The sequence below is a fragment of the Ascaphus truei genome, unplaced genomic scaffold, assembly GCF_040206685.1.
Source record: "Ascaphus truei isolate aAscTru1 unplaced genomic scaffold, aAscTru1.hap1 HAP1_SCAFFOLD_1186, whole genome shotgun sequence".
Taxonomy (NCBI): Eukaryota; Metazoa; Chordata; class Amphibia; order Anura; family Ascaphidae; genus Ascaphus; species Ascaphus truei.
The window spans coordinates 34,539-106,627 of record NW_027454056.1 but is presented as its reverse complement, the minus strand read 5'-3'; the positions used below and the strand labels follow the sequence as shown (position 1 = coordinate 106,627).

At 52.1% G+C, this 72,089-nt stretch overlaps 1 protein-coding gene across 1 annotated transcript; it reads left to right on the top strand.

Annotated features, from left to right (window-relative positions):
* Positions 1-14,317: 14,317 nt before the first annotated feature.
* Positions 14,318-60,588, top strand: SEZ6L2 (seizure related 6 homolog like 2). The gene is given in 18 exon segments (XM_075581274.1): positions 14,318-14,351; positions 14,719-14,970; positions 17,124-17,257; positions 17,873-18,065; positions 21,661-21,846; positions 28,664-28,832; positions 30,454-30,515; positions 30,518-30,616; positions 37,246-37,440; positions 38,011-38,149; positions 39,571-39,767; positions 44,270-44,464; positions 45,896-46,087; positions 49,560-49,751; positions 51,463-51,501; positions 51,851-51,968; positions 52,562-52,664; positions 59,606-60,588. Coding segments are annotated over 18 exon segments (2,529 nt in total). The 3' UTR covers positions 59,636-60,588.
* Positions 60,589-72,089: the final 11,501 nt, after the last annotated feature.

The following is a 72,089-nucleotide window of genomic DNA, read 5'->3' as shown; positions in this document are numbered from 1 at the left end:
AATGTATCAGACAGCTCTCACTCACATACACACAATGTATCAGGCAGCTCTCACTCACATAAACACAATGTATCAGGCAGCTCTCACTCACATACAATGTATTAGGCAGCTCACTCACTCACATACACACAATGTATCAGGCAGCTCTAACTCACATACACACAATGTATCAGGCAGCTCTCACATACACACAATGTATCAGGCAGCTCTCACTCACAACACACAATGTATCAGTCAGCTCTCACTCACAACACACAATGTATCAGTCAGCTCTCACTCACATAAAATGTATTAGGCAGCTCTCACTCACTCACATACACACAATGTATCAGGCAGCTCTCTCTCACTCACTCACTCACATACACACAATGTATCAGGCAGCTCTCACTCACTCACTCACTCACTCACATACACACAATGTATCAGGCAGCTCTCACTCACATACACACAATGTATCAGGCAGCTTGGACTCACTCACATACACACAATATGTCAGGCAGCTCTGACTCACTCACATACACACAATGTATCAGGCAGCTCTCACTCACATACAATGTATTAGGCAGCTCACTCACTCACATACACACAATGTATCAGGCAGCTCTAACTCACATACACACAATGTATCAGGCAGCTCTCACTCACATACACACAATGTATCAGGCAGCTCTCATATACACACAATGTATCAGGCAGCTCTCACTCTGTGACACTCATATGCTTATATATATGTTGTGGTCATTTTGGGGGTTCAATAGGAGCTTGTTAGGTGTCCAGTATGTTTTACAATTCTTGTCCAGCTAGTCCTGGCTGATTGGAGGTTGGCAACCTCCTTCCTAATTTAAGCTCACCCCCTCCCACATTTAAATGTTTATGGGCTCACTCCATAGCATCTTCCACTCAGGGGAACTTGCCTGCTTGCAGTTTGGCTGTGACATCTCTAATACAGAGTGCTTTTCCTGGTAATGTACAGGTTAATAAAAGCTTCAGTCAGACTCAGAACTTTGCAACTAATATTGACAGATTTACTATAAATCATTCTTCCTGTTATTACACAGGTTATTAAGAATTTATATTAGCGTTAGGGACCCCTGATATGTGGTCTGCCTTGGCGTTGGCTCAGGGGCTTACAACAATTTTGGCCAAAAATGTCAAACTAAAAGACCATTTTACTTATTAGATATTTATACGTATATATTTAGGCACTGTACCGTGTATGAGTCTCACTGGATGTGCTAAAAACTGAGCTTTGTCTGTGTTTTATGTTCTGTCTCTGGTTTTAAAATATATATTGCCATGCTCAGTAGCACTCCTCTGTGACACTCATATGCTTATATATATGTTGTGGTCATTTTGGGGGTTCAATAGGAGCTTGTTAGGTGTCCAGTATGTTTTACAGCTCTCACTCACAACACACAATGTATCAGTCAGCTCTCACTCACATACAATGTATTAGGCAGCTCTCACTCACTCACATACACACAATGTATCAGGCAGCTCTCACTCACATACACACAATGTATCAGGCAGCTCTCACTCACATACACACAATGTATCAGGCAGCTCTCACTCACATACACACAATGTGTCAGGCAGCTCTCACTCACTCACTCACTCACTCACATACATACAATGTATCAGGCAGCTCTCACTCACATACACACAATGTATCAGGCAGCTCGGACTCACTCACATACACACAATGTATCAGGCAGCTCTGACTCACTCACATACACACAATGTATCAGGCAGCTCTCACTCACTCACATACACACAATGTATCAGGCAGCTCTCACTCACTCACATACACACAATGTATCAGGCAGCTCTCACTCACATACACACAATGTATCAGGCAGCTCTCACTCACATACACACAATGTATCAGGCAGCTCTCACTCACTCACATAAACACAATGTATCAGACAGCTCTCACTCACTCACATACACACAATGTATCAGGCAGCTCTCACTCACTCACATACACACAATGTATCAGGCAGCTCTCACTCACTCACATACACACAATGTATCAGGCAGTTCTCACTCACTCACATACACACACAATGTATCAGGCAGCTCTCACTCACTCACATACACACACACACACACACACAATGTATCAGGCAGCTCTCACTCACATACACACAATGTATCAGACAGCTCTCACTCACTCACATACACACAATGTATCAGGCAGCTCTCACTCACATACACACAATGTATCAGGCAGCTCTCACTCACATACACACAATGTATCAGGCAACTCTCACTCACATACACACAATGTGTCAGGCAGCTCTCACTCACATGCACACAATGTATCAGGCAGCTCTCACTCACTCACATACACACAATGTATCAGACAGCTCTCACTCACTCACATACACACAATGTATCAGGCAACTCTCACTCACTCACATAAACACACACAATGTATCAGGCAGCTCTCACTCACTCACATACACACACAATGTATCAGGCAGCTCTCACTCACTCACATACACACAATGTATCAGACAGCTCTCACTCACATACACACAATGTATCAGACAGCTCTCACTCACTCACATACACACAATGTATCAGGCATCTCTCACTCACTCACATACACACAATGTATCAGGCAACTTTCAATCACAATACACACAATGTATCAGGCAGCTCTCACTCACATACACACAATGTATCAGACAGCTCTCACTCACTCACATACACACAATGTATCAGGCAACTCTCACTCACTCACATAAACACACACAATGTATCAGGCAGCTCTCACTCACTCACATACACACACAATGTATCAGGCAGCTCTCACTCACTCACATACACACAATGTATCAGACAGCTCTCACTCACATACACACAATGTATCAGACAGCTCTCACTCACTCACATACACACAATGTATCAGGCAGCTCTCACTCACTCACATACACACAATGTATCAGGCAACTTTCAATCACAATACACACAATGTATCAGGCAGCTCTCACTCACTCACATACACACAATGTATCAGGCAGCTCTCACTCACATACACATAATGTATCAGGCAGCTCTCACTCACATACACACAATGTATCAGGCAGCTCTCACTCACATACACACAATGTATCAGGCAGCTCTCACTCACTCACATACACACAATGTATCAGGCAGCTCTCACTCACATACACACAATGTATCAGGCAGCTCTCACTCACTCACATACACACAATGTATCAGACAGCTCTCACTCACATACACACAATGTATCTGGCAGCTCTGACTCACTCACATACACACAATGTATCCGACAGCTCTCACTCACTCACATACACACAATGTATCAGACAGCTCTCACTCACATACACACAATGTATCAGATAGCTCTCACTCACTCACATACACACAATGTATCAGGCAGCTCTCACTCACTCACATACACACAATGTATCAGGCAACTTTCAATCACAATACACACAATGTATCAGGCAGCTCTCACTCACTCACATACACACAATGTATCAGGCAGCTCTCACTCACATACACACAATGTATCAGGCAGCTCTCACTCACTCACATACACACAATGTATAAGGCAGCTCTCACTCACTAACATACACACAATATATCAGACAGCTCTCACTCACTCACATACACACAATGTATCAGGCAGCTCTCACTCACATACACACAATGTATCAGGCAGCTCTCACTCACTCACATACACACAATGTATCAGACAGCTCTCACTCACATACACACAATGTATCTGGCAGCTCTGACTCACTCACATACACACAATGTATCAGACAGCTCTCACTTACTCACATACACACAATGTATCAGACAGCTCTCACTCACATACACACAATGTATCAGACAGCTCTCACTAATTCACATACACACAATGTATCAGGCAGCTCTCACTCACATACACACAATGTATCAGGCAGCTCTCACTCACATACACACAATGTATCAGGCAGCTCTCACTCACTCACATACACACAATATATCAGACAGCTCTCACTCACTCACATACACACAATGTATCAGGCAGCTCTCACTCACTCACATACACACAATGTATCATGCAGCTCTCACTCACATACACACAATCTATCAGGCAGCTCTCACTCACTCACATACACACAATGTATCAGGCAGCTCTCATTCACTCACATACACACACATACACACACAATGTATCAGGCAGCTCTCACTCACATACACACAATGTATCAGACAGCTCTCACTCACATACACACAATGTATCAGACAGCTCTCACTAATTCACATACACACAATGTATCAGGCAGCTCTCACTCACATACACACAATGTATCAGGCACCTCTCTCTCACTCACATACACACAATGTATCAGGCACCTCTCTCTCACTCATATACACACAATGTATCAGACAGCTCTCACTCACTCACATACACACAATGTATCAGGCAGCTCTCACTCACTCACATACACACAATGTATCATGCAGCTCTCACTCACTCACATACACACAATGTATCAGGCAGCTCTCACTCACTCACATACACACACACAATGTATCAGGCAGCGCTCACTCACTCACATACACACACACAATGTATCAGGCAGCTCTCACTCACTCACATACACACAATGTATCAGACAGCTCTCACTCACTCACATACACACAATGTATCAGGCAGCTCTCACTCACATACAAAAATGTATCAGGCAGCTCTCACTCACAAACACACAATGTATCAGGCAGCTCTCACTCACATACACACAATGTATCAGGCAGCTCTCAGATACACACAATGTATCAGGCAGCTCTCACTCACATACACACAATGTATCAGGCAGCTCTCACTCACTCACATACACACAATGTATCAGACAGCTCTCACTCACATACACACAATGTATCAGGCAGCTCTCACTCACTCACATACACAATGTATCAGGCAGCTCTCACTCACTCACATACACACACACAATGTATCAGACAGCTCTCACTCACTCACATACACACAATGTATCAGACAGCTCTCCCTCACTCACATACACACAATGTATCAGACAGCTCTCAGTCACATACACACAATGTATCAGACAGCTCTCACTCACTCACATACACACAATGTATCAGGCAGCTCTCACTCACTCACATACACACAATGTATCAGGTAGCTCTATCTCACTCACATACACACAATGTATCAGACAGCTCTCACTCACTCACATACACACAATGTATCAGACAGCTCTCACTCACTCACTCACTCACTCACTCACATACACACAATGTATCAGACAGCTCTCACTCACTCATATACACACAATGTATCAGATAGCTTTCACTCACATACACACAATGTATCAGACAGCTCTCACTCACATACACACAATGTATCAGACAGCTCTCACTCACTCACATACACACAATGTATCAGAAAGCACTCACTCACATACACACAATGTATCAGGCAGCTCTCACTCACTCACATACACACAATGTATCAGACAGCTCTCACTCACATACACACAATGTATCAGGCAGCTCTCACTCACTCACATACACACACACAATGTATCAGACAGCTCTCACTCACTCACATACACACAATGTATCAGACAGCTCTCACTCACTCACATACACACAATGTATCAGGCAGCTCTATCTCACTCACATACACACAATGTATCAGACAGCTCTCATTCACTCACATACACACAATGTATCAGACAGCTCTCACTCACATACACACAATGTATCAGACAGCTCTCACTCACATACACACAATGTATCAGACAGCTCTCACTCACTCACATACACACAATGTATCAGATAGCTTTCACTCACATACACACAATGTATCAGACAGCTCTCACTCACATACACACAATGTATCAGACAGCTCTCACTCACTCACATACACACAATGTATCAGACAGCACTCACTCACATACACACAATGTATCAGGCAGCTCTCACTCACTCACATACACACAATGTATCAGACAGCTCTCACTCACATACACACAATGTATCAGGCAGCTCTCACTCACTCACATACACACACACAATGTATCAGACAGCTCTCACTCACTCACATACACACAATGTATCAGACAGCTCTCACTCACTCACATACACACAATGTATCAGGCAGCTCTATCTCACTCACATACACACAATGTATCAGACAGCTCTCACTCACTCACATACACACAATGTATCAGACAGCTCTCACTCACATACACACAATGTATCAGGTAGCTCTATCTCACTCACATACACACAATGTATCAGACAGCTCTCACTCACTCACATACACACAATGTATCAGATAGCTCTCACTCACTCACATACACACAATGTATCAGACAGCTCTCACTCACATAAACACAATGTATCAGGCAGCTCTCAGATTCACACAATGTATCAGACAGCTCTCACTCACTCACATACACACAATGTATCAGACAGCTCTCACTCACTCACATACACACAATGTATCAGACAGCTCTCACTCACTCACATACACACAATGTATCAGGCAACTTTCAATCACAATACACACAATGTATCAGGCAGCTCTCACTCACTCACATACACACAATGTATCAGGCAGCTCTCACTCACATACACACAATGTATCAGGCAGCTCTCACTCACATACACACAATGTATCAGGCAGCTCTCACTCACATACACACAATGTATCAGGCAGCTCTCACTCACTCACATACACACAATGTATCAGGCAGCTCTCACTCACATACACACAATGTATCAGGCAGCTCTCACTCACTCACATACACACAATGTATAAGGCAGCTCTCACTCACTAACATACACACAATATATCAGACAGCTCTCACTCACTCACATACACACAATGTATCAGGCAGCTCTCACTCACATACACACAATGTATCAGGCAGCTCTCACTCACTCACATACACACAATGTATCAGACAGCTCTCACTCACATACACACAATGTATCTGGCAGCTCTGACTCACTCACATACACACAATGTATCAGACAGCTCTCACTTACTCACATACACACAATGTATCAGACAGCTCTCACTCACATACACACAATGTATCAGACAGCTCTCACTAATTCACATACACACAATGTATCAGGCAGTTCTCACTCACATACACACAATGTATCAGGCAGCTCTCACTCACATACACACAATGTATCAGGCAGCTCTCACTCACTCACATACACACAATGTATAAGGCAGCTCTCACTCACTAACATACACACAATATATCAGACAGCTCTCACTCACTCACATACACACAATGTATCAGGCAGCTCTCACTCACATACACACAATCTATCAGGCAGTTCTCACTCACTCACATACACACAATGTATCAGGCAGCTCTCATTCACTCACATACACACACACACACACACAATGTATCAGGCAGCTCTCACTCACATACACACAATGTATCAGACAGCTCTCACTCACATACACACAATGTATCAGACAGCTCTCACTAATTCACATACACACAATGTATCAGGCAGCTCTCACTCACATACACACAATGTATCAGGCACCTCTCTCTCACTCACATACACACAATGTATCAGGCACCTCTCTCTCACTCATATACACACAATGTATCAGACAGCTCTCACTCACTCACATACACACAATGTATCAGGCAGCTCTCACTCACTCACATACACACAATGTATCATGCAGCTCTCACTCACTCACATACACACAATGTATCAGGCAGCTCTCACTCACTCACATACACACACACAATGTATCAGGCAGCTCTCACTCACTCACATACACACACACAATGTATCAGGCAGCTCTCACTCACTCACATACACACAATGTATCAGACAGCTCTCACTCACTCACATACACACAATGTATCAGGCAGCTCTCACTCACATACACAAATGTATCAGGCAGCTCTCACTCACATACACACAATGTATCAGGCAGCTCTCACTCACATACACACAATGTATCAGGCAGCTCTCAGATACACACAATGTATCAGGCAGCTCTCACTCACATACACACAATGTATCAGGCAGCTCTCACTCACTCACATACACACAATGTATCAGACAGCTCTCACTCACATACACACAATGTATCAGGCAGCTCTCACTCACTCACATACACACACAATGTATCAGGCAGCTCTCACTCACTCACATACACACACACAATGTATCAGACAGCTCTCACTCACTCACATACACACAATGTATCAGACAGCTCTCCCTCACTCACATACACACAATGTATCAGACAGCTCTCAGTCACATACACACAATGTATCAGACAGCTCTCACTCACTCACATACACACAATGTATCAGGCAGCTCTCACTCACTCACTCACTCACTCACATACACACAATGTATCAGGTAGCTCTATCTCACTCACATACACACAATGTATCAGACAGCTCTCACTCACTCACATACACACAATGTATCAGACAGCTCTCACTCAGTCACTCACTCACATACACACAATGTATCAGACAGCTCTCACTCACTCATATACACACAATGTATCAGGCAGCTCTCACTCACTCACATACACACACACAATGTATCAGGCAGCTCTCACTCACTCACATACACACACACAATGTGTCAGGCAGCTCTCACTCACTCACATACACACACACAATGTGTCAGGCAGCTCTCACTCACATACACACAATGTATCAGACAGCTCGCTCTCACTCACATACACACAATGTATCAGGCAGCTTTCACTCACATACACACAATGTATCAGACAGCTCTCACTCACATACACACAATGTATCAGACAGCTCTCACTCACATACACACAATGTATCAGACAGCTCTCACTCACTCACATACACACAATTTATCAGGCAGCTCTCACTCACTCACATACACACAATGTATCAGATAGCTCTCACTCACATACACACAATGTATCAGACAGCTCTCACTCACATACACACAATGTATCAGACAGCTCTCACTCACTCACATACACACAATGTATCAGACAGCACTCACTCACTCACTCACATACAATGTATCAGGCAGCTCTCACTCACTCACATATACACAATGTATCAGACAGCTCTCACTCACATACACACAATGTATCAGGCAGCTCTCACTCACATACACACAATGTATCAGGCAGCTCTCACTCACTCACATACACACAATGTTTCAGACAGCTCTCACTCACTCACATACACACAATGTATCAGACAGTTCTCACTCACATACACACAATGTATCAGGCAGCTCTCACTCACTCACATACACACACACAATGTATCAGACAGCTCTCACTCACTCACATACACACAATGTATCAGACAGCTCTCACTCACTCACATACACACAATGTATCAGGCAGCTCTATCTCACTCACATACACACAATGTATCAGACAGCTCTCACTCACTCACATACACACAATGTATCAGACAGCTCTCACTCACTCACATACACACAATGTATCAGGTAGCTCTATCTCACTCACATACACACAATGTATCAGACAGCTCTCACTCACATACACACAATGTATCAGGCAGCTCTCAGATTCACACAATGTATCAGACAGCTCTCACTCACTCACATACACACAATGTATCAGACAGCTCTCACTCACTCACATACACACAATGTATCAGACAGCTCTCACTCACTCACTCACTCACATACACACAATGTATCAGGCAGCTCTCACTCACTCACATACACACAATGTTTCAGGCAGCTCTCACTCACTCACATACACACAATGTATCAGGCAGCTCTCACTCACTCACATACACACAATGTATCAGGCAGCTCTCACTCACTCACACTTCGGGGCTGTTGTAAGAATATATTTTATTGACGCACGGCGCTGCGTTGAATTGCTGATGGTCTGCATACTATTTGCAGAACAAAGTGCATCTTTTCTTTATGTGTAACGAGTATTAGATAAATATAAATGATTGGGGTAATATTATTTAGAATAGCCGCACCCCCCCCCTGTAATGAAAGATCGGCGCTGCGTCGGACACGTTTTACGGCTGATACGTGCCGGGATTCTGCAGACGTTTTTCGGCTTCACGCCACGTTACATCAGGCGGCGAGTTTGGCGCACAATCTGCTTTTTTTTGGCCGTACAGGAACGTTTTATTTTTTTAGTACATGTGGACGCAGAGCGCCGCCATTTCCGTGCGCCAAAAACCCACCAAAGAGATATTTGTTGATGCCGCCGGTGCAGACGGAGGCGCTGCGGGTCGGTACACACACGCAATGTAAAACCAATTAGAGTGTAAGCTCCTCAGGGCACGGACTCCTCTTCCACAATGTCACTTTTATGTCTGAAGCGCTTATTCCCATGACCTGTTATTTGTATTATTTGTGATTTATATGATTGTCGCGCGTGTTAGGCTGCGGTCCCAGCGCGCGCGCCCGGCAATGTATCAGGCAGCTCTCACTCACATACACACAATGTATCAGGCAGCTCTCACTCACATACACACAATGTATCAGGCAGCTCTCACTCACTCACATACACACAATGTATCAGGCAGCTCTCACTCACATACACACAATGTATCAGGCAGCTCTCACTCACTCACATACACACAATGTATAAGGCAGCTCTCACTCACTAACATACACACAATATATCAGACAGCTCTCACTCACTCACATACACACAATGTATCAGGCAGCTCTCACTCACATACACACAATGTATCAGGCAGCTCTCACTCACTCACATACACACAATGTATCAGACAGCTCTCACTCACATACACACAATGTATCTGGCAGCTCTGACTCACTCACATACACACAATGTATCAGACAGCTCTCACTTACTCACATACACACAATGTATCAGACAGCTCTCACTCACATACACACAATGTATCAGACAGCTCTCACTCACATACACACAATGTATCAGGCAGCTCTCACTCACATACACACAATGTATCAGGCAGCTCTCACTCACATACACACAATGTATCAGGCAGCTCTCACTCACTCACATACACACAATGTATAAGGCAGCTCTCACTCACTAACATACACACAATATATCAGACAGCTCTCACTCACTCACATACACACAATGTATCAGGCAGCTCTCACTCACATACACACAATCTATCAGGCAGCTCTCACTCACTCACATACACACAATGTATCAGGCAGCTCTCATTCACTCACATACACACACATACACACACAATGTATCAGGCAGCTCTCACTCACATACACACAATTTATCAGACAGCTCTCACTCACATACACACAATGTATCAGACAGCTCTCACTAATTCACATACACACAATGTATCAGGCAGCTCTCACTCACATACACACAATGTATCAGGCACCTCTCTCTCACTCACATACACACAATGTATCAGGCACCTCTCTCTCACTCATATACACACAATGTATCAGACAGCTCTCACTCACTCACATACACACAATGTATCAGGCAGCTCTCACTCACTCACATACACACAATGTATCATGCAGCTCTCACTCACTCACATACACACAATGTATCAGGCAGCTCTCACTCACTCACTTACACACACACACAATGTATCAGGAAGCTCTCACTCACTCACATACACACACACAATGTATCAGGCAGCTCTCACTCACTCACATACACACAATGTATCAGACAGCTCTCACTCACTCACATACACACAATGTATCAGGCAGCTCTCACTCACATACAAAAATGTATCAGGCAGCTCTCACTCACATACACACAATGTATCAGGCAGCTCTCACTCACATACACACAATGTATCAGGCAGCTCTCAGATACACACAATGTATCAGGCAGCTCTCACTCACATACACACAATGTATCAGGCAGCTCTCACTCACTCACATACACACAATGTATCAGACAGCTCTCACTCACATACACACAATGTATCAGGCAGCTCTCACTCACTCACATACACACACAATGTATCAGGCAGCTCTCACTCACTCACATACACACACACAATGTATCAGACAGCTCTCACTCACTCACATACACACAATGTATCAGACAGCTCTCCCTCACTCACATACACACAATGTATCAGACAGCTATCAGTCACATACACACAATGTATCAGACAGCTCTCACTCACATACACACAATGTATCAGGCAGCTCTCACTCACTCACTCACTCACTCACATACACACAATGTATCAGGTAGCTCTATCTCACTCACATACACACAATGTATCAGACAGCTCTCACTCACTCACATACACACAATGTATCAGACAGCTCTCACTCACTCACTCACTCACTCACTCACATACACACAATGTATCAGACAGCTCTCACTCACTCATATACACACAATGTATCAGGCAGCTCTCACTCACTCACATACACACACACACAATGTATCAGGCAGCTCTCACTCACTCACATACACACACACACACAATGTGTCAGGCAGCTCTCACTCACTCACATACACACACACAATGTGTCAGGCAGCTCTCACTCACATACACACAATGTATCAGACAGCTCGCTCTCACTCACATACACACAATGTATCAGGCAGCTTTCACTCACATACACACAATGTATCAGACAGCTCTCACTCACATACACACAATGTATCAGACAGCTCTCACTCACTCACATACACACAATGTATCAGGCAGCTCTCACTCACTTACATACACACACACACACACAATGTATCAGGCAGCTCTCACTCACTCACATACACACAATGTATCAGACAGCTCTCACTCACTCACATACACACAATGTATCAGATAGCTCTCACTCACATACACACAATGTATCAGACAGCTCTCACTCACATACACACAATGTATCAGACAGCTCTCACTCACTCACATACACACAATGTATCAGACAGCACTCACTCACTCACTCACTCACATACAATGTATCATGCAGCTCTCACTCACTCACATACACACAATGTATCAGACAGCTCTCACTCACATACACACAATGTATCAGGCAGCTCTCACTCACTCACATACACACAATGTTTCAGACAGCTCTCACTCACTCACATACACACAATGTATCAGACAGCTCTCACTCACATACACACAATGTATCAGGCAGCTCTCACTCACTCACATACACACAATGTATCAGACAGCTCTCACTCACATACACACAATGTATCAGGCAGCTCTCACTCACTCACATACACACACAATGTATCAGGCAGCTCTCACTCACTCACATACACACACACAATGTATCAGGCAGCTCTCACTCACTCACATACACACAATGTATCAGACAGCTCTCACTCACTCACATACACACAATGTATCAGGCAGCTCTCACTCACATACAAAAATGTATCAGGCAGCTCTCACTCACAAACACACAATGTATCAGGCAGCTCTCACTCACATACACACAATGTATCAGGCAGCTCTCAGATACACACAATGTATCAGGCAGCTCTCACTCACATACACACAATGTATCAGGCAGCTCTCACTCACTCACATACACACAATGTATCAGACAGCTCTCACTCACATACACACAATGTATCAGGCAGCTCTCACTCACTCACATACACACACAATGTATCAGGCAGCTCTCACTCACTCACATACACACACACAATGTATCAGACAGCTCTCACTCACTCACATACACACAATGTATCAGACAGCTCTCCCTCACTCACATACACACAATGTATCAGACAGCTCTCCGTCACATACACACAATGTATCAGACAGCTCTCACTCACTCACATACACACAATGTATCAGGCAGCTCTCACTCACTCACTCACATACACACAATGTATCAGGTAGCTCTATCTCACTCACATACACACAATGTATCAGGCAGCTCTCACTCACTCACACTTCGGGGCTGTTGTAAGAATATATTTTATTGACGCACGGCGCTGCGTTGAATTGCTGATGGTCTGCATACTATTTGCAGAACAAAGTGCATCTTTTCTTTATGTGTAACGAGTATTAGATAAATATAAATGATTGGGGTAATATTATTTAGAATAGCCGCACCCCCCCCCTGTAATGAAAGATCGGCGCTGCGTCGGACACGTTTTACGGCTGATACGTGCCGGGATTCTGCAGACGTTTTTCGGCTTCACGCCACGTTACATCAGGCGGCGAGTTTGGCGCACAATCTGCTTTTTTTTGGCCGTACAGGAACGTTTTATTTTTTTAGTACATGTGGACGCAGAGCGCCGCCATTTCCGTGCGCCAAAAACCCACCAAAGAGATATTTGTTGATGCCGCCGGTGCAGACGGAGGCGCTGCGGGTCGGTACACACACGCAATGTAAAACCAATTAGAGTGTAAGCTCCTCAGGGCACGGACTCCTCTTCCACAATGTCACTTTTATGTCTGAAGCGCTTATTCCCATGACCTGTTATTTGTATTATTTGTGATTTATATGATTGTCGCGCGTGTTAGGCTGCGGTCCCAGCGCGCGCGCCCGGCGGGGGGGGGGCGGCGCCTGCACAGCGCTGCACACGCACACGCGCTCCCGGGGAGGGAGAAGCTGCGACGGGAGCCGGTTGCGACGCTTAGTAACCAGATGCCCCGGTGTCCGGCAGCGGAGGTATCTCTCGCTCGGAAGGGGAGGGGTAAAGGGATTTGGCAGCTGAGCTCTCTCTCCTTTCTGTCCCAGGCACGACCTCCGTTCCGACCCGCGCCGCCCCGCGCTCTCTGACCTCTGACCCGGCCCCCGGAGGGGTCAGTGAGGCCTCAGGGGTCCTCACCACGGCGGTCAGCGGGGCCTTCTCCCTGCCCCCGCCCCTCAGTACCCTCACCCCACCGCCTCCTGCCCCCACGGGGGGCCCCGGACCCTCCCCCGAAGGAGAGGAGGAGACCACAACCACGCTGATCACCACGACAACAGTGACCACCGTGCACAGTCCGGGTGAGGGCCCGGCTCTGCCGCTGACTTTACCTGCGCCCTCTGACAGTGCCCGGCTCTGCCGCTGACTTTACCTGCGCCCTCCGACAGTGCCCGGCTCTGCCGCTGACTTTACCTGCGCCCTCCGACAGTCCCTGGCTCTGCCGCTGACTTTACCTGTGCCCTCCGACAGCGCCCGTCTCTGCCGCTGACTTTACCTGCGCCCTCCGACAGCGCCCGGCTCTGCCGCTGACTTTACCTGCACCCTCCGACAGGGCCCGGCTCTGCCACTGACTTTACCTGCACCCTCCGACAGTGCCCGGCTCTGCCACTGACTTTACCTGCGCCCTCCGACAGTGCCCGGCTCTGACGCTGACTTTACCTGCACCCTCTGACAGTGCCCGGCTCTGCCACTGACTTTACCTGCGCCTTCCGACAGTGCCCGGCTCTGCCGCTGACTTTACCTGCGCCCTCTGACAGTGCCCGGCTCTGCCACTGACTTTACCTGCACCCTCCGACAGGACCCGGCTCTGCCGCTGACTTTACCTGCGCCCTCCGACAGTGCCCGGCTCTGCCGCTGACTTTACTTGTGCCCTCCGACAGTGCCCGGCTCTGCCGCTGACTTTACCTGCACCCTCCGACAGTGCCCGGCTCTGCCGCTGACTTTACCTGCGCCCTCTGACAGGACCCGGCTCTGCCGCTGACTTTACCTGCGCCCTCTGACAGGACCCGGCTCTGCCGCTGACTTTACCTGCGCCCTCCGACAGTGCCCGGCTCTGCCGCTGACTTTACTTGTGCCCTCCGATAGTGCCTGGCTCTGCCGCTGACTTTACCTGTGCCCTCCAATAGTGCCCGGCTCTGCCGCTGACTTTACCTGCGCCCTCCGATAGTGCCTGGCTCTGCCACTGACTTTACCTGTGCCCTTCGACAGTGCCCGGCTCTGCCGCTGACTTTACCTGCGCCCTCCGACAGTGCCCGGCTCTGCCGCTGACTTTACCTGCGCCCTCCGATAGTGCCCGGCTCTGCCGCTGACTTTACCTGTGCCCTCCGACAGCGCCCGACTCTGCCGCTGACTTTACCCGACCCTCTGACAGTGCCCGGCTCTGCCGCTGACTTTACCCGCACCCTCTGACAGGACCCGGCTCTGCCGCTGACTTTACCTCTGCCCTCTGACAGTGCCCGGCTCTGCCGCTGACTTTACCCGACCCTCTGACAGGACCCGGCTCTGCCGCTGACTTTACCTGTGCCCTCCGACAGTGCCCGGCTCTGCCGCTGACTTTACCCGACCCTCTGACAGGACCCGGCTCTGCCGCTGACTTTACCTGTGCCCTCCAACAGTGCCCGGCTCTGCCGCTGACTTTACCTGTGCCCTCCGATAGTGCCCGGCTCTGCCGCTGGCTTTACCTGTGCCCTCCGACAGCGCCCGGCTCTGCCGCTGACTTTACCTGTGCCCTCCGACAGTGCCTCGCTCCGACAGTGCCTGGCTCTGCCGCTGACTTTACCTGTGCCCTTCGACAGTGCCCGGCTCTGCCGCTGACTTTACCTGCGCCCTCCGATAGTGCCCGGCTCTGCCGCTGACTTTACCTGTGCCCTCCGACAGTGCCCGGCTCTGCCGCTGACTTTACCCGACCCTCTAACAGTGCCCGGCTCTGCCGCTGACTTTACCCGACCCTCTGACAGGACCCGGCTCTGCCGCTGACTTTACCTGCGCCCTCTGACAGTGCCCGGCTCTGCCACTGACTTTACCCGCACCCTCCGACAGTGCCCGGCTCTGCCGCTGACTTTAACCGCACCCTCTGACAGTGCCCGGCTCTGCCGCTGACTTTACCTGCGCCCTCTGACAGTGCCCGGCTCTGCCACTGACTTTACCCGCACCCTCCGATAGTGCCCGGCTCTGCCGCTGACTTTACCCGCACCCTCTGACAGTGCCCGGCTCTGCCGCTGACTTTACCCGCACCCTCTGACAGTGCCCGGCTCTGCCGCTGACTTTACCCGCACCCTCTGACAGTGCCCGGCTCTGCCGCTGACTTTACCCGCACCCTCCGATAGTGTCCGGCTGACTTTACCCGCCCCCTCCGATAGTGCCCGGCTGACTTTACCCTCCCCCTCCGATAGTGCCCGGCTGACTTTACCCGCCCCCTCCGATAGTGCCCGGCTGACTTTACCTCTCCCCGCAGTGCTCTGTAATAACAATATCTCAGACTCGGAGGGGGTGCTGGAAGCCCCAGAATTCGTGGGTGGGACTTTCTTTGGGGGTCTGGATTGTACCTACAGCGTGTCCGTATACCTGGGGTATGGAGTGGAGATACGGGTGAGTGAGGTGGGGGGGGGGGGGAGGAGGAAAGGTGGGGGGAGAGAAGGGGCAATGCGGAGAGAGAAAGAGGGAGGGGAAGAAAGAAGGTGAGATAGGGAGTTATGGGAGGGAGAGCGGGAGAGAGCGGGAGAGAGGGAGGGAGAGAGGGAGGAAGGGAGACAGAGAGAGGGAGGGAGACAGAGAGTGGGAGGGAAAGCAGGAGAGGGAGGGAGAGCGGGAGGGACAGCACAAGAGACGGAGGGGAGACAGGGAGAGGGAGTGAGAAGGAGGGGAGACAGAGAGAGGGAGGGAGAGTGGGAGAGAGAGGGACGGGAGACAGACAGAGAGAGGGAGGGGAGACAGAGAGAGGGAGGGGAGACAGGGAGAGGGAGGGAGAGCGGGAGAGAGAGGCAAGGGAGACAGAGAGAGGGTTGGAAAGAGGAAAGGAGAGAGAGAGAGGGAGAGAGGGAGGGATAAGGAGGGTGGGAGAAGGAGGGATAGGGAGAGAGGGAGTGATAGAGAAGGGGAGACAATGTTGCTGTAGAGTGGTGGAGGTTCGAGATCCTCAGGGGCGGGGCACTGAGTAGTGGGCGGAGCCTGGTTTCTCACAGACCAATCAGAGTGTGTGTGCAGGTGGAGCGGCTGAACCTGTCTAAGGACGAGGCCCTGACTGTGGAGGGGCTGGAGGAGGAGCGGCGCTTCCTGCTGGCCAATGAGACGCTCATGGCTGAGGGTCAGGTGATCCGCAGCACAACCAATCACATCACTGTGCGCTTCCAGACGTACCGCGCCACCAGCCCGGGTGCCTTCAAACTACGTTACCAAGGTAACCAGTGCCGCCCCTATACACACAGCACATAGCGGGCAGTGCCACCCCATACACACAGCACAGAGCAGGCAGTGCCACCCCATACACACAGCACAGAGAGGGCAGTGCCGCCCCATACACAGCACAGAGCGGGCAGTGCCACACCATACACACAGCACAGAGATGGCAGTGCCACCCTCATACACATAGCACAGAGAGGACAGTGCCGCCCCATACACTCAGCACAGAGGGCAGTGCCACCCTCATCACACAGCACAGAGAGGGCAGTGCCACCCCCATAGACACAGCACAGAGAGGGCAGTGCCACCCCTATACACACAGCACAGAGAGGGCAGTGCCACCCCATACACACAGCACAGAGCGGGCAGTGCCACCCCCATACACACAGCACAGAGCGTGTAGTGCCACCCCCATACACACAGCACGAAGCAGGCAGTGCCACCCTCATACACACAGCACACAGCGGGCAGTGCCACCCTTATACACACAGCACAGAGTGGGCAGTGCCACCCCTATACACACAGCACGAAGCAGGCAGTGCCACCCTCATACACACAGCACACAGCGGGCAGTGCCACCCTTATACACACAGCACAGCGGGCAGTGCCTCCTCATACACACAGCACAGCGGGCAGTGCCACCCTTATACACACAGCACAGAGCGGGCAGTGCCACCCCCATACACACAGCACAGAGCGGGCAGTGCCACCACCATACACACAGCACAGAGCAGGCAGTGCCACTCCCAGACACACAGCACAGTGGGCAGTGCCACCCCCATACACACAGCACAGAGCAGGCAGTGCCACCCTGATACCCACAGCACAGCGGGCAGTGCCACCCCCATACACACAGCACCGAGCGGGCAGTGCCACCCTCATACACCCAGCACAGAGCGTGCAGTGCCACCCCCATACACACAGCGCAGAGCGGACAGTGCCACCCTCATACACAGCACAGAGGGCAGTGCCTCCTCATACACACAGCACAGCGGGCAGTGCCACCCTTATACACACAGCACAGAGCGGGCAGTGCCACCCCCATACACACAGCACAGAGCGGGCAGTGCCACCACCATACACACAGCACAGAGCAGGCAGTGCCACTCCCAGACACACAGCACAGTGGGCAGTGCCACCCCCATACACACAGCACAGAGCAGGCAGTGCCACCCTGATACCCACAGCACCGAGCGGGCAGTGCCACCCTCATACACCCAGCACAGAGCGTGCAGTGCCACCCCCATACACACAGCGCAGAGCGGACAGTGCCACCCTCATACACAGCACAGAGGGCAGTGCCACCCTCATACGCACAGCACAGGGGACAGTGCCACCCTCATACACACAGCACCGAGCGGGCAGTGCCACCCTCATACACACAGCACAGAGCGTGCAGTGCCACCCCCATACACACAGCGCAGAGCGGGCAGTGCCACCCTCATACACAGCACAGAGGGCAGTGCCACCCTCATACGCACAGCACAGAGGACAGTGCCAACTTCATACACACAGCACAGAGCGGGCAGTGCCACCCCCATACACACAGCACAGAGCGGGCAGTGCCACCCCCATACACACAGCACAGAGCGGGCAGTGCCACTGCCATACACACAGTGGGCAGTGCCACCCCCATACACACAGCACCGTGACAGTACGGGCAGTGCCACCCCCCACACACAGCACAGTGACAGTACAGGCACTGCGACCCCCATACACACAGCACAGGGACAGTACGGGCAGTGCCACCCCCCATACACAGCACAGGGACAGTACGGGCAGTGCCACCCCCCATACACAGCACAGGGACAGTACGGGCAGTGCCACCCCCCATACACAGCACAGGTACAGTAGGGGTGGTGCCACCCCCCATACACACAGCACAGGGACAGTACGGGCAGTGCCACCCCCCATACACACAGCACAGGGACAGTATGGGCAGTGCTACCCCCCATACACACAGCACAGGTACAGTATGGGCAGTGCTACCCCCATACAGAGCAAAGGGACAGTACGGGCAGTGCCATCCCCATACACAGCACAGGGACAGTACGGGCAGTGCCACCCCCCATACACAGCACAGGGACAGTACTGGCTGTGCCACCCCCCATACACAGCACAGGGACAGTACGGGCAGTGCCACCCCCCATACACAGCACAGGGACAGTACGGGCAGTGCCACCCCCCATACACACAGCACAGGGACAGTACGGGCAGTGCCACCCCCCATACACACAGCACAGGGACAGTACGGGCAGTGCCACCCCCATACACACAGCACAGGGACAGTACGGGCAGTGCCACCCCCATACACACAGCACAGGGACAGTATGGGCAGTGCCAACCCCATACACACAGCACAGGGACAGTACGGGCAGTGCCACCCCCATACACACAGCACAGGGACAGTACGGGCAGTGCCACCCCCCATACACAGCACAGGGACAGTACGGGCAGTGCCACCCCCCATACACACAGCACAGGGACAGTACGGGCAGTGCCACCCCCATACACAGCACAGGGACAGTACGGGCAGTGCCACCCCCCATACACAGCACAGGGACAGTACGGGCAGTGCCACCCCCCATACACAGCACAGGGACAGTACAAGCAGTGCCACCCCCCATACACACAGCACAGGGACAGTACGGGCAGTGCCACCCCCCATACACAGCACAGGGACAGTACGGGCAGTGCCACCCCCCATACACAGCACAGGGACAGTACGGGCAGTGCCACCCCATGCACACAGCACAGGGACAGTACGGGCAGTGCCACCGCCATACACACAGCACAGGGACAGTACGGGCAGTGCCACCCCCCATACACAGCACAGGGACAGTATAGGCAGTGCCATAACCCATACACACAGCACAGGGACAGTACGGGCAGTGCCACCCCCCATACACAGCACAGGGACAGTACGGGCAGTGCCACCCCCATGCACACAGCACAGGGACAGTACGGGCAGTGCCACCCCCCATACACACAGCACAGGGACAGTACGGGCAGTGCCACCCCCCATACACAGCACAGGGACAGTACGGGCAGTGCCACCCCCCATACACACAGCACAGGGACAGTACGGGCAGTGCCACTCCCCATACACACAGCACAGGGACAGTACGGGCAGTGCCACCCCCCATACACAGCACAGGGACAGTACGGGCAGTGCCACCCCCCATACACAGCACAGGGACAGTACGGGCAGTGCCACCCCACATACACAGCACAGGGACAGTACAGGCAGTGCCACCCCATGCACACAGCACAGGGACAGTACGGGCAGTGCCACCCCCCATACACAGCACAGGGACAGTACGGGCAGTGCCACCCCCCATACACAGCACAGGGACAGTACGGGCAGTGCCACCCCACATACACAGCACAGGGACAGTACAGGCAGTGCCACCCCATGCACACAGCACAGGGACAGTACGGGCAGTGCCACCCCCATACACAGCACAGGGACAGTACCTTTCCTGGGGCACCCACTTTATTTAACCTAATCACTGCTGACAAGGTTTTTACAGCTGCACGGTGGCCATCTTTAAACTATCCGAAGCTAAAAGCGCCCGTATATCCCCCTGCAGCCTTTGTTCTAAGCTGCGTGTTCCCCCCTCGGCCGGAGAACGGGGAAGTGACAGTCACAGACCTGCACCCGGGGGGATCCGCCAACTTCCGCTGTGCCCCCAGCTTCTCCCTGCGTGGGGGCGACTCACTGGTCTGCCTCAACGTCACCCGGCCTCAGTGGAGCGGGAACCCCCCCATGTGTGCAGGTGAGAGGGCGGTCAGGGGGTGCCGGGCAGAGCTGCGGAATTTACATGGGCAGTGAGGGGGCAGCAGGGTGTTGGGGTGTATAGGGAGGGGTATCACAGGGCAGTGAGGGGGCAGCAGGGTGTTGGGGTGTATAGGGAGGGGTATCACAGGGCAGTGAGGGGGCAGCAGGGTGTTGGGGTGTATAGGGAGGGGTATCACAGGGCAGCGAGGGGGCAGCAGGGTGTTGGGGTGTATAGGGAGGGGTATCACAGGGCAGTGAGGAGGCAGCCGGATGTTGGGGTGTGTAGGGAGGGGTATAACGGCAGTGAGGGGCAGCAGGATGTTGGGGTGTATAGGAAGGGGTATGAGGGGGCAGCATGGTGTTGGGGTGTACAGGAGGGGTATAACAGGGCAGTGAGGGGGCAGCATGGTGTTGGGGTGTACAGGAGGGGTATAACAGGGCAGTGAGGGGCAGCAGGGTGTTGGGGTGTATAGGGAGGGGTATAACAGGGCAGTGAGGAGGCAGCAGGGTGTTGGGGTGTATAGGGAGGGTATAACAGGGCAGTGAGGGGAGCAACAGGATGTTGGGGTATATAGGGAGGAGTATAACAGGGCAGTGAGGGGGCAACAGGATGTTGGGGTGTATAGGGAGGAGTATAACAGGGCAGTGAGGGGGCAGCATGGTGTTGGGGTGTATAGGGAGGGGTATAACAGGACAGGGAGGGGTATAACAGGGCAGTGAGGGGGCAGCAGGATGTTGGGGTGTATAGGGAGGGGTATAACGGCAGTGAGAGGGCAGCAGGATGTTGGGTATATAGAGAGGGGTATAACAGGGCAGTGAGGGGGCAGCAGGATGTTGGGGTGTATAGGGAGGGGTATAACAGGGCAGTGAGGTGGCAGCAGAATGTTGGGGTGTGTAGGGAGTGGTATAACAGAGCAGTGAGGGGGCAGCAGGATGTTGGGGTGTATAGGGAGGGGTATAACAGGGCAATGAGAGGGCAGCAGGATGTTGGGTATATAGGGAGGGGTATAACAGGGCAATGAGGGGGCAGCAGGATGTTGGGGTGTATAGGGAGGGTGTTGCAGGGTACATGCAACTACACACGTGGGTTTCTTGACAAGGCTGTTTTATTTTGCCTTGAAAAATATACAGCACACAAAACAAAAATAGCGCTTTTTCAGCAACAAACGAAAATGGCTTTTCCTTCAGCAAACCGAACAAAACAGTTTCTCTTTAGCAGACAGTTTATATATATGCAGCTACCCTTTTTCTATGCAGGGGACAGACAGTTCACAGTTTCACTACTTTGCTACTCAGACCTTGTTTTCAGGAATCACTTTAGCAGCTTACTCCTCTCTCATCAACAGCAACTCCATGTGTCTACAACCTGGGTTTTAACACACCTTGATTAGGCAGCTGGGATCCAACTAATTGTCCTGAGGTTCCCAGCTGAAGTTTAACCTAGTCAGTGCTGCACTGCAGACTAGACATAGGTTTTCCAGGCATATAACTGGTGGCTTTTATTTACCCTGTCACATTCCTCCCCTGTAAGTGTGTGGCTGGGGCTACGCACGGCTGAAGCCCGACCATCCATCCCTTCTCTAGAAAAGAAGTCAGCATTTGCATTCTCTTTTCCGGGCCTATGCTGAATCTCAAATGAGAAGGGTTGGAGGGCCATATACCACCTAGTCAATCTAGCATTGGAATCCTTCATGCTATTTAACCATTTCAGTGGAGCATGATCCGTCACCAAAGTAAAATGGACTCCTGTCAGGTAATGCCTCAAAGCCTCGATTGCCCACTTTACTGCGAGGCACTCTTTCTCAATCACTGAGTAATTTTTTTCCCTTGGGAACAATTTCCTACTCAGGAAAAGGATAGGATGTTCAACTCCCTCAAACTGTTGTGACAACACTGCCCCTAGCCCTATCTCTGATGCATCTGTTTGCACTATAAAAGGGCTGTTGAAGTCTGGGCTTCTAAGGATGGGACCCTCTGATAGACACCTTTTTATGTCCTCAAAGGCTCTCTGACAATCCCTTGACCACACCACTTGTGTAAGGGCACACTTTTTTGTGAGGTCCGTTAAAGGGTCTGCCACTTCCGAATAGTTGGGGATGAACCGCCGGTAGTACCCTGCTAAACCCAGCAGAGAGCGTACCTGCGTTTTTGTTTGGGGGGTCGGAACTTCTTTCAGGGCAGCTACCTTGTCGGCTAGTGGCCTTACTCTTCCACCTCCCACTGCATACCCTAAATATTTGGTTTCCGCTTTACCCAAGGCACATTTCTTAGGGTTGGCTGTGAGCCCTGCCTCTCTTAGAGATTTGAGGACCGCTTTCAGCCTATTTAGATGGGCCCGCTAGTGTTTACTATAAATGACAATGTCATCTAGGTAGGCTGCGGCATAAGTCCTATGGGGCCTCAGTACCTTATCCATGAGTCTCTGAAATGTGGCTGGGGCTCCATGCAGTCCAAATGGCATTGTCACAAACTGGTACAAACCCATGGGAGTGGCAAAGGCTGTTTTGCATTTGGACTTTTCCTCTAAGGGTATTTGCCAGTATCCTTTTGTCAAGTCCAACGTGGATATATATTCCGCGTTACCAAGGGCGTCAATTAATTCGTCCACCCTTGGCATCGGATATGCGTCAAACTTGGATACCGCATTGACCTTTCGGAGGTCCACACAAAATCTTACCTTCCCATCGGGTTTAGGGACCATAACTAGTGGACTACACCACTCACTGCATGATTCCTCAATCACTCCTAAGTGTAACATTTCTTGTACCTCCTTCTCTACCAGAGCCCTACGACTTTCAGGCAACCTATAAGGACGGGAACGTACTTTTACCCCAGGTGCTGTCTCGATTGCATGGGAAATTAAGTTAGTTTGTCCTGGTAAGTCAGAAAAAACATCCTGGAATTGTTTAATTATTGCTAACAAGTCCCCTTTTTGTTCAGAGGACAACTGTTTACCCATTGGGATTTTATCGTCACTCACGATGTTCTCCCGTGGAGGCTGAGGACCCAAGTCCGTTTCCTCCTCCACCGGGTGGATGAATAGAGACCGCTGCATCTTCCAGGGTTTCAGCAAGTTCACATGGTAAATTTGTTTACCCTTCCTGGACCCTGGTTGAGCGATCTCGTAATCCACATCACCCGTACGGCGGAGTACTTCGAATGGGCCCTGCCATTTGGCCAGGAGTTTACTCTCGCAACTGGGTAACAATAACATCACCTGGTCTCCTGGGTGAAACACTCATGCGAGCATTCTGATTGTAATGTCTCTCCTGACTGTCCTGGGCTGATCTAAGATTCTCCCTGGCAAAATGGCCGACCACATCTAGGCGCTTCCTAAGGTCTAGTACATATTGCAGGGTATTCTTAGAAGGGGACTGCTGTTCCTCCCAGGACTCTTTTAGGAGGTCTAGGATACCCCGCGGTTGGCCGCCATAGAGCAATTCAAATGGAGAGAATCCCGTGGAGGCCTGGGGAACTTCCCGCACTGCAAACAGCAGAAAAGGGAGAAGTTCATCCCAGGCTCTCTTTTCTGAGTCTACAAATTTCCTCAGCATCCCTTTTAGAGTTCGGTTAAATCTTTCCACCAATCCGTCAGTCTGTGGATGGTAGACCGATGTCCGAACAGACTTGACCTCTAGTAACGTTAAGACATCCTGCATCAGTTTAGCCATGAAATTTGTACCTTGGTCTGTCAACATAACCTGGGGAAGTCCAACCCGTTAGAACAGTTCCAACAACTTGTTGGCTACTTGCTTCGCCGTTGCTGTTCTCAGGGGGAACGCCTCAGGATACCTTGTTGCATAGTCCACTATTGCAAGGATAAACCTGTGTCCTTTTGCAGAAGGTTCTAGAGGTCCTACCAAGTCTACCCCAATCCTCTCAAAGGGAACTGACACCAAGGGTAGAGGAACCAAAGGGGCTGTTTTTTGTCCTTTTGGACTAGTTAGCTGGCACTCCGGACATGCTGCACATAGCTTAGCAATATCACTATGCATCCCTGGCCAAAAGAATCGGGATGAAATATGGTCCAATGTTTTATCCCTGCCCAGGTGACCACCCCAAGGGACAGTATGGGCTAGAGTGAACACAGATTTAACAAACGCCTTGGGAACCAATATCTGTCTGGTGACCTCCCCTGTTTGTGTCTGCCTATTAACCCTATATAGGATATCCTTTGTTAGCTCAAAATGGGGGAATACTATCACCCCCTGTGCATCTAAAATCTGTTCATCAATTTTCACCACCTTGTCATACTGTCTCCCTTTGCTTCTGGTGAAAGTCAGGGAGGTACAGGTCTGGTAAATCTCCAGGGCCCATATCCCCCTCCCTTTGGCCATCCCCAGCTATCACTTGTGACCTCTGACTACTAGAATGGTCACCTTGAGACCCAGATTTCTGCAACCAGTCCTGTTTGTCCAAGCGTCTTTGCTTCCGAGTCTTCTGAACCCGGTGTCTACTGGGAAAAAGGTCTGCCGAGAAAGGGAACAGTTTGCCAGGGTTCTCCTGAGTCCCAGAAGGAGGTTCCTCGTGAAAGACTGGGGCCATTAGGTCCGCAAAGAAAGGCCAGTCCCGACCGAGCACAACGGGGGCAGGTAGCCAAGGAGCGACTCCTACTTCGAGGTAAGCCTCCTGACCTTTTACCTGTAGCCGGATTTTGGCCGTCGGATAAGGTTTTACATCGCCGTGTATACATTCTATGCTCCATGGGGAGTCAAAAGAACACACGTTGGGCGGTAACAGTTCCTGGAGGACCAGAGTTTTCCCAGAGCCCGAATCTACAAGGGCCTGGACGGTTTTTCCCCCAATCTGGGCTGGAAGTAGCCAGGGCTTGTAATTTTCCCCAGTTAAAGCCGAGGCGACGGTTCTGCTGAATGAACAATCCATCTGTGGACATTCCACATACCGGTGGCCTTGTTCTCCGCAGGCAGAACATGGAGAGGGTTCCCTCGCAGGAGGGGGCTGTGGATAGCGCTCCGCTGGACCGGTTACTGGAGACCAGGCATCTGGTGGGTTCTGTGGGCGACGTCCTCGGAAGTTCCTCTCACTTTGCGACGAGCCGACATCCGGAAAGAGATGAGGGTCTCTGCGGGGACCAGCATTTGGACTCCGTCCTTGCTGGAACGACTGCTCCTTCCTTTGGATTTGGCGGTTCCGTGATGGGCTGTAGGTTCCCCATTGATCCGACCTCCCTCTTTGGGCGTCCGCAAGTGCCGGTGGAGTCGGGTCCAGGACACTCGCCTGCTGCTCAGCCCCAAGGAAGTTCTCCACGAGTCGGACCGCCAAAGCTAGGGTTTCAGCAGCGTGGCGTTTTACCCACGAGCGTGCGGGAGGGGGTATTACTTGTAGAAATTGTTCCAAAACCACCTGCTCAAGAATTGCCTCCTTAGTGCACTCCTCGGGTTGTATCCAGCGCGTACATAAGTCCAATAATCGCTGAGCGAGGACCCGGGGTCTCATCTTAGCGGTGTACTTCATGTTCCGGAACTGCTGCCGGTAGGTCTCTGGGGTCAGACCTAAGCGATCCAGTGTGGCGGCTTTTACTTGGCGGTAGTCCATTGCCTGATCTGTAGGGAGACCCTGATATGAGGCCTGGGCTTCTCCTATAAGGAGCGGGGCCAAAGCAGTTGCCCAGCGATCTGCAGCCCAGCCCTGAGCTTCGGCGACTCTTTCAAATGTTAGTAAAAAAGCCTCTGGATCCTCATTCGGAGCCATTTTCCTCAGGAGTATCGGGGGTCTGCTGGCCAGTTCTGCACCGGCAGACCCTCGGACTTGGGTCAGCAGCTTGGCAATCCGCTCATCCTGTGCTGTCTGTAGTCTTTCATCTCTCTCCGCTTGCAGCCGGGCCTGCTCGCACAGAAACGCTTTCAACATTTCTTCCATTCTTGTGTGTGTGTGTGTGGCCCTTTAACTGCAGGATGCTTTTGAAAAAAATCAAATCTCACTTCTTGACAACCATATGTTGCAGGGTACATGCAACTACACACGTGGGTTTCTTGACAAGGCTGTTTTATTTTGCCTTGAAAAATATACAGCACACAAAACAAAAATAGCTATTTTTCAGCAACAAACGAAAATGGCTTTTCCTTCAGCAAACCGAACAAAAGAGTTTCTCTTTAGCAGACAGTTTATATATATGCAGCTACCCTTTTTCTATGCAGGGGACAGCCAGTTCACAGTTTCACTACTTTGCTACTCAGACCTTGTTTTCAGGAATCACGTTAGCAGCTTACTCTTCTCTCATCAACAGCAAGCTCCATGTGTCTACAACCTGGGTTTTAACACACCTTGATTAGGCAGCTGGGATCCAACTAATTTTCCTGAGGTTTCCAGCTGAAGTTTAACCTAGTCAGTACTGCACTGCAGACTACACATAGGTTTTCCAGGCATATAACTGGTGGCTTTTATTTACCCTGTCACAGAGGGGTATAACAGGGCAGTGAGGTGGCAGCAGAATGTTGGGGTGGATAGGGAGGGGTATAACAGGGCAGTGAGGGGGCAGCAGGGTGTTGGGGTGTATAGGGAGGGGTATAACAGGGCAGTGAGGGGGCAGCAGGGTGTTGGGGTGTTTAGGGAGGGGTATAACAGGGCAGTGAGGGGACAGCAGGGTGTTGGGGTGTATATGGAGGGTATAACAGGGCAGTGAGGGGGCAGCAGGGTGTTGGGGTGTATATGGAGGGTATAACAGGGCAGTGATGGGGCAGCAGGGTGTTGGGGTGTATATGGAGGGTATAAGAGGGCAGTGAGGGGGCAGCAGGGTGTTGGGGTGTATAGGGAGGGTATAATAATGGGGTTCCTGTCTCCCTCTCTGTCCCCAGCGTCCTGTGGGGGTGTTCTTCGGAACGCCACTGTGGGGCGCATCGTGTCACCTGACCTCGCCGGTAACCACGGCAACAACCTGAGCTGCCATTGGCTGATCGAGGCGTCGGAGGGGCAGAGGCTGCACCTGCACTTCGAGAGGGTGTCACTGGACGAGGACAATGACAGGTGTGTCACCTCTCGCCCCCTTACTGTCTCTCAGCACTCTAACGCTCTCTCCCTATATCTCTCCATCTCTCTCTCTCCTCTCACATTCTCTCTTGCTCCCACCTATCCCTTCCCCCTCCTTCTCTCTCCCCCTCTCTTTCTTCTCCTCCTTTCTCTCCCCACCTCCCTCTCGTCTCCCCCCATCCCCTGGCTCTCCCTTCTCCCTCTCTCTGCTCCCCGCTCTCACTTCTCCCCCCCCCTCTCACTTCTCCCCACCTCTCCCTTCTCTCTCTCTCTCCCCCCCCCCGACTCTCCCTTCTCCCTCTCTCTCCCCCCGGCTCTCACTTCTCCCCCCCCTCACTTCTCCCCCTCTCAGTTCTCCCTCCCTCTCACTTATCCCCCCCTCTCACTTCTCACCCCCCTCTCACTTCTCACCGCCTCTCACTTCTCACCCCCCCTCTCACTTCTCCCCCTCTCACTTCTCCCCCTCTCACTTCTCCCCCTCTCTCCCCTCTCCCCCGTCTCTCTCACTCCTCCCCTCCCTCTCCCCCGCTCTCTCGTCCACCCCCGTCTCTCTCCTCCCCCCCACCCGTCTCTCCCTTCTCCCCACCCGTCTCTCTCTTCTCCCCCGCCCATCTCTCTCTTCTCCCCCGTCTCTCTCTTCTCTCCCCGTCTCTCTCTCTCCCCCGTCTCTCTCTTCTCCCCCCGTCTCTGACTTCTCCTCCCTGTCTCTCACTTCTCCCCCCCGTCTCTCACTTCTCCCCCCCCGTCTCTCACTTCTCCCCCCCCGTCTCTCACTTTCCCCCCCGTCTCTCACTTCTCCCCCCCGTCTCTCACTTCTCCCCCCGTCTCTCACTTCTCCCCCCCGTCTCTCACTTCTCCCCCCCGTCTCTCGCTTCTCCCCTCCATCTCTCACTTCTCCACTCCCCCGTCTCTCACTTCTCCCCCCCGTCTCTCACTTCTCCCCCCCCCCGCTCTCTCATCTCCCCCCCCCGTCTCTCACTTCTCCCCGCACATCTCACTTCTCCCCCCCGTCTCTCACTTCTCCCTCCCCGTCTCTCACTTCTCCCCCTCGTCTCTCCACTTCCCCCCCGTCTCTCACTTCTCCCCCCCCGTCTCTCACTTCTCCCCGTCTCCCTCTCTTCTCCCCCCCGTCTCTCACTTCTCCCCCCCGTCTCTCACTTCTCCCCCCCGTCTCTCACTTCTCCCCCCGTCTCTCACTTCTCCCCCCCGTCTCGCACTTCTCCCCCCCCGTCTCTCACTCTCCCCTCCCCGTCTCTCACTTCTCCCCCCCCCCGTCTCTCCTACTCTCCCCCCGTCTCCACTTTCTCCCCCGTCTCTCACTTCTCCCCCCCCCATCTCCTCACTTCTCCCCCCCCGTCTCTCACTTCTCTCCCCCCCGTCTCTCACTTCTCCCCCCCCGATCTCTCACTTCTCTCCCCCCCCTCCCCCCCATCTCTCACTTCTCCCCCCGTCTCTTACTTCTCCCCCCCCATCTCTCACTCCCCCATCTCTCTTTCCCCCCCCCCCATCTCCCACTTCTCCCCCCATCTCTCACCCCCCCCCCATCTCCCACTCCCCCCCCCCCCATCTCCCACTTCTCCCCCCCGTCTCTCACTTCTCCCCCGCGCTCTCCCTCCAGGTTGGTGGTGCGCTCAGGCAGTTCCCCCCTCTCCCCGCTGATCTATGACTCGGATATAGACGATGTCCAGAGAGAGGTCTCCTGAGTGACGCGCAGTCTCTTTATGTGGAACTGATCTCTGAGAACCCAGCTGTCCCTCTGTTACTCAGCTTACGCTACGAAGGTAACTGTCTCTCTGCACTCACCATTTCTCTACACTCTCTCTGTCCCTGGCTGTCTCGCATTGTTATCCGACTCTCTCTCTGTCCCTGGCTGTCTCGCAGTGTTATCTCAGTCTCTCTCTGTCCCTGGCTGTCTCGCAGTATTCTCATAGTCTCTGGCTGTCTCGGGTCTCTCTATGTCCCCGCAGTATTCTCATAGTCTCCCTGTCTCAGCTCTCTCTCTGTGCCCTTCTGTCTGTCTCGGTACTCTCTCTGGCCCCGGCTGTCTCGCGTCCTCTGTCTCATTGATCTCTCTCTGTCCCCGGCTGTCACACAGCCTTTCTGTCTAAGCGCTCTCTCTCTCGGTCCCTGGCTGTCTCGCAGCCTTTCTGTCTCAGCGCTCTCTCTCTACCCCCGGCTGTCTCGCAGCCTCTCTGTCTCATTGATCTCTCTCTGTCCCCGGCTGTCTCGCAGCCTCTCTGTGTCAGTGCTCTCTCCCTATCCCCGGCTGTCTCGCAGCCTCTCTGTGTCAGCGCTCTCTCCCTGTCTCCGGCTGTCTCGCAGCCTCTCTGTGTCAGCGCTCTCTCCCTGTCTCCGGCTGTCACGCAGCCTTTCTGTTTCAGCGCTCTCTCTCTGTCCCCGGCTGTCTCGCAGCCTCTCTGTGTCAGCGCTCTCTCCCTGTCCCCGGTTGTCTCGCAGCCTCTCTGTGTCAGCGCTCTCTCCCTGTCTCCGGCTGTCTCGCAGCCTCTCTGTGTCAGCGCTCTCTCCCTGTCCCCCGGCTGTCTCTCAGCCTCTCTGTGTCTGCGCTCTCTCCCTGTCTCCGGCTGTCTCGCAGCCTCTCTGTGTCAGCGCTCTCTCCCTGTCTCCGGCTGTCTCGCAGCCTTTCTGTTTCAGCGCTCTCTCCCTGTCTCCGGCTGTCTCGCAGCCTTTCTGTTTCAGCGCTCTCTCTCTGTCCCCGGCTGTCTCGCAGCTCTCTGTGTCAGCGCTCTCTCCCTGTCCCCGGCTGTCTCTCAGCCTCTCTGTGTCAGCGCTCTCTCCCTGTCTCCGGCTGTCTCGCAGCCTCTCTGTGTCAGCGCTGTCTCCGGCTGTCTCGCAGCCTCTCTGTGTCAGCGCTCTCTCCCTGTCTCCGGCTGTCTCGCAGCCTCTCTGTGTCAGCGCTCTCTCCCTGTCTCCGGCTGTCTCGCAGCCTCTCTGTGTCAGCGCTCTCTCCCTGTCTCCGGCTGTCTCGCAGCCTCTCTGTGTCAGCGCTCTCTCCCTGTCTCCGGCTGTCTCGCAGCCTCTCTGTGTCAGCGCTCTCTCCCTGTCTCCGGCTGTCTCGCAGCCTCTCTGTGTCAGCGCTCTCTCCCTGTCTCCGGCTGTCTCGCAGCCTCTCTGTGTCAGCGCTCTCTCCCTGTCTCCGGCTGTCTCGCAGCCTCTCTGTGTCAGCGCTCTCTCCCTGTCTCCGGCTGTCTCGCAGCCTCTCTGTGTCAAGCGCTCTCTCCCTGTCTCCGCTGTCTCGCAGCCTCTCTGTGTCAGCGCTCTCTCCCTGTCTCCGGCTGTCTCGCAGCCTCTCTGTGTCAGCGCTCTCTCCCTGTCTCCGGCTGTCTCGCAGCCTCTCTGTGTCAGCGCTCTCTCCCTGTCTCCGGCTGTCTCGCAGCCTCCTGTGTCAGCGCTCTCTCCCTGTCTCCGGCTGTCTCGCAGCTCTCTGTGTCAGCGCTCTCTCCCTGTCTCCGGCTGTCTCGCAGCCTCTCTGTGTCAGCGCTCTCTCCCTGTCTCCGGCTGTCTCGCAGCCTCTCTGTGTCAGCGCTCTCTCCCTGTCTCCGGCTGTCTCGCAGCCTCTCTGTGTCAGCGCTCTCTCCTGTCTCCGGCTGTCTCGCAGCCTCTCTGTGTCAGCGCTCTCTCCCTGTCTCCGGCTGTCTCGCAGCCTCTCTGTGTCAGCGCTCTCTCCGTCTCCGGCTGTCTCGCAGCTCTCTGTGTCAGCGCTCTCTCCCTGTCTCCGGCTGTCTCGCAGCTCTCTCTGTGTCAGCGCTCTCTCCCTGTCTCCGGCTGTCTCGCAGCCTCTCTGTGTCAGCGCTCTCTCCCTGTCTCCGGCTGTCTCGCAGCCTCTCTGTGTCAGCGCTCTCTCCCTGTCTCCGGCTGTCTCGCAGCCTCTCTGTGTCAGCGCTCTCTCCCTGTCTCCGGCTGTCTCGCAGCCTCTCTGTGTCAGCGCTCTCTCCCTGTCTCCGGCTGTCTCGCAGCCTCTCTGTGTCAGCGCTCTCTCCCTGTCTCCGGCTGTCTCGCAGCCTCTCTGTGTCAGCGCTCTCTCCCTGTCTCCGGCTGTCTCGCAGCCTCTCTGTGTCAGCGCTCTCTCCCTGTCTCCGGCTGTCTCGCAGCCTCTCTGTGTCAGCGCTCTCTCCCTGTCTCCGGCTGTCTCGCAGCCTCTCTGTGTCAGCGCTCTCTCCCTGTCTCCGGCTGTCTCGCAGCTCTCTGTGTCAGCGCTCTCTCCCTGTCTCCGGCTGTCTCGCAGCCTCTCTGTGTCAGCGCTCTCTCCCTGTCTCGGCTGTCTCGCAGCCTCTCTGTGTCAGCGCTCTCTCCCTGTCTCCGGCTGTCTCGCAGCCTCTCTGTGTCAGCGCTCTCTCCCTGTCTCCGGCTGTCTCGCAGCCTCTCTGTGTCAGCGCTCTCTCCCTGTCTCCGGCTGTCTCGCAGCCTCCTCTGTGTCAGCGCTCTCTCCCTGTCTCCGGCTGTCTCGCAGCCTCTCTGTGTCAGCGCTCTCTCCCTGTCTCCGGCTGTCTCGCAGCCTCTCTGTGTCAGCGCTCTCTCCCTGTCTCGGCTGTCTCGCAGCCTCTCTGTGTCAGCGCTCTCTCCCTGTCTCCGGCTGTCTCGCAGCCTCTCTGTGTCAGCGCTCTCTCCTGTCTCCGGCTGTCTCGCAGCCTCTCTGTGTCAGCGCTCTCTCCCTGTCTCCGGCTGTCTCGCAGCCTCTCTGTGTCAGCGCTCTCTCCCTGTCTCCGGCTGTCTCGCAGCCTCTCTGTGTCAGCGCTCTCTCCCTGTCTCCGGCTGTCTCGCAGCCTCTCTGTGTCAGCGCTCTCTCCCTGTCTCCGGCTGTCTCGCAGCCTCTCTGTGTCAGCGCTCTCTCCCTGTCTCCGGCTGTCTCGCAGCCTCTCTGTGTCAGCGCTCTCTCCCTGTCTCCGGCTGTCTCGCAGCCTCTCTGTGTCAGCGCTCTCTCCCTGTCTCCGGCTTGTCTCGCAGCCTCTCTGTGTCAGCGCTCTCTCCCTGTCTCCGGCTGTCTCGCAGCCTCTCTGTGTCAGCGCTCTCTCCCTGTCTCCGGCTGTCTCGCAGCCTCTCTGTGTCAGCGCTCTCTCCCTGTCTCCGGCTGTCTCGCAGCCTCTCTGTGTCAGCGCTCTCTCCCTGTCTCCGGCTGTCTCGCAGCCTCTCTGTGTCAGCGCTCTCTCCCTGTCTCCGGGCTGTCTCGCAGCCTCTCTGTGTCAGCGCTCTCTCCCTGTCTCCGGCTGTCTCGCAGCCTCTCTGTGTCAGCGCTCTCTCCCTGTCTCCGGCTGTCTCGCAGCCTCTCTGTGTCAGCGCTCTCTCCCTGTCTCCGGCTGTCTCGCAGCCTCTCTGTGTCAGCGCTCTCTCCCTGTCTCCGGCTGTCTCGCAGCCTCTCTGTGTCAGCGCTCTCTCCCTGTCTCCGGCTGTCTCGCAGCCTCTCTGTGTCAGCGCTCTCTCCCTGTCTCCGGCTGTCTCGCAGCCTCTCTGTGTCAGCGCTCTCTCCCTGTCTCCGGCTGTCTCGCAGCCTCTCTGTGTCAGCGCTCTCTCCCTGTCTCCGGCTGTCTCGCAGCCTCTCTGTGTCAGCGCTCTCTCCCTGTCTCCGGCTGTCTCGCAGCCTCTCTGTGTCAGCGCTCTCTCCCTGTCTCCGGCTGTCTCGCAGCCTCTCTGTGTCAGCGCTCTCTCCCTGTCTCCGGCTGTCTCGCAGCCTCTCTGTGTCAGCGCTCTCCTCTCCCTGTCTCCGGCTGTCTCGCAGCCTCTCTGTGTCAGCGCTCTCTCCCTGTCTCCGGCTGTCTCGCAGCCTCTCTGTGTCAGCGCTCTCTCCCTGTCTCCGGCTGTCTCGCAGCCTCTCTGTGTCAGCGCTCTCTCCCTGTCTCCGGCTGTCTCGCAGCTCTCTGTGTCAGCGCTCTCTCCCTGTCTCCGGCTGTCTCGCAGCCTCTCTGTGTCAGCGCTCTCTCCCTGTCTCCGGCTGTCTCGCAGCCTCTCTGTGTCAGCGCTCTCTCCCTGTCTCCGGCTGTCTCGCAGCCTCTCTGTGTCAGCGCTCTCTCCCTGTCTCGGCTGTCTCGCAGCCTCTCTGTGTCAGCGCTCTCTCCCTGTCTCCGGCTGTCTCGCAGCTCGTCGTCAAGCGCTCATCCCTGTCGCCGGCGGTCTCGCAGCCTCTCTGTGTCAGCGCTCTCCCCTGTCTCGGCTCTCTCTGTGTCAGCGCTCTCTCCCTGTCTCCGGCTGTCTCGCAGCCTCTCTGTGTCAGCGCTCTCTCCCTGTCTCCGGCTGTCTCGCAGCCTCTCTGTGTCAGCGCTCTCTCCCTGTCTCCGGCTGTCTCGCAGCCTCTCTGTGTCAGCGCTCTCTCCCTGTCTCCGGCTTGTCTCGCAGCCTCTCTGTGTCAGCGCTCTCTCCCTGTCTCCGGCTGTCTCGCAGCCTCTCTGTGTCAGCGCTCTCTCCCTGTCTCCGGCTGTCTCGCAGCCTCTCTGTGTCAGCGCTCTCTCCCTGTCTCCGGCTGTCTCGCAGCCTCTCTGTGTCAGCGCTCTCTCCCTGTCTCCGGCTGTCTCGCAGCCTCTCTGTGTCAGCGCTCTCTCCCTGTCTCCGGCTGTCTCGCAGCCTCTCTGTGTCAGCGCTCTCTCTCCTGTCTCTCCGCTGTCTCGCAGCCTCTCTGTGTCAGCGCTCTCTCCCTGTCTCCGGCTGTCTCGCAGCCTCTCTGTGTCAGCGCTCTCTCCTGTCTCCGGCTGTCTCGCAGCCTCTCTGTGTCAGCGCTCTCTCCCTGTCTCCGGCTGTCTCGCAGCCTCTCTGTGTCAGCGCTCTCTCCCTGTCTCCGGCTGTCTCGCAGCCTCTCTGTGTCAGCGCTCTCTCCCTGTCTCCGGCTGTCTCGCAGCCTCTCTGTGTCAGCGCTCTCTCCCTGTCTCCGGCTGTCTCGCAGCCTCTCTGTGTCAGCGCTCTCTCCCTGTCTCCGGCTGTCTCGCAGCCTCTCTGTGTCAGCGCTCTCTCCCTGTCTCCGGCTGTCTCGCAGCCTCTCTGTGTCAGCGCTCTCTCCGTCTCCGGCTGTCTCGCAGCCTCTCTGTGTCAGCGCTCTCTCCCTGTCTCGGCTGTCTCGCAGCCTCTCTGTGTCAGCGCTCTCTCCCTGTCTCCGGCTGTCTCGCAGCCTCTCTGTGTCAGCGCTCTCACCTGTCTCCGGCTGTCTCGCAGCCTCTCTGTGTCAGCGCTCTCTCCCTGTCTCCGGCTGTCTCGCAGCCTCTCTGTGTCAGCGCTCTCTCCCTGTCTCGGCTGTCTCGCAGCCTCTCTGTGTCAGCGCTCTCTCCCTGTCTCCGGCTGTCTCGCAGCCTCTCTGTGTCAGCGCTCTCTCCCTGTCTCCGGCTGTCTCGCAGCCTCTCTGTGTCAGCGCTCTCTCCCTGTCTCCGGCTGTCTCGCAGCCTCTCTGTGTCAGCGCTCTCTCCCTGTCTCCGGCTGTCTCGCAGCCTCTCTGTGTCAGCGCTCTCTCCCTGTCTCCGGCTGTCTCGCAGCCTCTCTGTGTCAGCGCTCTCTCCCTGTCTCCGGCTGTCTCGCAGCCTCTCTGTGTCAGCGCTCTCTCCCTGTCTCCGGCTGTCTCGCAGCCTCTCTGTGTCAGCGCTCTCTCCCTGTCTCCGGCTGTCTCGCAGCCTCTCTGTGTCAGCGCTCTCTCCCTGTCTCGGCTGTCTCGCAGCCTCTCTGTGTCAGCGCTCTCTCCCTGTCTCCGGCTGTCTCGCAGCCTCTCTGTGTCAGCGCTCTCTCCCTGTCTCCGGCTGTCTCGCAGCCTCTCTGTGTCAGCGCTCTCTCCGTCTCCGGCTGGGTCTCGCAGCCTCTCTGTGTCAGCGCTCTCTCCCTGTCTCCGGCTGTCTCGCAGCCTCTCTGTGTCAGCGCTCTCTCCCTGTCTCCGGCTGTCTCGCAGCCTCTCTGTGTCAGCGCTCTCTCCCTGTCTCCGGCTGTCTCGCAGCCTCTCTGTGTCAGCGCTCTCTCCCTGTCTCCGGCTGTCTCGCAGCCTCTCTGTGTCAGCGCTCTCTCCCTGTCTCCGGCTGTCTCGCAGCCTCTCTGTGTCAGCGCTCTCTCCCTGTCTCCGGCTGTCTCGCAGCCTCTCTGTGTCAGCGCTCTCTCCCTGTCTCCGGCTGTCTCGCAGCCTCTCTGTGTCAGCGCTCTCTCCCTGTCTCCGGCTGTCTCGCAGCCTCTCTGTGTCAGCGCTCTCTCCCTGTCTCCGGCTGTCTCGCAGCCTCTCTGTGTCAGCGCTCTCTCCCTGTCTCCGGCTGTCTCGCAGCCTCTCTGTGTCAGCGCTCTCTCCCTGTCTCCGGCTGTCTCGCAGCCTCTCTGTGTCAGCGCTCTCTCCCTGTCTCCGGCTGTCTCGCAGCCTCTCTGTGTCAGCGCTCTCTCCCTGTCTCCGGCTGTCTCGCAGCCTCTCTGTGTCAGCGCTCTCTCCCTGTCTCCGGCTGTCTCGCAGTGTTCTCGGAGTCTCGCTGCTACGAGCCGTTCCTGGCGCACGGTAATTTCAGCTCGTCGGACGCTCTGTTCTCGCTGGGTGCGGTGGTCTCGTTCTCCTGCAGCGCGGGGTACATGCTGGAGCAGGGCCCGCCCGTCATAGAGTGTGTGCGCCCCTCCGAACCGCACTGGAACGAGAGTGAGCCCGTCTGTAAAGGTGAGAGACCGCCTGTAAAGGTGAGAGACCGTCTGTAAAGGTGAGAAAGAGAGACCGCCTATAGGAGAGCGCCTACCTTAGAGACACATTACCCGCCCCTCTCCTAAATCTGTGCCCACTCCAATGTTCTTTCTCCCCCATCCTATTCTGTGCCTCCCCCTTCCCACCCCTGTGCCCCGTTCCCCCTCTGTCCTGTGCCCCCCTCCTTGTGCTTCCCCTCCTATTCTGTGCCTCCCCCTTTCCACCCCTGTGCCCCCGTTCCCCCTCTGTCCTGTGCCCCCCTCCTTGTGCTTCCCCTCCTATTCTGTGCCTCCCCCTTCCCACCCCTGTGCCCCCGTTCCTCTTCTCTCCTGTGCCCCCCTCCTTGTGCTCCCCCTCCTATTCTGTGCCTCCCACCTCCCCACCCCTGTGCCCCCGTTCCCCCTCTGTCCTGTGCCCCCCTCCTATTCTGTGCCTCCCACCTCCCCACCCCTGTGCCCCCTTCCCCTTCTCTCCTGTGCCCCCCCTCCTATTCTGTGCCTCCCACGTGCCCCCCCATGTTGTAACCTCTTCCCCCCCTTTGTGACGCAGCGCTGTGCGGGGGGGAGATCTCAGAGCCGGCGGGGGTAATCCTCTCTCCTGATTGGCCGCAGAATTACGGGAAGGGACAGGACTGTGTGTGGGGGATCCACGTGCAGGAGGACAGGAGGGTACTGCTGGAGATAGAAATGTGAGTATGTATCTACAGTATATACAGTGCACCTATACACACACAGACCTACACAGACACACACCCTCACACCTACACACCCTCACACACCTACAGACACACATGCACCCTCAGACACCTACAAACCCTCACACACCTACAGACACACACCCTCACACCTACACACCCTCACACCTACACACCCACACAGACACACACCCTCACACCTACACACCCTCACACACCTACACAGACACACACCCTCACACCTACACACCCTCGCATACCTACACAGACACACACCCTCACACCTACACACCCTCACACACCTACACAGACACACATCCTTACATCTACACACCCTCACACACCTACACAGACACACACCCTCACACCTACACACCCTCGCATACCTACACAGACACACACACTCACACCTACACACCCTCACACACCTACACAGACACACACCCTCACATCTACACACCCTCACACACCTACAGACACACACGCACCCTCAGACACATACACACCCACACCCACCCTCACACACCTACACAGACACACACCCTCACACCTACAGACACCTACACCAACACACACCTACACAGACACACACCCTCACACCTACACAGACACACACCCCACCCTCACAAACCTACACAGACACACACCCTCACACACCTACACAGACACACACACCACCCTCACACCTACACAGACACACACCCTCACACACACCCTCACACCTACAGACACACACGCACTCTCAGACACCTACACCAACACACACCCTCACACACCTACACAGACACACAGACACACAGACACACACACACCCCACCCTCACACACCTACACAGACACACACCCTCACACCTACACAGACACACACACCTACACAGACACACACACCTACACAGACACACACACCACCCTCACACCTACACCGACACACACCCTCACACACCTACACACCCTCACACGCCCAGACCTACACACCCTCACACACACACATCCTCACAAGCCCACACCTCGCACCCACACACACACACACACACACACACACACACACACACACACACACACACACACACACACACACACACACACACACACACACACACACCCTCACACACACACACACACCCTCACACACACCCTCACACACACCCTCACACACACACACACACACACACACAGCCCCTCACACACACACACACACAGCCCCTCACACACAGACACACCACCTCACACACCCACACCCCCTCACACACACACACCCTCACACCTACACCCCCTCACACACACCCTCACACACACACAGCCCCTCACACACACACACACCCTCGCACACACACACACCCCTCACACACACACACTCCCTCACACACACCCCCTCACACACAGACCCTCACACACACCCCCCTGTCTCGCGTGCAGCCTGAACATCCGTCGCAGTGACGCTTTGACTGTGTATGATGGTGATGACCTCACGGCGCGGGTGCTGGGTCAGTACATGGGCGTCCATCAGAGGTTCAACCTCTTCTCCTCCGCCAACGACGTCACTCTGCAGTTCCAGTCTGACCCTAACGACCCCGTGTTCAGCCTGAGCCAGGGCTTCATCATCCACTTCAAAGGTATGTGTAGAGCTACAGACCCGGGCTCCGTCACCCGCAGACCCGGGCTCCGTCACCCGCAGACCCGGGCTCCGTCACCCGCAGACCCGGGCTCCGTCACCCGCAGACCCGAGTGTCACGGGAGACCAAACTTTTAACACCTTAATTACCAGGATCATTTCATTGAGTAAAACGAGTGATGAAATAAATTGTAACTTATTCACTTAAGTAGGCAGACACACATTATTACACAATATACAGAAGACACACATTATTACACAATATACAGAAGACACACATTATTACACAATATACAGAAGAAAGACACACATTATTACACAATATACAGAAGACACACATTATTACACAATATACAGAAGACACACATTATTACACAATATACAGAAGAAAGACACACATTATTACACAATATACAGAAGACACACATTATCACACAATATACAGAAGAAAGACACACATTATTACACAATATACAGAAGAAAGACACACATTATTACACAATATACAGAAGAAAGACACACATTATTACACAATATACAGAAGAAAGACACACATTATTACACAATATACAGAAGAAAGACACACATTATTACACATTATACAGAAGAAAGACACACATTATTACACATTATACAGAAGAAAGACACACTGACTTTGGAAACTGGGATACAAAACAAATCTTTCCTAGTTGCAAACAAACAGCAAGATAATCCAGGCAGCTTTTCCTTCAAGTCGCTTTTTCTGTTGGAGTCTTGTATCTGGGCACTTAGCCTCTGAGAAATTTAGACGACTTACTCAGAGCTTGGAATTCTGGGAACTTCTTACAAGATGGAAACACACCAGAGAGAGTTCTGGGATGGGGCTAGCTGTCTTATACCCTTTTAGGAGAGGTAGTTCCACAGCTTGTCCTCCAACCAATGGCATGGGAATTTCAACCCTGGCAACTCACACACTTTGCCAGATTGGCAACACCTGGCCTCAGAACAGTGAGAGAGCATGTGCACAAACCACCATCTTTGCTCATTCAGTATTCAAACCCCCCACTGGCTCCATGCCACTAAGTATGGGCTAGGTTACAGGAATCCTTTGAATTGAGGATATTGGTGCTTCATTTAGCCTTTCCTGCTAACAAAAGGGATCACACCTCTAGGACAAATGTCCTTTTGATCTCGTAGCCATAAGGCTAAGGCCCCGCTCCCTCAGTCAGCGCGCCCGCACTGCTGACAGGCGGGGCGCTGACAGACACAGACCGCGATATGCGGTCTGTAGGGAGCGGGAGGTGGGCGGGAGTGGGAGGGGGGGGGCATGGCTTGAGCGGAGGGACCCGCTACTCCCCTCCCTCCACGGGCTCGGGCTGCAGGAGGGAGATGCTGCAGGCTGCTGTAAGGTAAGCAGCTCCCTCCCCCTTCTGCCACAAAACACACACACACACACACTACCTTGAGTAGGAAGCTGTCTGAGGACAGCTCCAGCTCCCGCCGCTGATTGGCTCATCAGCGCACCACGTGACGCGTCACCGCTCGGGATCACAATTTTCTTACATCCCCTGGCGGCTGACGCGTCACAATGCGTAGTGAGCCGTCAGCGAGGGGGGACTGGGACCGGCTCGGGAGGATTCCCCTGCTGGTGGGGAACGCTCGCGCGGCCGCCCGCGCCGCCGGACGCAGCGGGTCCCAGCCCTAAGCCCCCCTCTGAGTCTTTGCAGGACAACAGATCCGGTTTGATTTCATGCATAAAGTTTAAACATATTTTAAAACACCGCTGCCTAAAAATATACATATATATACATATATAAAAATATATACATTCTGCTGCTAAAATGTGTTAGTTTTGGATGTATGCCGTAGAGTGTAAACCTAACCGGTTCCCCGTACCCTGGTACTCATTTCTTACACACAGCAACTGGATCTTTCAACATTTTAACTTCACTTTTAAAGCTCGCACAGCCTCATCTTAATAAAACCCTCTCAGTCTGATACCTAATTGGAGTAGCCCCCCTGCACCCCTATACTGGATTCAGGGTACCTGGGCATTACTTGGCCAGTGTCCCTTTATCCTAGGGAGTCCTGTGCCTCATTTGACCCTTTCCTGGTTTATGCTGAAGCAGGACGTCCTAGTGGTGAGTGGCAGTAACGTTTTCAGGATGGGTCTGACCGGACCTGGGCTTCTACGTATCCGAGAAGCTCACTTGATTCCCAGATACATTTCTGGGGTAACTCATAACTTGAGAACCCCGATACGTAGCCACAATCTGCAAAGACTTTCTCCGGCAAACCCCTCCCTGAAACTTACCTCCTGAACACCCCCCGGTCCCAGCACCTCTGGAAAAGGTAAAACACAAAAAATGGCAATTGTCACATATTTTGCACACAGTCACAGTAATGCGTACACAATGCTCGGGCCCAAGAGCTGACACTCTAGGATCCCAAAACACGGATCAGGGGAAACCAAGTGGGCTTAACCTTTATAATTGAGCCTGGTTACCCCCTCACTGTCACATCGGGCTCCATCTCACACAGACCCGGGCTCCGTCACCCGCAGACCCGGGCTCCGTCACCCGCAGACCCGGGCTCCATCACCCGCAGACCCGGACTCCATCTCATGCAGACCCAGGCTCCGTCACCCGCAGACCCGGTCTCCGTCACCCGCAGACCCGGTCTCCGTCACCCGCAGACCCGGGCTCCGTCACCCGCAGACCCGGGCTCCGTCACCCGCAGACCCGGGCTCCATCTCATGCAGACCTGTTCTCCATTGCTCGCAAGTCCAGTCTCCATTGCATACAGACACCAGCTCCATCGCCCCGCAGACTTGGGGTCTGTTGTCTACAGCCACAAGATCCTTCATCCTCACAGAGGGGTACAAGGGGGATCTATTATCCACAGACCGCGGCTTGATCACGCAAGTGATGTGGTTGAAGTCGCTCTATCATCCACATGTCTATCTCATGACGTGTCACAGCCCCTCTATCGGCCTTACAACTCCTCTCTCCCCCTCTCCTTCACCTCTCTCCACCTCTCCTCCCTAACCTTCTCTCCCCCTTCCCCCTCTCCTGCACCTCTCTCCCCCTCTACTCCCTAACCTTCTCTCCTCTCGCCCTTCCCTGTCTCCTGATCCTCTCTCCCCCTCTCCTCCCTAACCTTCTCTCCTCTCGCCCTTTCCTGTCTCCTGCTCCTCCCTCCCCCCTAACCTTCTCTCCTCTCACCCTTCCCCTCTCTTGCTCCTCTCTCCCGCTCTCCTCCCTAACCTTCTCTCCTCTCGCCCTTCTCTGTCTCCTGCACCTCCCTCCCCCCTAACCTTCTCTCCTCTCACCCTTTCCCCTCTCCTGCTTCTCTCCACCCCTCTCCTCCCTTACCTTCTCTCCTCTCGCCCTTCCCCCTCTCCTCCCTAACCTTCTCTCCTCTCACCCTTCCCCTCTCCTGCTCCTCTCTCCCCCTCTCCTCCCTTACCTTCTCTCCTCTCACCCTTCCCCCTCTCCTCCCTAACCTTCTCTCCTCTCGCCCTTTCCCCTCTCCTCCCTAACCTTCTCTCCTCTCCCCCTTCCCCTCTCCTGCTCCTCTCTCCCCCTCTCCTCCCTAACCTTCTCTCCTCTCACCCTTCCCCCTCTCCTCTCGCCCTTTCCCCTCTCCTGCTCCTCTCTCCCCTCTAACCTTCTCTCCTCTCACCCTTCCCCTCTCCTGCTCCTCTCTCCCCCTCTCCTCCCTTACCTTCTCTCCTCTCACCCTTCCCCCTCTCCTCCCTAACCTTCTCTCCTCTCACCCTTTCCCCTCTCCTCCCTAACCTTCTCTCCTCTCCCCCTTCCCCTCTCCTGCTCCTCTCTCCCCCTCTCCTCCCTAACCTTCTCTCCTCTCACCCTTCCCCCTCTCCTCTCGCCCTTTCCCCTCTCCTGCTCCTCTCTCCCCTCTAACCTTCTCTCCTCTCACCCTTCCCCTCTCCTGCTCCTCTCTCCCCCTCTCCTCCCTTACCTTCTCTCCTCTCACCCTTCCCCCTCTCCTCCCTAACCTTCTCTCCTCTCACCCTTTCCCCTCTCCTCCCTAACCTTCTCTACTCTCGCCCTTTCCCCTCTCCTGCTCCTCTCTCCCCTCTAACCTTCTCTCCTCTCGCCCTCCCCCCTCTCCTGCCCCCCCCCTCGCTCAGAGGTCCCCGGGAATGACACATGCTCCTCTCTCCCCTCTAACCTTCTCTCCTCTCGCCCTCCCCCCTCTCCTGCCCTCCCCCCCTCGCTCAGAGGTCCCCCGGAATGACACATGCTCCTCTCTCCCCTCTAACCTTCTCTCCTCTCCCCCTTCCCCCTCTCCTGCCCTCCCCCCCCTCGCTCAGAGGTCCCCCGGAATGACACATGTTCCTCTCTCCCCTCTAACCTTCTCTCCTCTCGCCCTCCCCCCTCTCCTGCCCTCCCCCCCCTCGCTCAGAGGTCCCCCGGAATGACACATGTTCCTCTCTCCCCTCTAACCTTCTCTCCTCTCGCCCTCCCCCCTCTCCTGCCCTCCGCCCCCCTCGCTCAGAGGTCCCCCGGAATGACACATGCTCGGCGCTTCCCGAGGTGCAGTTTGGTTGGAAGACGTCCTCACACCCAGATCTCATCCGTGGCACCGTGGTGACCTACCAGTGCGAGCCCGGTTACGACATCAGCGGCTCCGACATCCTCACCTGCCAGTGGGACCTTTCCTGGAGCAACGCCCCCCCCACCTGCGAGAAAAGTGAGCCCCGCCCACCTCCATCGTGCACACCAGGATCCGCCATTTTAAATGTGGCCACAGTTTATCCATCTGTAATCTGCCTGTCTGTTTATCTAGATCTACACACACTTTTATACAACGATATATATACACACTGTTATATACACATATACACACTGTTATATACACATATACACACTGTTATATACACATATACACACTGTTATATACACATATACACACTGTTATATACACATATACACACTGTTATATACACATATACACACTGTTATATACACATATACACACATATACACACTGTTATATACAAATATACACACTGTTATATACACATATACACACATATACACACTGTTATATACAAATATACACACTGTTATATACACATATACACACATATACACACTGTTATATACAAATATACACACTGTTATATACACATATACACACTGTTATATACACATATACACACTGTTATATACACATATACACACTGTTATATACACATATACACACTGTTATATACACATATACACACTGTTATATACACATATACACACTGTTATATACACATATACACACTGTTATATACACATATACACACTGTTATATACACATATACACACTGTTATATACACATATACACACATATACACACTGTTATATACAAATATACACACTGTTATATACACATATACACACATATACACACTGTTATATACAAATATACACACTGTTATATACACATATACACACATATACACACTGTTATATACAAATATACACACTGTTATATACACATATACACACATATACACACTGTTATATACAAATATACACACTGTTATATACACATATACACACATATACACACTGTTATATACAAATATACACACTGTTATATACACATATACACACATATACACACTGTTATATACAAATATACACACTGTTATATACACATATACACACTGTTATATACACACTGTTATATATACATATACACACTGTTATATACACATATACACACTGTTATATACACATATACACACTGTTATATACACATATACACACTGTTATATACACATATACACACTGTTATATACACATATACACACTGTTATATACAAATATACACACTGTTATATACACATATACATTGTTATATACACATATACACACTGTTATATACAAATATACACACTGTTATATACAAATATACACACTGTTATATACACATATACACACTGTTATATACAAATATACACACTGTTATATACACATATACACACTGTTATATACACATATACACACTGTTATATACAAATATACACACTCATATACACATATACACACTGTTATATACACATATACACACATATACACATACACATATACACACTGTTATATACACTGTGCCTCGCCCTCTAGTTCTGAACTGCGCAGACCCCGGGGAGATCGGGAACGGGCTTCGTCGCGTGTCTGATCCACGCTTCCCCATCGGCTCGCATGTGCAGTATTCCTGCAATGATGGGTACACGCTCGAGGGGAGCCGGACGCTAACCTGCTACAACCGCGACACGGGAACCCCAAAGTGGAGTGACCGTATCCCCAAGTGTGTCTGTGAGTGACATGTTCTACTAACACGCAGACATGTAACAACACGCAGAGCAATGTAATAACACACAGAGCGATGTAATAACACGCAGAGCGATGCAATAACACGCAGAGCGATGTAATAAAACGCAGAGCGATGTAATAACACGCAGAGCAATGTAATAACACGCAGAGCGATGTAATAACACGCAGAGAGATATAATAACACGCAGAGCGATATAATAACACGCAGAGCGATGTAATAACACGCAGAGAGATGTAATAACACGCAGAGCGATATAATAACACGCAGAGAGATATAATAACACGCAGAGAGATATAATAACACGCAGAGAGATGTAATAACACGCAGAGAGATGTAATAACACGCAGAGCGATATAATAACACGCAGAGAGATATAATAACACGCAGAGAGATATAATAACACGCAGAGAGATGTAATAACACGTAGAGAGATATAACATGCAGAGATAATAACACGCAGAGAGATATAATAACACGCAGAGATATATAATAACACGCAGAGAGATAATAACACGCAGAGTGATATAATAACACGCAGAGAGATATAATAACACGCAGAGAGATATAATAACACGCATAGAGATGAAATAACACGTAGGGAGATATAACAAGCAGAGATAATAACACGCAGAGAGATATAATAACACGCAGAGAGATGTAATAACACGTAGGTAGATATAACACACAGAGCGATATAATAACACGCAGAGAGATATAATAACACGCAGAGATATAATAACACGCAGAGAGATATAATAACACGCAGAGAGATATAATAACACGCAGAGAGATATAATAACACACAGAGAGATGTAATAACACGTAGGTAGATATAACACACAGAGCGATATAATAACACGCAGAGAGATATAATAACACGCAGAGAGATATAACATGCAGAGAGATATAATAACAAACAGATATAATAACAAACAGATATAATAACACGCAGAGTGATATAATTTATTTATTTATTTATAAAATATTTTACCAGGAAGTAATACATTGAGAGTTACCTCTCGTTTTCAGTATGTCCTGGGCACAGAGTAAAACAAATAATACATGGTTACAAGTACAGTTACATAAATGAGCAGGGTATACATTATATACAAGACATTGCGTGCACAGTTAAAGAAAATATATATTATGAGCGTATGAAACAGTTACAGACCAGGTTAAAGTGTGAGACAGCCTTAGATTTGAAAGAACTTAAACTGGTGGTGGATGTGAGAGTCTCTGGTAGGTTGTTCCAGTTTTGGGGTGCACGGTAAGAGAAGGAGGAGCGGCCGGATACTTTGTTGAGCCTTGGGACCATGAACAGTCTTTTGGAGTCTGATCTCAGGCGATAGGTGCTGCATGTGGTAGGGGTGAGGAGCTTGTTCAGGTAGCTGGGTAGCTTGCCCATGAAGAATTTAAAGGCAAGACAGGAAAGGTGAACTTTGCGCCTAGACTCTAGTGCCGACCAATCTAGTTCTTTGAGCATTTCGCAGTGATGTGTGTTGTAGTTGCATTGGAGAACAAAACGACAAATTGAATTGTAGAGGGTGTCAAGTTTGCTATGGTGGATTTGAGGAGCCGAGCCATATACTATGTCTCCATAGTCAATAATTGGCATTAGCATCTGCTGTGCAATACGCTTTCTGACCAGGAGACTTAGGGAGGATTTGTTCCTGTAAAGTACCCCTAGTTTGGCATAGGTCTTGGTTGTCAGGGTATCAATGTGCATCCCGAATGTTAAGTGGGAGTCAAACCATATGCCCAGGTATTTAAAACTAGTAACAGAAGTTAGGGTGGTTTTAGCGTTGGTTCTAATGTGGAGCTCAGTCACTGGAAGCTTTACAAATTTAGTCTTGGTCCCAAATACCATTGTTACAGTCTTGTCAGTGTTTAAAAACAGTTTGTTTTGGGAAATCCAGTTTTCGAGTCTCAAAAAGTCAGACTGAAGTATGTGTTGAAGGTCAGAGAGGCTATGGCTGTGTGCATATAGAATTGTGTCATCTGCATACATGTGTATTGAGGCTTCCTTACAAGCTGTGGGAAGATCATTAATGAACACTGAGAAGAGTAGGAGCCCCAGAACAGAGCCTTGCGGGACACCACAGGTGATATCCAGGGGGTTGGAGTTAGAGCCTGAGATGGACACATGTTGGGATCTTCCTGATAGGTAGGACTGAAACCAGTTTAAAGCATGTTTCCCTATTCCAGAGCTCTGGAGTTTGTTAAGCAGGATAGCATGATCAGCTGTGTCAAAAGCCTTTGCAAAATCTAGGAATACTGCACCAGTGAGTTGTCCCCGTTCCATTCCACACTGGATCTCATTGCAAACTTTTAGCAGGGTAGTTACGGTGGAGTGTTTGGGACGAAAGTCAGATTGGAATTGGCTAGGGAAATTTGTCTTGGTGTAGAAATCGCTTAATTGGGAGTGGACACATTTTTCCATGACTTTGGATAGAATTGGGAGAAGTGAGATTGGCCTGTAGTTTGAGACAGTGTTTTTGTCCCCACTTTTGAAGATTGGGACAACTCTGGCAGTTTTCCAGGTTTTAGGGATATGGCCTGTAGACAGGATAGAGTTGACTATGGACGCAATTTGTTTGGCAATGGCCATAATAACAAACAGAGTGGTATAATAACACAAAGAGAGATGCAATGTAGGCAGTGAAAGGGATGGAAGACTAGATTAATAGCCATTTGGATTATAATATGCAATACACAGTGACCACAGGGTGTCACCCTCACTCTGATACCCATAGGGAATATAATATGCAATACATACAGTGACCACAGGGTGTCACCCTCACTCTGATACCCATAGGGAATATAATATGCAATACATACAGTGACCACAGGGTGTCACCCTCACTCTGATACCCATAGGGAATATAATATGCAATACATACAGTGACCACAGGGTGTCAGCCTCACTCTGATACCCATAGGGAATATAATATGCAATACATACAGTGACCACAGGGTGTCCCTCACTCTGTGATACCCATAGGGATTATAATATGCAATACATACAGTGACCACAGGGTGTCCCTCACTCTGTGATACCCATAGGGATTATAATATGCAATACATACAGTGACCACAGGGTGTCACCCTCACTCTGATACCCATAGGGAATATAATATGCAATACATACAGTGACCACAGGGTGTCCCTCACTCTGTGATACCCATAGGGATTATAATATGCAATACATTCAGTGACCACAGGGTGTCCCTCACTCTGTGATACCCATAGGGATTATAATATGCAATACATACAGTGACCACAGGGTGTCACCCTCACTCTGATACCCATAGGGAATATAATATGCAATACATACAGTGACCACAGGGTGTCACCCTCACTCTGTGATACCCATAGGGAATATAATATGCAATACACACAGTGACCACAGGGTGTCACCCTCCCTATGATGATGCATTGTATTGTGCTTTTCAGTGAAGTATGAGCCCTGCCTGAACCCGGGCGTCCCGGAGAACGGGTACCAAACGCTCTACAAACATCACTACCAGGCGGGCGAGGCCCTGCGTTTCTTCTGCTATGAGGGGTTCGAGCTTATAGGAGAGGTCACTATCACCTGTGTCCCCGGGCACCCCTCGCAGTGGACCAGCCAGCCCCCCCTCTGCAAAGGTCAGTCTGCTTCTCCCTCCCCCCGCAGGGTGACAGAGGGGATCTATGTCCCATTCAACCTGTCCTAGCCCTTTAACGGTGACAGCGACCCATGCGATCTGTCCCCCCCCCCCCCCCCCGCAGCGTGACAGAGGGGATCTATGTCCCATGCAACCTGTCCTTCTCCTATAACGGTGACAGCGACCCATGCGATCTGTCCCAAAGCAGCGTGACAGAGGGCATCTATGCCCCATGCAACCTGTCCTTCTCCTATAACGGTGACAGCGACCCATGCGACCGGTCCCCCCCCCCCCCCGCAGCGTGATAGAGGGGACCTGTGACCCATTCAACCTGTCCTTCCCCTATAATGGTGACAGCGACCCATGCGATCTGTCCCTCCCCCCGCAGGGTGACAGAGGGGACCTGTGACCCATTCAACCTGTCCTTCCCCTATAATGGTGACAGCGACCCATGCGATCTGTCCCTCCCCCCGCAGGGTGACAGAGGGGACCTGTGACCCATTCAACCTGTCCTTCCCCTATAATGGTGACAGCGACCCATGCGATCTGTCCCCCCCCCCCCGCAGGGTGACAGAGGGGGCCTGTGACCCATTCAACCTGTCCTTCACCTATAACGGTGACAGCGACCCATGCGATCTGTCCCTCCCCCCGCAGGGTGACAGAGGGGACCTGTGACCCATTCAACCTGTCCTTCCCCTATAATGGTGACAGCGACCCATGCGATCTGTCCCCCCCCCCCCCCCGCAGGGTGACAGAGGGGACCTGTGACCCATTCAACCTGTCCTTCCCCTATAATGGTGACAGCGACCCATGCGATCTGTCCCTCCCCCCGCAGGGTGACAGAGGGGGCCTGTGACCCATTCAACCTGTCCTTCACCTATAACGGTGACAGCGACCCATGCGATCTGTCCCTCCCCCCGCAGGGTGACAGAGGGGACCTGTGACCCATTCAACCTGTCCTTCCCCTATAATGGTGACAGCGACCCATGCGATCTGTCCCCCCCCCCCGCAGGGTGACAGAGGGGACCTGTGACCCATTCAACCTGTCATTCCCCTATAACGGTGACAGCGACCCATGCGATCTGTCCCTCCCCCCGCAGGGTGACAGAGGGGACCTGTGACCCATTCAACCTGTCCTTCTCCTATAACGGTGACACCAATATGGGATGGGATGTTTGCGAAGCTCGGTGCAGGCACATGTGCGGGTAATCGGCGCTTACCTTCTCCGGCGGCATCTCCTCCTCCATGGTCCAGTCATCATGGCTCTGCGACGTCCAATGGTGTCACGTTGCCATGGCAATGTGGCGCTGCGGAGCCATGATGATAGGGCCATGGGGCGGAGATGCCGCCGGAGGTGGTAAGAGAGTTTCGGAGGCCCTGCGCTCTCCCGTGGCAATCACTTTCACTGCAGTGGGGGAGAGCGCGGGTCCCCTGTAACCACGGGGCTCGCCCCTCACACCAAGAAAAGGGGCGTACGAGCCTCACCGTAGGGTGACACAGGGATTAGAAAGGACCTATGGCCGACGGAATGTCTCCGCTGGGTCACACGGTGGCACAGAAGGGACACGGAGTCTGTCCCTCCCCTGCCACTGTGACCCCGTCCGATGGCAGATTGTCTCCTTTCCCAGGGTGACACGTATTGGACATGTCCCTCCCCCCGCAGGGTGACACAGAGGGGGACGCGCTGATCGGGGCTCTTGTTTCTCTCTTAGTTGCATACGAGGAGCTCCTGGACGACAGGAAGTTGGAAGGTCTGAGTTACTAACATCGGGGGGAAATGCACTTGCTGCCATGACATCACTTCCTGTCCATGCGCATCCTGTCCAGTTAAATCATCACCACTGTCGCATCACAAAGACCTGCTGGCCGCATCTTGACATCATTTCCTGTTGCCCTGACATCACTTCCTGCGTGGCATGAAACCTCACTTTCTGCCCCTGTTCGCACCATACAATGTTATTTCCTGTCACTGTTCGTCATTAAACATCATCCCCCTCTGTTTCTGAGGTTCGTGGTCCCCATGAAATCCCATTGGCTGCCAGAGAAGCCCTGCAGGGCTGTGATTGGTCAATTTCCTTGTCCGTTCTCTTCTTCCCGCAGTCACCCAGACGACAGACCCCTCCCACCAGATGGAGGGCGGGAACATCGCGCTGGCCATCTTCCTGCCAATCATCCTGGTCGTCCTGCTGATTGGTGGAATCTACATCTACTACACCAAGTGAGTTAGCCATTGGCCAGTGCTGTGGGCGGGGCAGGCACCGACCCACCAATCAGATTCGCTTTGTTATATATGCACACATACACACACACACCGTGGGCCGCCCTTAATCTACATAATTAACCCCTTAAGCACTGCAAGGGTGAAAGCAGCAACAGAAGAGTGTAAAAATATTGGTCGTATTTTTACTGTATATATTTTTTTTAATGACTTACTGTTTGTGATTATAAAGTGTGAGTGTGTGTGAGTGTCTGTGTGAGAGTGTGTGAGTGTAGGAGAGTGAGTGTGTAAGTGTGTATGTGTGTGTGTGTGTGTAATCCATATATTTAAAAGCCGTTGCCATACAGAACTGCTGAAAAACGATCCCTCTGAACATGCGGTCCCCACGCAGTGCGAGGAAAGTGAAACGCGTCAGGGACGAGAAACACCAAGATAACTGCTCCACATTGAGAAGTTGAAATGAAGGCGATGGAGGGGGGCGGGGGGGGGATATTATTAGGGGGAAGCTTATACTGAAACATGACAAGGTGCGGAGGGGTCCCGCGGAACGCGTCCCCCCTCGTGCTGTCCGTATTGATTCCTTCCTTCCGCAGGTTTCAGGGGAAATCACTCTTTGGCTTCTCCTTCCCGACCTCTCACTCGTACAGTCCGATTACCGTGGAATCAGATTTTAACAACCCGTTATACGAGGCCGGGGTAAGTGTGAGGCTGGCACTGCCCCTGAGAGTGTGTGTCTGGCACTGCCTGCTGTGAGTGAGGGGGAGGCTGGCACTGCCACTGAGAGTGTGAGGCTGGCACTGCCACTGTGAGTGTGAGGGGGAGGCTGGCACTGCCACTGTGTGTGAGGGGAAGGCTGGCACTGCCACTGTGTGTGAGGGGAAGGCTGGCACTGCCACTGTGTGTGAGGGGAAGGCTGGCACTGCCACTGTGTGTGAGGGGAAGGCTGGCACTGCCACTGTGTGTGAGGGGGAGGCTGGCACTGCCACTGTGTGAGTGTGAGGCTGGCACTGCCACTGTGTGTGAGGGGGAGGCTGGCACTGCCACTGTGTGAGTGTGAGGCTGGCACTGCCACTGTGTGTGAGGGGAATCTTTTTTATTTAAATACAAAATACAATTATTTACAAATACACACAATACTTACAGAATAGCATCCAGAGAATCACATACACATTACATTTATATTACAGAGATTCCTTTCCAAAGAGATTTAAACACATTTCTCTCCAACCTCTCAGATTCCCTCTGCCGAACGCTCGTTATATCCGACACAATGTGACTCAGAATTATTTCTGCCGGCATCACATACTTTTTTAGCGATACCATACATCTAGCGTTCCATAAATGGTATATAGATATCACGTTAATCAGCCACAAGGTCCTATTGTGATGCTGTTTCTGGGTTTCTGGAAAGAGTCCGTATGCTACTTGGGGGTAGCTCTGTTTGGACAAAATAGGGATTTTTAGATGACTTGCAATTTTTTTCCATAAAAATAAAGAAAATGGACATTGCAATAAAAAATGCTCCATGGTTTCTAAAACATTACAGTTTTCCCGTGGACAATTCCTATCATCAACATTCCTGTATTTTAAATTCTGCCTGACATACATTTTACTATGAAATAATAACCACGAGACATCGCTCATTTTCTGCGGTAATCTGGGATCAACAAGTTGCTTTAATACCACATCATGGCTGGTCTCAGGGCATTGTCTTAGCTCCAGGCTTATTGGGGGTGTTCTCTCTAGAATACTTTTATAGAGCTGCTTCCTTGAAAGCTGTTCCATTTCAGTCCTAGTTATTTGTAATTTTCTAATAACTTTAACCATCCGAATAATATATGGCGGTAAATATCCAATATTTTGAGTCATTCTTTTGATATTTCCCCCCTCAAACCATTTGTCAAACAGCGGTGACAACCATTCCTTAAAAGAATTTCTCCATATACTTTGTGAGAAAATTCCCTGAAAATTAAAACATAGGAATACTAAATTAAAAAATAACTCCGGGTTCACCATATTAAGACCTCCCTTATTTCTAGGCCTGCAAGTGATGTGTCTGCTCACTAAATTGAGTCTGTTTCCCCACAGCATCTGAAAAAAACAAATTATTTAAAGAAACTACAACTTTCTCAGGCGGGGGAAATACAAAACTTAAATAGATGAAAATAGGCAGCAAAAAAGTTTTAACAATCCTGATTCTGCTCTCAAAAGAAAATTTCCAATGTTTCCACCTGGTAACTTTGGCTTTGCATATGCCAAGTTTTTCTTCCCAGTTTTGCTCACCAGAATCCTGACTATTAAATTTGATCCCCAAAATGCGAATATTTTCAGGCTCGTACTTTATACCAGATGGGAGCTCAAATTTATTTTCTTTTTTTCCTATCCACAGTGCAATGGACTTACTTTTATTTATCTGGGAATCTGAGATGTCAGAGTATTTTTTAAATTCAGAAAGTACACTTTCATAACATTTTCTTGATGTTATTAGAATAGATACATCATCTGCATACGCTATACATTTTATACAAATCTTTGGTATTGGCTGGATGTCTCTATTATCTTCTAACATACGTAAAAAAGGGTCTATAGCAAACACATATAGTAAGGGGCTGAGTGGACATCCTTGACGTACTCCTGATCTAATATGAAAGCAGGATCCAATCCAGCCATTTACAATTGGTTTCCCTTCGGCTTTGTCATATAGAGTTTTCAACCATGATATGAACTGAGTTGGCAAACCATAAGTCTCTAAGACACTAAAAAGATACAAATGATTGACTCTATCAAAGGCCTTCTCCTGATCTAAATTAACAATGTAACCTTCTAAGGCCCCACTTTTTGCCTGCTCAAATATCTCTCTGACACTTATAAGAGAGTTGGCAATCTTCCTTCCTTGGATCCCACAGGACTGGCTCGTACTTATGAGCGTTTCCGCTACAGATCCCAACCTGGTACACAAAATCTTTGCTAGAATTTTATAATCCGTATTCAATAACGCTATTGGGCGCCAGTTTTTTATATCTCTACTGTCACCTTTTTTATACAGTAAAGTTAATATGGACTGAGACTGCGAGGATGATAATCCGGTCTCATTCAAAGCCTCATTGTACAGATCGCTCAGTACTGGGCTCAGAACCTCACAGAAAAACTGATAGAACTCGGAAGTTAAGCCATCAGAACCAGGAGTTTTGTTTTTTCCCAAGGATCTGATGGCTGTTTCTACCTCCGTTACAGAGATGGGGGAAACTATGGCCGCACAATCCTCTGGTTCTAATTTAGGTGTATTACATTGTTTTAAAACTTTATTAATGTTGCTTTTTGCTATCTTTTTCCCATTAAATATCTTCTCATAAAAAGAAGACACCAAGTCAAGTAATTTCGCCGGATCTGTGACAGATTCCTGCTTTTCATCCCATAACTCATATAAAGCTCTCTTCTGTTTCCTTTCTTTACACTGCTCAAAAATATCAGGTGTGAAACGTGTAAAATCCCCACATTCCCCCTCATGGGTCAGGGAGGAGAGGCGATTATACTGTAACTCCTTCATTTGTCCTTTTATGTCACGGATGTATTCTGCCTTTACCTCTTCCCCACTTTGTATTGCAGAAAAAGCGCGATATAATTTCAATCTGAGTGACAAATATTTTTTATACTTCAAACTATGATAATTATGCGCTTCCTTCTTGAAAAACACCTTCATTTCGTGTTTTGTTTCCTCCCACCATGCACTAGAGTTTTCATACAAGCTTATTAATGTTAACCTGGCTTCCAGGAGATCTTTACACCTAGCCACGGTCTTATCACACTTTAGGATATTGGCGTTAAATTTCCAATAACCAGGCCCGGACACACCAGACTCTTCCAGATTTAGGGTCACCGCCAACAGAGCGTGATCCGAAAACTCCACAGGCTTTAAAATAACATTATTAAACTTTGTTTGTTTTTTTACATATATTTTGTCTATCCGACTTTTAGAGTCACCTTTTATATATGTATACCCCGCTTTATTTGGGTTTTGTGTCTTGAAGACATCTACCAAACCATCCTGAGTGCACATATTGTTCAGAAATATGGAGTCATACTGAATACAGTCTCTGGTTTTCCCTCTATCCTGAACATATGAGACACAATTAAAATCACCGCCAAAAATGGCTATTTTCGCTGTATGTAAATACGGCCTTATTAAAGAAAACAAATCTTTTCTTTCGGTTCTACTTTGAGGACCATAAATGTTAATTAGTCTGTAATCAATAGCTTCAATTTTAACATCTAACAAAAGACACCTTCCAGGCATTATGTCAACTAATTTGTTGCAAATAACTGAAATCCCTTTGAAAACAATGCCTACACCATCACATTTATCTGGTCCAAAGGACCAGAAAGAGGGGCCCCAAATCCAGTCCCTTCTACACACAAAAACGTCACTTGTAGTGGTCAAGCGGGTTTCCTGCAAAAAGAAAACCTCATTATTAAAGTCCTTTAGAATAGTAAAGGCTTCAGTCCTGGTCTTTTTTGTCTTAATACTGTTCACATTAATAGTTGCCACTTTCAGCGGAGAGGGGCACTTTGGCATATTTAGTGAGTCAATCACCGTCCTTTTTTTTTCTTTTTAGCACCATTTTTCTTTTTGACCATTTTCTTTCTCCCGGGGGGGCTCTCTGATGGCAGATTTCTCTTATTCGATGGTCCGGCCATCTCAATGTCCTGAATAGATCCTGACTGCTGTGAGGCCTGACTGTCCGACATATCGGGGTCTGCGTCATCCATCTTTTCACCCCAACTCTTTTCCTCCAATACCTCATATGTATTGTGCTGCGAGATCTCTTCTTGGACAGTTTCTGTAGTTTTCTTTCCAGCTGAGCTGGTTTGGGCAGTCTTGTTTTTACTTGTTATTGTTTCCCATTCATTATTGTCATCTTTGCGGGGTTCGCCGCCATCTTTGCGGGGTTCGTCGCCATCTTTGCGGGGTTCGCCGCCATCTTTGCGGGGGTTCGCCGCCATCTTTGCAGGGGTTCGCCGCCATCTTTGCTGGACTCGCCGCCATCTTTGCGGAACTCGCCGCCATCTTTGCGGGACTCGCCGCTATCTTTGCGGGACTCGCCGCTATCTTTGCGGGACTCGCCGCTATCTTTGCGGGACTCGCCGCCATCTTTGCGGGACTCGCCGCCATCTTTGCGGGACTCGCCGCCATCTTTGCGGGACTCGCCGCCATCTTTGCTCAGATCGCTCCTTTGTTCTCCGTCTGACCCCCTTTGGGCTGGAAGTGTATAGGTCAGACCCAGAGACTTTAAAACCTCTTCCACAGGTGTAAGTTGAAGACTTTCTGATGACTCTGTGGTATTCTCTTTATCACAAGGAGATGCTGTATTCTGTACACGAGACATTTCATTCTGCGTATAATGGTTGTGCTCGGCTTCTGGGCAATCTTTAAAGGAATGACCACATTTATAGCACAGGTTGCAGACTATGTCCTTGTCACACTCAGAGCTGTGATGACCAATCGAACCACACAAAGTGCACCTGATTTTGTCACATGCTGAGCTAAAGTGCTTGGGGGAATCACATTTAAAACATTTTTTAGGCTGTCCCCAATAAAAACATCGCCCGCGATCCCTTCCTATATATATGGCGTTTGGGAGGTGACATGCCACATTGTGTGTGTATCTAAGTTTAACTTTAAACTTGTAGCCCCCATTCCAGAAACCTTCAGCATCCATACTTTTCACTGGATCAGACAGAACATCACAATGTCTTTGCAGCCAAAAATATATATCTTCAACCGCTACAGTCTCAATATCAAAGATAATATTCACTTCCACGGTCACAGGGCGAGATATCTGGATAACTTTAAAGAATTTCCATTCTGGATTATCCTTCACTTCTCTGTAACGAAACCAGAATTTTTCTAGCCCTTCTGGTGTCTTAAAGCTGACTTCATAGTTCCTGCTATTAGGAGCATGTAACAAAGCATACACTGCACTGGGTTGGAAGCCAAGAGAAATTTTGATCAAGTCTTTTCCTACAACAAATCTGTCTGGTATAGGAGCCATATCCCCCCAATAATGTAGTCTGACTACGTTCCTGCGCTTTCTGGCATCATCAAATGAAATATAAGATGTACCTGGGCGTCTTGTACTCCATGCTGACTGCTGGGGGGGAGCTGGCTCGGCCGCTCCTGTTGGTTTTGCTGCCATTCCTGCTTCAGCTAAGGATTTTGCTTTTGCTGCTCCTGTTTCTGCTAAGGGCTTTGATGCTGCTGCAGGCTGTATGGATTTCTCTCCCACTTTAGGAATCTCCATTTCTTGCGCCTCAAAAGCCTCAACTGCTTCAGCGTTCTCCACTGCTTCAGCCATTTCTATTTCAGACACTTCTTCTTGTGCCTGAGCTGTTTGCTGCTCTGTCTCAGGTGTATTGCCAGCATCATTCAGGCTCTCAACCTGGGCTGTTTGCTGTGTGTCTGACTTGGGTGTGGCTGCTAATTCCTGCACCTGTCTGCTCCCCTCAGCTGCTTGTAGTCTCTCTGTATCAGGTGCAGTTGTATGCAGTTTCTCTGTCTCCGGTGCAGCTGTATGCAGGGTCACTGCATCAGGTACAGTTGTTTGCAGGGTCACTGCGTCAGGTACAGTTGTTTGCGGGGTCACTGCGTCAGGTACAGTTGTTTGCGGGGTCACTGCGTCAGGTACAGTTGTTTGCGGGGTCACTGCGTCAGGTACAGTTGTTTGCGGGGTCACTGCGTCAGGTGCAGTTGCTTGCAGGGTCTCTGTCTCAGGTGTAGCTGTATTTACCTGTGCATTAGTGTGTATGTCCTTGCTAATTTGTGGGATAACAATTTCTGTGACCCCAAGTCTCCTTTTCTCATGCTCTGCCTGCCTTTTATTCCTGGCTTCACTAAACCTTGAGCTGTTTTTAGCCGCAGTTCTCTTACCCGTCTGGTTCTGAGCTGGACTTTCAGTATTCTCCATCTCAGCTTCTTTCTGCTCAACATTTTCATTCATCTCTTTTTCCACATTTTCTGACTCTTTCTTTTGCAAAAGTTCTTGCACTTTAGCTTCCAGTGAAACTTTCATATCCTCATTCAGATTAGCTTGAGACCTGGTTCCCACTCCTCTCCCTCCTCCAGGGTCTGCCGCCATCTTGGCCCACAGCTCCTCCCCTTCCTGTGTGTGAGGGGGAGGCTGGCACTGTCTACTGTGTGAGGGGGAGGCTGTCACTGCCCGCTGTGTGAGGGGGAGGCTGGCACTGCCTGCTGTGTGTGAGGGGGAGGCTGGCACTGCCCACTGTGTGTGTGAGGGGAGGTTGGCACTGTCCGCTGTGTGTGAGGGGGAGGCTGTCACTGCCCGCTGTGTGAGAGGGAGGCTGGCACTGCCTGCTGTGTGAGGGGGAGGCTGGCACTGCTTGCTGTGTGAGGGGGAGGCTGGCACTGCCTGCTGTGTGTGAGGGGGAGGCTGGCACTGCCCACTGTGTGTGTGAGGGGAGGTTGGCACTGCCCGCTGTGTTTGAGGGGGAGGCTGTCACTGCCCGCTGTGTGAGGGGGAGGCTGGCACTGCCTGCTGTGTGAGGGGGAGGCTGGCACTGCTTGCTGTGTGAGGGGGAGGCTGGCACTGCCCGCTGTCCATCACAATGTCTCTCTCTTTTAGGACACGCGGGAGTACGAGGTGTCGATCTGAAGGTGGCCCGAGTCTCGGGGGCAGTTTGGGGTTATACGGGGGTGGGATACACGGGGGATATATCAGATTATACACAGATTGCGGGTGGGGGGGTCCTGTTAATCCTCACCATGAGCTGCACCATCCCTCACCTTGTGACCTCTCACCCCTCACCCTGTGACCTCTCACGCCTCACCCTGTTACCTCTCACCTTTGTAAATGTCATTTGTGCCAAAGTAATACTGCAATGTCTGTGCTCCAGAGACCTGCAGAGCATCGCACCATTAACCCCTCCCCTCCCAGAGATCTGCAGAGCATCGCACCATTAACCCCTCCTCTCCCAGAGAGACTGACAGAGCATTGCACCATTAAACCCTCCCAGAGACCGGCAGAGCATTGCACCATTAACCCCTCCCAGAGACCGGCAGAGCATTGCACCATTAACCCCTCCCAGAGAGACCGGCAGAGCATTGCACCATTAAACCCTCCCAGAGCCCGGCAGAGCATTGCACCATTAACCCTTCCCAGAGAGACCGGCAGAGCATTGCACCATTAACCCCTCCCCTGCCAGAGGCTGCAGAGAGTTGTTCCATTAACCCCCCCTTGCCAGAGACCTGCAGACCATCACATCATTAACCCCTTCCCTGCCAGAGACCTACAGAACATCGCTCCCTTAACCCCTCAACTGCCAGAGACCTGCAGCGTGTAGCTCCATTAAAACCTCCTCTGCCAAACCTGCAGAGCATCGCTCCATTAACCTCTTCCAGAAAGGCTCAGCGTGATAGTGCAACTACTCTCTGCATCAGCTCATTTCACCCTTTGCGGGAGATTAAAAGATGACCACTAAGCTGCATCTCTGAGCAGCCCAATGGGAGCAGACATGTTTAAATCTCCCGCAATGTGTCTGTATCACTCCCAGCTCCGCTTCTCAAACTGGCTTTATTTTCAGGCAATAAAGAGCGTTATTTGTAAAATGTTTCCTCTGTTATAAGAGCATCTCCTCACAGCCCCGACGTGCCCCTTCCAATGGGGGGATCCCCTGTTATAAGAACAACCCCCTTACAAGAGCATCTCCTCACAGCCTCGACGTGCCCCTTCCTATGGGGGGATCCCCTGTTATAAGAACAACCCCCTTACAAGAGCATCTCCTCACAGCCCCGACGTGCCCCTTCCTATGGGGGGATCCCGTTATAAGAACAACCCCCTTACAAGAGCATCTCCTCACAGCCCCGACGTGCCCCTTCCTATGGGGGGATCCCCTGTTATAAGAACAACCCCCTTATAAGAGCATCTCCTCACAGCCTCGACGTGCCCCTTCCTATGAGTTATATAGATTATTAGGTTGAAAAAAGACATGCGTCCATCAAGTTCACCCTATACTATATTCAGACAACAGATATTTTATCCTATATCTATACTTACTTATTGATCCAGAGGAAGGCAAACACAAACCCCAGTGTCATATCATCCAATGATATCTCATAAAGGGGAAAATAAATTCCTTCCTGACTTCAAGAATTGGCAATCAGATTAATCGCTGGATCAACATCCTTCCCATGTATACTTATTTGGTATATCTCTGTATACCTTTCCCATCTAAAAAGATGTCCAACCTTTTTTTGAACAAATCTATTGTATCTGCCATCACAGTCTCCATGGGTAATGAATCCCACATTGTAACTGTTCTTACTGTAAAGAACCTTTTCCTTTGTTGCTGGTGAAATCTCCTTTCCTCCAACCTTAAGGGATGGCCCGAGTCCTTTGTACTGCCCTTGGGATGAATAGTTCTTTTGGAAGCTCCTTGTGCTGTCCCCGAATATATTTGTGTAGCCCTTGGACCCCCCCCCCCCCACATCACGAGAGACCAATGCTTTTAACACAAAAATACTCAGATCCTTTGAGCAAAACGCGAGATAAAATAAATTGTGATTTATTTACAGAATGGACACACACAGCTTGATTTACAAAATACTACTAAAATACACTTAGTTACGATGTTAAATCTGGTTACAGGAAAGATCTTAGATGGAATCTCAGGTGAATCTCTTTACATGATGGAACTGTTACCTGAGGGGCTGCACAGATTTTTAAACACTCCAAATTCCTATCTGTATAGTCTGCAGCCAACCGCTGCGTGGGAACTAAATAACCCACCTAGCATCAAGTTTTGCCAGTGTCTTACAGAACCTGGCAGAGAGCTTCAGTATAGCGACTGAACATGTGCGAACCGCCATCTTCCCCCACTTGTCATGCGAGATCCCCTGCTGGCTCAGCACCAGAGTCTGGACCGAGTAGCCATTTGCCAGGAGGACTTATTGAACTTCTCTCCCTTTCTCCTCCCCGCTACCAAATGGTTAACACCTCCATATCCTTGCTAACCCATGGTTAACACCTTCATCCTGGATGGCCTTTGAAGCGGATTCTTTGAAGGTCAGAGGCTGAGTAGCTTCCCCTGCTTCCTATGCAAATGGATTTTTATCCATACTAAATGCCTTCCTCTGAACAGTACTGGAATAAACATACATTTTGGGGATTGTTAAAAACCATTTTGGTTTCCCCTTATACAGAAAAACATTGTTACAATAACCCATACCTTTACCTTTAAAACATGATCTGACTCTCGCCCCTTAGCACTGGTGGGAGACACACAGATGGTCCCCAATACAATTACAGTATTACCGCCATCCCTGGGTTGAAGAGCTGACACTCTACATTTTCCCCGTATGACTGAGGGGAACTCTGTTACATGACTTATACATGTGTCCTCTAATACCTAGCGGGACACACACAGACCGTTCTAACACAATTACAGGGTTGCAGCCATTAGTGGGCTGCAGAGCTGACACTTTACATTTACCCACTATGACTCAGGGGAACCCTGTTACATGGCTTATACAGCTGATACATAGCATTACTCTCACCCCCTTACCTCTGGGGGGAGAGACAGGCATTTTTAATACATTTGCAGTATTACCACCCTTGCTGGGTTGCAGAGCTGACACTCTACAATTCCCAATCTGTCTTATGGGCACCCAGCTGGGCATAATACCTTTATTTATTGGCCTGGGTACCCCCTCACCATCACACCCCTAAGTGATATTGGGGGGTGTACTCCAAGGATACTACCAGTGCTGCCTTTACCTGTTGGCTCACAGGGGCCTAAGCATCTGCCACGGGGAGCCCGGGGTGATATAATACAATACTCTCGGTTCAGCGCCTCCACCTGTGAGGGATCCTAGTGTAGTGGGAGGAGCCCCTCACAGGACACAATAACAAATCACACACTGTGTATAAAACAATAACACGTACTGGCACAGGAATAACTGAGGTGTAATAGTAGGTGCACTTGGTGTATAGGTTACCTGCCGGGTGCTCCGGCACACGGGCGCGCCGATTGGAAGACAGAGGGGATCTGCCGATCCAGCGATGTCATCCGCGACGAGTCCGCCTCCATGTGGAGTGGTATCCCGGTGGAGTGTCCCAGCGGGAAGATAGCCTATGTATCTTTTAGGGTGGTCTGGTCCCAGCCCACAATTGTATGGGCTGCACGGCATTGCCGCTGTGTCCCTGACTTATCAAATAGCAAATGGGGAAGGGTCCCTGCAGCAGCCACAAGCTTCCCAAGTTAGTCAGGGCCTAGCTGGGGCCTAGGGGGAATCTGGCCTAGTGCAGGGGCCACACATGCCCTGCACATCTACACCCTCCCCTATCCGCGTCCCAGCTCTTACTAACGCGCTATCCTCGCACGCCAAATGTACTGCCACGACTGTAATGGACATCGCGGGGAACCTTCTGTGCATGTGCGACTGGATAATGGCCACCGGAGCTTGTCCCGCGCATGCGCAAACCTCCGCATGTGCGCACTCGAACATGGCGCCCCCTGCAGAGGGGGCCGCCGGCGAGCCCGCTGCCACCTGCAACATCCCCCATGGCAGCAGAGGTGAGGGGGGGGGAGGGGGAGAGAGGCAAACAGGAGGACCGGAGCACACAAGCTACCCTCTCCCCCTGGTAAAACCCAAACGTTCTCGCTTGGGAACAGCATAAGTTTACACAATAAAAATGCAGGGCATAATATGGATACAACTTGGCACACTTAACTTTAAACAATACTGCAGTTTAGTAACCATATGATAACCGAGGCCAGTGTAACTTTAGCTGGCTGCTGAGACCAATTTTAGGGTGCCCCTAACAGATGAAGGGAGGGTGCCTCCCTGACGCCTGCGAGTCTCTGCCTTGGTAGTCTCAGTTACTAAAACTGGAGTCTCTGCAGACACTTCGGGTTCATGGCCGGTACCTCAGTCTCTGGGTCCAGTTCACTGTCTCTCACTTGTGGGACCTTCACCCGGCCATCCGCATTAAGGATGCGGTAGACAGGGCACTGTATTGCTAACTACAGGCTGTGCAATCAACCCACCAGTAGCAGCGTCATTTCAATACTATTGCACCGATGCACCACAAGTATATAATTGGCATTCCATATCAGAATAGTACTTATAATCCCTCAATCTAGCTTTCCCCCAGGCTTCCCTAATTAAGGTGGCTGGGGGCTAGTGTACTCAAGCAGCACTTCAATAACGACTACCTACCTGGGGACTATCATATCCCTTAGGTAATTAAGCGTAGCGATACAGAGTTTAATCCTATTTTAATCCCCAATGTTTTACTATGTTTCTAATAAAGTTTAGTTTTAAATTTACACCATCACCTCAACACAGGGTATGAAAGCTATACTGGAGTTCTGTCCTCCCATTGTTACTGTTACCCATAGGGAATATACCCCGCTATATACTCACAGTGTATGAGTGCTCTACTGGGGTTCTTCCCTCCATTGTTACTGTTACTGATACCCATAGGGAATATACCCCGCTATATACACACAGTGTATGAGTGCCCTACTGGGGCTCTTCCCTCCATTGTTACTGATACCCATAGGGAATATACCCCGCTATATACTCACAGTGTATGAGTGCTCTACTGGGGTTCTGTCCTCCATTGTTTATCATTCTTATATTGCCCCATCAGCACCTACACCCCTCATTATTAATTCACTATTGCAAGCAGTAGCGGGGTTTTTCTATAGTTTATTAATGTAAATAAATCTAATTTAGCTAGCCTCTCCTCATAAGTTAGATTGTCCATCCCCTTTATTCATTTGGTGGCTCTTCTCTGCACTCTAGTTCCATAACGTCTTTTCTTATGATTGGTGCCCAAAATTGTACTCCATATTCAAGGTGTGGTCTTACTAATGCTTTGTAAAGGGGCATAATTATGTTTACTTCCCTTCCATCCATTGCCCGTTTAATGCAAGATAAGATCTTGTTTGCCTTTGCAGCTACTGCATGACATTGGGCACTATTGCTAAGCCTGCTGTCTACAAGCACTCCTAAATCCTTCTCCATCAAGGATTCACCCAATTTATCCCCATTTAATGTGTAAATCGCCCCCCTTTATAAGAACATCTCCATAAATCAACATTTTATTTCCTTGCATCAAAAACACGGATTAAAATCACAAACTGTATGTAAGGAAGCTGGACGCCCCTGTGCAGGGGGGGGCACAGGGGCAAAACACCGGGGGGGGCGCAGGGGCAAAACACCGGGGGGGGGCGCAGGGGCAAAACACCGGGGGGGCGCAGGGGCAAAACACCGGGGGGGGGCGCGCAGGGGCAAAACACCGGGGGGGGCGCGCAGGGGCAAAACACCGGGGGGGGGGGGGCGCAGGGGCAAAACACCGGGGGGGGGGGCGCAGGGGCAAAACACCGGGGGGGGGGGGGGGCGCAGGGGCAAAACACCGGGGGGGGGGCGCAGGGGCAAGACACGCTGGGGAGAGACGCCCGGCCGGGTCACTGATGAATGGTGGGCGGGCTGTTCTCAGACTTCCCCATGGGGGAGTGCACCACGGTTGGACGGCTGGGCCCCAGGACCTTCTTAGAGTCCACCTGCCCCCTGGCCACCTGGGAGAGGAGCTCCTCTACCTGCAGGGGGAGGCAGAGCGTCAGGCACGCACGCAGAGCGTCAGGCACACACGCAGTGCCGAAGATCACGTAAGGTCCCTGCAGAGCATCACTCCGTTGCAGAGCATTGCCCCTTTATCTCTTACCCTCTGCGCATACTCCGGGTTCTCCCGCGGATGGTATCGGCTGGACTTTTTGCAGGTTCGCAATGTGCTGCAGAGAGAGGAGAGTCACACAGTGCAGAGGCGTGGGACGGGGGGACACACAGGCACAGAGGGTGGGACGGGGGGGATGCAGAGGCATGGGACGGGGGGGACACAGGCACAGAGGGTGGGACGGGGGGGATGCAGAGGCGTGGGACGGGGGGATGCAGAGGCGTGGGACGGGGGGGACACAGGCACAGAGGGTGGGATGGAGGGGATGCAGAGGCGTGGGACGGGGGGGGGGACACAGGCACAGAGGGTGGGACGGGGGGGATGCAGAGGCGTGGGACGGGGGGATGCAGAGGCGTGGGACGGTGGGACGGGGAGGATGCAGAGCGTGGGACGCAGAGCATGGGACGCACCGAGGCGCAGAGCACAGGGAGCGGACAGAGCTCAGGCCGGGGGGGGGGGGGGCAGACAGGCGCAGAGCGCGGGACAAACACAGGCGCAGAGCGCGGGACGATCACAGGCGCAGAGCGCGGGACGATCACAGGCGCAGAGCGCGGGACGACCACAGGCGCAGAGCGCGGGACGACCACAGGCGCAGAGCGCGGGACGACCACAGGCGCAGAGCGCGGGACGACCACAGGCGCAGAGCGCGGGACGACCACAGGCGCGGGACGACCACAGGCGCAGAGCGCGGGACGACCACAGGCGCAGAGCGCGGGACGGGTTCCCTGTGACTGACCTGCTGGTGGTAGAATGTCTCTGTTGCCCAGGATTGGATTTATCTGGAACAGACACCGTGTTACCTGATGTCTGAGTGTCTGAGTGTCTGAGTGTCTGAGTGTCTGAGTGTCTGAGTGTCTGAGTGTCTGAGTGTCTGAGTGTCTGAGTGTCTGAGTGTCTGAGTGTCTGAGTGTCTGAGTGTCTGAGTGTCTGAGTGTCTGAGTGTCTGAGTGTCTGAGTGTCTGAGTGTCTGAGTGTCTGAGTGTCTGAGTGTCTGAGTGTCTGAGTGTCTGAGTGTCTGCAGGCAGGGGCAGTTTTGGGCTATATTGTCCCCCTATCCCCAGACAGGGGCAGTTTTGGGCTATATTTTCCCCTCCCAGCAGGGGCAGTTTTGGGCTATATTGTCCCCCTATCCCCAGGCAGGGGCAGTTTTGGGCTATATTTTCCCCTCCCAGCAGGGGCAGTTCTGGGCAATATTTCCCCCCACCTCCCAGCTGAGGTAGTTCTGGGCTGGTACCTTGAAAGTCCAATTTCTGAATACGGGCCTCCTTCTCCCGATTCCTGAGGGCCAAAAACAGAGAAGGGGCAGGGGGGGGGGAGGGGGAGGTGTAATTACACAGAAAGGACGTGTGTGTGTGTGTGTAATTACACAGACAGGATGTGTGTGTGTGTAATTACACAGACAGGATGTGTGTGTGTGTGTGGGGGGGGGTTATTACACAGACAGGACGTGTGTGGGGGGCAATTACACAGACAGGACCAGGGGGGGGGTAATTACACAGACAGGAGGGGGTAATTAAATAGAAGGGGGGTAATTACACAGAGAGGACGAGGAGGGTAATTACACACAGGACATGGGGGGGAGTAATTACACACAGGACATGGGGGGGAGTAATTACACACAGGACATGGGGGGGAGTAATTACACACAGGACATGGGGGGGGAGTAATTACACACAGGACATGGGGTGGAGTAATTACACACAGGACATGGGGGGGGAGTAATTACACACAGGACATGGGGGGGGAGTAATTACACACAGGACATGGGGGGGGAGTAATTACACACAGGACATGGGGGGGGAGTAATTACACACAGGACATGGGGGGGGAGTAATTACACACAGGACATGGGGGGGAGTAATTACACACAGGACATGGGGGGGGGAGTAATTACACACAGGACATGGGGGGCACTTTACACATGTAATATATTAAAAAGCAGCGGCACCCCAATTCTTAAACCCATTCCCTGCGACGGTTCCCGGTAATAACTGTGTTTAATGTAACAAGAAAGGGATAAATAAATTTCCCTCAAATAACCCTCCCCCGTTCCCCCCCCCACCACCGGGTGTCAGGCTCCCCTCCGTGCCAGCCACGTTCAGCGTCCTGTGATATCAACTCCTGGCTGGGATTTTAAAATGGAGTCCCCCTTTCCTTTAGCAGCGATGTGTCCGCAGTGTCTCTGCTGCTGTGGGGTCAGTTAGTGACATTGTATCTTCCCGTCACCTGGGCGAGAGCTGGAACTTCCTGTCCATAAACGACATCCACGTGACCCCACGAGGGGACTTCCTGTTCCACTTTTTTTAAAGGTGAGCTTCCGCCCGGGTGGGAAGCGGGGCGTCCGAACCGTGTTAACTTCAGCTCCGGAGACCCCCTTCCTGTTTCCTCCCCTCCCCGGCTGGGGAAACAAAATGAAGGTGTAAATCGCGCGTTGCGGCTTCATCGGCCGGCTCCCCGCGAGATTTAAGAACCAGGAAGTGGCAGCGCCTTGGTAGGGGGGGACCCCAGGGTTGAAATTAACGAGGTTCACCCCCCCCCCCCTGCTTCACAGCATGGATGGGTGGGGGGGGGGCATGGAGTCAGACAGGAAGTCACCATGTTGTCCCTTTGATGTCACAGAATGACAGGAAGTTCCAGATGCCAGAGTGATGTCACAGGACTTCCAGCTCTCCCCGGTGACCGAAACGAATATATAAACTCTATGTCCGAAGAAGGACGAGACAAGGTTTTGGGATCCAGCGGCCTTAGAGGTTTTAGCCTCTAACTGCCCCAGCAGGGGTATTAATGACCTCAATGTTTGGCTATTGCTGAATTAGAACACGAGATTCTATATCTGGGGGACGGGGAAGGAAGGGGTTAAACTTATTTGCTATGCATTACTGTGTTTGCCCGGTCCCCGCCATTTTTATTCCCCCTTTGCAGGCCAATCCCTGCCTGCGGGGGTGAAGGACAAGATGCGCTGCTTGCCATACCCTCTCTCCGACACATGGTGGCAGTCTAGCAGCCGGCATTTCAATGAGAAATACCAATTCCAGAAGGAAAGCACCCAGAAATAGGAATGTGCCCCCCCCAGCGCACAGATAATAAAGGGTCTGTAACCCCCCGAGTGCTGACCTCTCCACACACTCCCCACATATAAGGTTGTCCTGGAGGCCGAGGGGGGTGCGCACGGAGGAGGGGGCGAGGTGCAGGGGGACGCACGGGTCCCCCCCCGTCACGAAGATACGCCCATAACGGAGGAACAGCAGCGCCCAGCGGTCCACGGTGAGCTCCGAGCCGTGCACCACACACCAGCTGCCTGAGAGACAGACAAGAGGGGAGGCTTTATATAGGGGGGTGTTCTTATACCAGGGGATCCCCATAGGAAGGGGCACGTCAGGGGTGAGAGATAATCTTATACAGGGGGTGTTCTTATACCAGGGGATCCCCCATAGGAAGGGGCACGTCAGGGGTGAGCGATAATCTTATACAGGGGGTGTTCTTATACCAGGGGATCCCGCATAGGAAGGGGCACGTCAGGGGTGAGAGATTATCTTATACAGGGCGTGTTCTTATAACGGGTTACCCCCCTACAGAGGAGCATGTCGGGGTGACGAGATGTTCTTATAGGGGGGTGTTCTTATAACTGGGGATCCCCAGATAGGAAGGGGCACATTGGGGCTGTGGGGAGATGTTCTTATAAGGAGGGTGTTCTTATAACAGGTTTCCCCGCCCAGGAATGGGTATATTGGTGCTTTGTGTATACACGCGTGTATATACATGTACATGCGCGTGTATTAAACACATTTCTATTCCTAAAATAGCCCGGTGCACACAGCATCGCCTGTGACCTCAGACTCTGTTACCACAGCAACCCCTGTGACATCACCGGTGGCCCTGACCGGCTGCTGCATGCCGGGAATGCTGAGGGGGGCGCAGTGTGGAGGGTGTGAAAGCAGGGGGCTCGGTCAGTGGCTGGAACATGGTCACATGATGCTGTAAACCCCTTCCCTGCCTGTAGGTGCCCGTCAGAGGTAATGCGCAGGGCGTTGGAATGGTACCTGCATAGTCCTAGAGGTCAGGGGGTTACGTAGCCCAGCACATACCCCTAGAGGTCAGGGGGTTACGTAGCCAGCGCATAGCCCTAGAGGTCAGGGGGTGAGGTAGCCCAGTGCCTAGCCCTAGAGGTCAGGGGGTGACGTAGCCCAGTGCCTAGCCCTAGAGGTCAGGGGGTGACGTAGCCCAGTGCATAGCCCTAGAGGTCAGGGGGTTACGTAGCCCGGGTGCATAGCCCTAGAGGTCAGGGGGTTACGTAGTCCGGGTGCATAGCCCTAGAGGTCAGGGGGTTACGTAGTCCGGGTGCATAGCCCTAGAGGTCAGGGGGTTACGAAGCCCGGGTGCATAGCCCTAGAGGTCAGGGGGTTACGTAGTCCGGGTGCATAGCCCTAGAGGTCAGGGGGTTACGTAGCCCAGTGCATAGCCCTAGAGGTCAGGGGGTTACGTAGCCCAGTGCATAGCCCTAGAGGTCAGGGGGTTACGTAGTCCGGGTGCATAGCCCTAGAGGTCAGCGGGTTACGTAGTCCGGGTGCATAGCCCTAGAGGTCAGGGGGTTACGTAGTCCGGGTGCATAGCCCTAGAGGTAAGGGGGTTACGTAGCCCAGTGCATAGCCCTAGAGGTCAGGGGGTTACGTAGCCCAGTGCATAGCCCTAGAGGTCAGGGGGTTACGTAGCCCAGTGCATAGCCCTAGAGGTCAGGGGGTTACGTAGTCCGGGTGCATAGCCCTAGAGGTCAGGGGGTTACGTAGTCCGGGTGCATAGCCCTAGAGGTCAGGGGGTTACGTAGCCCAGTGCATAGCCCTAGAGGTCAGGGGGTTACGTAGCCAGCGCATAGTCCTAGAGGTCAGGGGGTTACGTAGCCCAGCGCATAGCCCTAGAGGTCAGGGGGTTACGTAGCCCAGTGCATAGCCCTAGAGGTCAGGGGGTTACGTAGCCCAGTGCATAGCCCTAGAGGTCAGGGGGTTACGTAGTCCGGGTGCCTAGCCCTAGAGGTCAGGGGGTTACGTAGTCCGGGTGCCTAGCCCTAGAGGTCAGGGGGTTACGTAGCCCAGTGCATAGCCCTAGAGGTCAGGGGGTTATGTAGCCCAGTGCATAGCCCTAGAGGTCAGGGGGTTACGTAGTCCGCGTACATAGCCCTAGAGGTCAGGGGGTTACGTAGCCCAGCGCATAGTCCTAGAGGTCAGGGGGTTACGTAGTCCGGGTGCATAGCCCTAGAGGTCAGGGGGTTACATAGTCCGGGTGCATAGCCCTAGAGGTCAGGGGGTTACGTAGTCCGGGTGCATAGCCCTAGAGGTCAGGGGGTTACGTAGCCCAGTGCATAGCCCTAGAGGTCAGGGGGTTACATAGTCCGGGTGCATAGCCCTAGAGGTCAGGGGGTTACGTAGCCCAGTGCATAGCCCTAGAGGTCAGGGGGTGACGTAGCCCAGTGCATAGCCCTAGAGGTCAGGGGATGACGTAGCCCAGTGCATAGCCCTAGAGGTCAGGGGGTTACGTAGCCCAGTGCATAGCCCTAGAGGTCAGGGGGTTACGTAGTCCGCGTGCATAGCCCTAGAGGTCAGGGGGTTACGTAGCCCAGCGCATAGCCCTAGAGGTCAGGGGGTTACGTAGTCCGTGTGCATAGCCCTAGAGGTCAGGGGGTTACGTAGCCCAGTGCATAGCCCTAGAGGTCAGGGGGTTACGTAGCCCAGTGCATAGCCCTAGAGGTCAGGGGGTTACGTAGCCCAGTGCATAGCCCTAGAGGTCAGGGGGTTACGTAGTCCGCGTGCATAGCCCTAGAGGTCAGGGGGTTACGTAGTCCGCGTGCATAGCCCTAGAGGTCAGGGGGTTACGTAGCCCAGCGCATAGCCCTAGAGGTCAGGGGGTTACGTAGCCCAGTGCATAGCCCTAGAGGTCAGGGGGTTACGTAGTCCGGGTGCATAGCCCTAGAGGTCAGGGGGTTACGTAGCCCAGTGCATAGCCCTAGAGGTCAGGGGGTTACGTAGCCAGCGCATAGCCCTAGAGGTCAGGGGATTACGTAGCCCGGGTGCATAGCCCTAGAGGTCAGGGGGTTACGTAGCCCAGTGCATAGCCCTAGAGGTCAGGGGGTTACATAGTCCGGGTGCATAGCCCTAGAGGTCAGGGGGTTACGTAGTCCGCGTGCATAGCCCTAGAGGTCAGGGGGTTACGTAGCCCAGTGCATAGCCCTAGAGGTCAGGGGGTTACGTAGCCCAGTGCATAGCCCTAGAGGTCAGGGGGTTACGTAGCCCAGTGCATAGCCCTAGAGGTCAGGGGGTTATGTAGCCCAGTGCATAGCCCTAGAGGTCAGGGGGTTACGTAGTCCGGGTGCATAGCC